Raw genomic sequence first — 59224 nt, forward strand, 5'->3', positions numbered from 1 at the left:
CCAACGGCTACTTCTTTGACACAGAGAGACCGGTTGAACCGATGCCCATATTTTCTATACCGTCGGTTCTTCCGGTGGTCACGGTTTTTCTGCAGAAAACCTCCAACGGCTATGTGACCTCCTCCACTCTATATAAGGGTACCCCCTGGTTCATTTCAGTTGCCTTTTGACACCTTGAAAACCTGAGGCCACCCTTGAGAAGAAGAAATAGAGCTTTGAGCAAAAAAAAAAGAGAAGATCTAGTGCTTAGTTTGTGCTTCAACCTTGAAGAACTCATCCATTGCAAGTGTAGCAAGTGAGCTTGAGCTAGGGCCAACTGAGTGTAGGTCAAGTGAAGGCTTAGGAACTTGTTACTCTTGGTGTTTGGCAGCACCTAGACGATCTTGGTGATCGAAGTGTTTCTCGCGGAGCTTGCCAAGGATTGTGGGAGCCCGGAGAAGAAGATTGTACGTGGCTTGAGCTCCACCACGCCGGGATGGTGAACGGAGACTCTTAGTGAGCGCCCAAGTCTCGGTGACATGGGAGGTGACAAGACTCTTAGTGAGTGTCACAACGTGGATTAGGGGTGTGTGCCAACACATCGACACCACGGGAAAAATCCGGTTGTCTCTTGCACTCTCTTTCATTTCAAGCACTTACTTTCATGCTTTCTTTCATGTGCTTGACCCTAGAGATCATAGCTTAGCTCTACCTTGCTTAGTTTCATATCTTTGTTAGCTTGTGTAGTTTGCTTTGTTTAGCCGGTTGGTGAATTGAGCCTTACTAGCCTTGCATAGGTTAAGGTTGTTTTATTGCTTTAGAATTTTGAAAAAGGCCCAATTCACCCCCCCTCTTGGTCCATCGATCCTTACAATTGGTATCAGAGCCTCGTTGCTCATTTGAATCATTAGGCTTCACCGCCTAGAGCTATGGCCAAGATGGGAGGTTCGCCGCCTCACTTCGAGGGCAAGAACTTTGCCTATTGGAAAGTTCGTATGGCCGCATACCTTGATGCGATTGCCCCCGAAGTGTGGTTGGCAACAAAGACCGGGTTCACCGGAACTCCCACCACGGAGCAATTAAAATGGAATGCAAAGGCTAGAAATGCAATTTTCGAAGCCATTAGTGAGGAAGTCTTTGCTAGAGTAAATGGCATGGACTTAGCAAGTGATATATGGAAAGAGCTAATTGAAATTCATGAAGGCTCCACAAAAGTCCGTGAACAAAAATATCACTTGTTTAGAGCAAAATATGATTCTTTTAAAATGCTTGCTCATGAAAATTGCAATGATATGTATTCTGTAACACCCGGTTTATAAAAGAACATAAACCGAGCAATCATATACGTGCCAGGATCAAGTCACACGTATATACAACAGAATGAACAGTATATCATAGCACATATCACGTAAAAAGATATAATAAAGCGAATACGAATGCTATTTATTACATTAATGACAAAAATGTCTGATACAGCGGAAGCGAAGTACAAAATACGAATAAAGCTCTCCGAAGCTGAAGCAGGGCGCCACAGGGACGTCGACTGGGAGACGAACACCTAGAAGTCCTCGTAGTCCTGGTAGCGCTGGTCGAACTCCCTCGTGTCGGCAGGAACTGAGCAGCAGTAGCGTAGCCAAGAGGAAAAAAGTAGAGAAGAGGCAAGAGTGAGTACACAACTTGTACTCAACAAGTATAACACAAACTATGAGGCTCTAGGCTGGCTGACTCAACTGCATTAGCTTTTAAGTGTTGGCAAGATTTTATTAAAGCTATTTACTACGAGTTGATGAATTACCATTAACCCAGTTACATAGTAATTAATCAGAATTAATTAAGAAACTACTAGGAAACAAACCAAACCAAGCCACCAAGGTAACCCCGAGAAGCACCTCCCTCGTCGGAAGGAGATAACTTCACTAATCAAAAGGAGGATATGGGCCGCTCATAACCGTGAGCACGGCTAGTATACCAGTTTTACACTCTGCAGAGGTTGCACATCTTTACCCACAAGTCGTGAGCTACGCCAGTTGTTCATCACACTTCCTTAGGTGAGATGGCCAGCGACTCACTACGAGGCCTTTAAAAAGAATCTCGTTGGTAAGGCGTAACCGCGAGAGTTAGGTCGGCGACGATGGGGCCCACCTCCGGGGGTACAAGCACAGGAGCGCAATCCAAGCACAGACCAAGCCGGAGGAGCAGGGACCATTGAAGCTTACTACTCTTGCCCCGCAGGTAACTTACTCCAAACCAAAAAGATCTAATTATTACGCCAAGTCTATCCCATTCCAGCCTTGTGGTAGCGCTGTTGTCCCAGGTTGTCGCTCTATGAACCGGTCCTTATGGAGAGTGGCCAACCAAGCACTAAGCACCGTGCTGGCCCCCTAAACCATGTTTCTACAAAAGCCAATTTTAATGAGACGTGAGCCACTCAAGCCACACAGAGTGCCACTCTCAGAATTAAATTCAAGTAAACCATTAATCAAATTAATTAAAAGGGACCAAAGTGTGTTATAGCGCAGCAACCTAGCACAACTAACCAAAATGCAACCCAAAGGTATATATAAAGGATATAAAGTGGCTAGGGAATCCTTAAAGGCATTCAGTATTAAAATGCAGTATGAAAATGTATTTAAAAGTGATGGGTTGTTCATGTTATACTTGCCTTCCTCGTACTGCTCCTGCTGCTGCTCAAAGTGCTCGGAAGACGGCTGCTCCTGGTACTGGTACTGGGGCTCCTCAACTGGATCAGCGTCTACTCACGAACACATGGCCAAAACAATGCACAGAAATAAGCATACAAACAAACATTAACAAAAACTAAGAAACAGTACATCAATACATAAAAACAGCAAGAAAAACTAAGCTAAAACTATTCTACGCGTTACAACGATCGCGTGGACGTAAAGAACGCTAAAAACGGAGCTAAAACGCGTAAACTAGGCCAAAAACAAGTTCTAGGGGCTTTTCTGCTAAAACCGAGGACCTAGACGTAAATAAACATTAATTCTAGGGGCTGACGCGCAAAAAGGACAGGTCTGGACGGCGGGTCCAAAAACTACAAAGTTCAGGGGGCTAAGTGTTAAAAACTGGGCTTCAGTGTAATTACTTTTACACTGGCTGGGATGGCGGGTTGAATACCTAGAAACCTAGGGGCTCTTTTGCAAAACCTGCAGGCGCTGACCGGTATTGACTTCGCTAGAACTGATCTGGACCGTTGGATCTACTCTCAGCGGCTCGGATCGGATCTAGACGCGGGGCGGCGGCGCTGGCGCGACGGGGAGCGGCGGCGCTGCGTTGCCGCGGCGGCGACCCGCCGGAGAAGGTCATCCCGGCGCTCCCGTGGCCGGTTCGGGCCGCGGTTTGGCTCTGAGGCATGCGCATGGCACGCGTAACCCACTAGAAGTGGTTGCGCGGGGCTGCGGGGTTCGTAGCGGGGTGCTCGGCGGTGGGGGCGGCTCGGTGGGGCGGCGCTTCGCCGGCGAGCGGCGCACCAGTACCTAGGGAGCGTCCTGGGCCAAAACATCTATCGCAACAAGGGCAAGGCGACCTGGGGGTGCTTACCGAGGCTCGGGATCGAGCGGGGCGGCCGTGTAGGGGTGCCGACGACGTTGACCGGCGGCGGGATCGACGTTGCGCTCGTGGACAGGGCGCTGTAGGGCTCCTCCAGGTCCGATGATTCGTCGGAGAGGTCCGTGGGCGTGCTGCCGAGATGCTCCAGGGACTACCTTGGCCTGCGGTCCACCGTCGGTGACCAATCGCGGCAGCGGGCAGAGTCTCTGTGCGGCGGAGCAAGGTGGAGGCGACGTGCTAGGGTTTGGGCGGCTGTGGCAGGGCGAGATGGTGGGCGCAGGGGGCCGCAGGGCGGTTTAAAAGGAGGGGCGCCGGGGATCTCGGCGTGCGGGCCGGGATTGACGCGCGGTGCTGGCTCGAGCGCTGAACAGGGCAGGTGGGAGAAGGTCGCGGCGGGGAAGACGGAGGGTCTGACAGTGGGACCGTGCTGTCAGCGAGCGAGCGGTAACGGCGAGCGCGCTGCGTGCGGGAAGGGTGCGGCTGACGCGCGGGCCCAGGTGTCAGCGAGGGAAGCGGGCGCGCGCGGGACGCGGCGCTGGCGAGGCGGAAGGGAGTACTGGGCCGGACGGTTTGAACAGGCCGTGCGGAAGCTGACTGGGTGCGCGTGGGAGCGGGCCAAAGGGGGAGGGGTTGGGCTGCTCACGGGCCGCGCGGGGGAAAGGAATTGGGCCGCCAGGTCTGGGCTACCTGGGTTGGGCTACTGAGTTTTGGGCCGGATGGGAGTGTGGGCACGGGCTGGGCTAGGGAAGAGGGTTTGGGCTGGGTTTGGGTCTTCCTTTTCTATTTCTAGTTTTCTCTCTTCTTTTCTTTTCCAAACACTCTCAAAACTATTTGAATTCAAACTAAATTTGAATTCAAACCCTATGCACTCAACCAATTAAAAATATGCTCCAGCATGAATGCACACACATTTTAACCCTAAGATAAATTTTAATTACTTATGGAACAAAAATTAGATTAAATGCAAGACTAAGCAAATAAATTCCTAGAAAAATTAAATAAAGCCAATTAAATTTATTATTAAATACTGAAATTTGAATTAGGGTGCTACAAATCCTACCCCCTTACAGGAATCTCGTCCCGAGATTCTGGGCTAGCTAGCAATGAGATCAGGATAGGTCTTCATCAACTCCTCTTCCTTCTTCTGGCAAGTCCTCCGAAAAGACATCCGGGAATTCAGACACCACGCGAATACCATCCGTGGGTATAGCCTCCATCTGATGAAGAAAACCAGAAGGTTCTATAGCACTGACTGTCACCTCTTGGCCATCAGATGCTGTCAAGTGAACTGCCTGATGAGCACCATCAATTTTGACTCCCCACTTGGCAAGAGTATCCATCCCAAGAATCACATCGATACCCTTGGTGTCTAGCACCCTCAGAGCAGCACTGAACATTGCCCCCCTTATGGCTATACTGACTCGAGGGCAAACAATATGGGATCTCAACTCTCCTCCTGGTGAAGAGACTAGCATATACTTCTTTAATGGGGTGGTGAAGAAACTATGCTGCTCAACATATGACTTGGTGATGAATGAATGAGTAGCACCAGTATCGAAAAGTACTGTAGCTGGATGGGACATTAATGCTGCTCCAAGGGCTTAAATTTATTATTAAATACTGAAATTTGAATTAGGGTGCTACATATTCCCGCTTGAATGTCATTGTCAAGGACATTAATGCTCTTGAAGTTTCCAAAATTGACAGTGGCTCCATCAACCGCAAGATTCTCATGCTCCTTCCGAAGCCCAAGTACAACATTATCAATGCTATGCTTCAAAAGGAGAATCTTGATACAATGGAAGTGGGAGAGCTTGTGGGCGAAATTCGCGCTCATGAAATGAGTATCCTTGGTATGACAGAAGAGCCAACAACAAGCAAATCAATTGCTCTCAAAACCAAGGCCTACAAGCACCGCAAGCTCAAGATGATCAAGCAAGAATCTAGCTCAAGCAATGAAGAAGATCATCATGAAAGCTCATCCGATAATGAAGAAGATGGGGAACTTGCTCTCATGATGAGAAAGTTCACACGCTTGAGCGACAAGATAAAAAAGAAGGGTTACAACTTTGACCCCAAAAGAAGGATGTTCCGGTATAGGGAAGATGTCAAGTACAAAACATGCTACAATTGTGGGGAAAAAGGACACATCTCTCCCGATTGCCCCAAGCCGGACAAGAGAAAGAAGGATAACAAAGGCAAACATCGCCATGATTCAAGCGATGATGAAGAAGATGAGAAGAAAAATAAGAACAAGAAGCTTGAGAAGAAGAAGAGCCATGACAAAAAGACCAAGCTCTTCCCAAAGAAAAGGGGCAACACCAAGAGAAGCTTCTTGGTGGAAAAGCAAGAGTGGGTGACCGATGTCTCATCAAGCAAAGAATCAAGTGATGAAGAAGACATAGTCACCATCGCCCTCACAAATGAAGAACCATCACTACCTCCACCTCCAATGTGCCTCATGGCCAAAGGTAACTCTAAGGTATGTGAGAGTGAAAATGATAGTGATGATGAGCTTGACCCTAATGAGTTTGCTAATCTCATTAATGAGTATACATCCGTCATCAAGAGGGAAAAGGGCAAAGTCAAGGTTCTTGAGAGCACTCGTGCCAAGTTAGAGCTTGCCCACTCCGATTTGCTTGGCAAGTACAATGACTTGCTCAAAAAGCACAATGAGTCACTTGTACTTGCTAAGCAAGTTGAAGAGAGCCACAAAAAGCTTAAACAAGAGCATAGGGAGTTGGTTCACAAGTATCAAGAACTTGAATTTGCCTATGAAGCAATTGACCCAAGTCTTGAGAACTTTGCTCATGAAACTATTGAGAAGGTCAATGCTTCTACTTCATGTGATGACCTACTCATTAATGCAAATGCTACTAATGCTTTGCCCGAGCTTGCACCTTCTAGGGAAAAGGAATTGATGGATCAAGTGGCAAGCCTCAAGAGTAGTGTGGAGAAGCTCTCAAGAGGAGAATACATCCACAAGGAAATTCTCTTCAACAATGCACGTGACTATGGCAAGAGAGGTCTTGGTTCATTTCCGGAGCCAAATCAAGGCACTACTCCTTCTCCGGAGATCAAGATTAGCTTCATCAAGGAAGTTGGATCATATTGCCAACATTGCCAAGTCACCGGGCACCACACTAGGGAGTGCACTTTACCATCACGTCCTCTTCCTAAATTACCCAAGAATTACTCTTCAATGTTTGAAAATAACCATTTTCTCTTGAGTAAAGTGAAGGGCAAGGTGAAGGCCAAATTCATTGGCAAACTCACTAAGGAGTCAAAGAAGAAGCTTCCCAAGCAACTTTGGGTCCCAAAAGCTCTTGTCACACATGTGCAAGGCCCAAAGCTTGTTTGGGTTCCCAAAACTCAAAAGTGAATTCTCATGTGTGTAGGTGAACTACAAAGCCGGTGGAAAACATTGGGTACTTGATAGCGGTTGCTCTCAACACATGACCGGCAATGATAGCATGTTCACCTCTCTTGAAGACCCCGGCGATCATGAACATGTCACCTATGGTGATAACTCAAGGGGGAAAGTCTTAGGTTTGGGTAGAATAGCTATCTCTAAAGATTTATCTATTTCAAATGTTTTGTTTGTAGAAGCACTTAGTTTTAATCTCATTTCTATTGCTCAATTATGTGATCTTGGACTAACGTGTACCTTTGACAAGAATGGTGTTGTAGTAACTCTTGAAGAAGACAAGTCAATGGTATTCACGGGGTTTAGGCATGGCAACATCTATTTAGTGGACTTTTCTTCAAAGCAAACAAGCACCATGACATGCCTATTCACCAAGTCTTCTCTTGGGTGGCTTTGGCATAGAAGAATTGCTCATATTGGCATGAGCAACCTCAAGAAAGCCCACAAGAGAGGGATGATCACCGGCTTGAAGGACGTCACCTTTGACAAGAACAAGCTATGTAAAGCATGTCAAGCCGGGAAGCAAGTTGCAACACATCATCCCATCAAGACGATGTTGTCTACCTCCAAGCCGCTCGAGCTACTTCACATGGATCTCTTTGGTCCAACTACATACAAGAGCATTGGTGGTAACCTCTATTGCCTAGTAATCGTTGATGATTTTTCACGTTACACTTGGGTTATGTTTCTAGGCGATAAGGGTGAAACTCCGGAACTCTTCAAGACATTTGCAAGAAGAGCTCAAAGGGAGTACAACTCCCCAATTGTGAAGATCCGGAGTGACAACGGCACCGAGTTCAAGAACATGAAGATTGAAGAATGGTGCGATGAAGAGGGCATCAAGCATGAGTTTTCCGCCACCTACACGCCTCAACAAAATGGAGTGGTGGAAAGAAAGAACAAGACACTCATCACCCTAGCAAGAGAAATGTTGGATGATTATGGCACGTCCGAGAAGTTTTGGGCGGAAGCAATCAACACGGCGTGTCATGCATCCAACCGAGTGTATCCTCACCGACTCCTCAAGAAAACTCCATATGAGCTCATCACCGGGAAGAAACCAAATATATCATACTTTCGAGTCTTTGGTTGCAAATGCTTCATCTACAAGAAGAAAAGGCTCGGTAAGTTTGAAAGTAGATGTGATGAAGGTTTCTTTCTTGGTTATGCATCAAACTCCAAAGCATATAGAGTATTCAATCAAACCTCCGGGTTAGTTGAAGAAACATGTGATGTGGAGTTTGATGAATCTAATGGCTCCCAAGAGGAGGTTGTTGGCTATGAAAATGTAGGTGATGAGGAGATTGATGAAGCTTTGAAAAATATGTCCATTGGGGATATCAAGCCGGAAGAGGTGCGTGAAGGCAATGATCAAGGGGGAGGACCTTCCTCATCTACACCAAGCACCTCCACGGCGCCCCAAATGGATGAAGATCAAGAAAAAGATGATCCACTACCTCAAGAAGATGTGCCAACACCAACACCCCAAGTCCAAGAATAAGAAGAGCAAAGTGTTCCACAACAAGCACAAGTCACACAAGATCCACCTCAACAAGCATCCAAGCAAATACCGTTAGTGAAGCATGGTCGCATCTCCAAGGATCATCCAATTGGTCAAATCATTGGTAGTCCTTCAAAGGGAGTAAGAACTCGCTCTAAGCATGCTTCATTTTGTGAACATCACTCGTTTGTTTCTTGTATTGAACCCACTAGCATAGAGGAAGCACTTGAGGACTCGGATTGGGTGATGGCCATGCAAGAAGAATTGAACAACTTCACCCGCAATGAAGTTTGGGTCCTCGAAGCTCCTCCAAAAGACAAGAACATCATCGGCACCAAGTGGGTCTTTCGAAACAAGCAAGATGAACATGGGGTGGTGATACGCAACAAAGCAAGACTTGTGGCAAAAGGGTTTTCTCAAGTCGAAGGTTTGGATTTTGGTGAAACCTTTGCTCCGGTCGCAAGACTTGAAGCTATACGTATCCTTCTTGCTTACTCTTCACATCATAACATTAAGTTGTATCAAATGGATGTGAAAAGTGCATTCTTAAATGGCGTTATTAACGAACTTGTTTATGTTGAGCAACCTCCCGGGTTTGAAGATCCGAGGAATCCTAACCATGTTTATAGGTTGCACAAGGCACTCTATGGGCTAAAACAAGCTCCAAGGGCTTGGTATGAGAGGCTTCGTGACTTCCTAATCATGCAAGGCTTCAAGATCGGGAGGGTGGACACCACGTTGTTCACAAAAAACGTCAACGGGGATCTTTTCATTTGTCAAATTTATGTTGACGATATTATCTTTGGCTCAACTAATGATTTACTAAGCCATGAGTTTGCTACCATGATGTCTAGGGAATTCGAGATGTCCATGATTGGCGAATTAACCTTCTTCCTTGGTTTTCAAGTCAAACAAATGAAGGAAGGGACATTCATCCATCAAGAAAAATATACTAAAGATATCTTGAAGAAGTTCAAGATGGATGAGTGCAAGCCAATCAAGACACCCATGGCAACCAATGGGCATCTCGACTTGGATGTGGACGGTAAACCGGTTGATCAATCCCTCTATCGTTCAATGATAGGGTCTTTGCTTTACCTTACCGCATCTAGGCCCGATATAATGTTTAGTGTGTGCTTGTGTGCCCGCTTTCAAGCTAACCCAAAGGAGTCACACCTTTCGGCTGTGAATAGGATCCTTCGGTATCTCAAGCACACCCCTAGCATAGGCTTGTGGTACCCCAAAGGCGCTAGTTTAGATCTCTTGGGATACTCGGATTCGGATTTTGCCGGAAGCCGTGTGGATCGCAAGAGTACCTCCGGGGGTTGCCACTTGCTTGGGCGTTCTCTAGTTTCTTGGTCGAGTAAGAAGCAAAATTCCGTGGCTTTGTCCACCGCGGAAGCGGAATATATAGCGGCCGGTGCATGTTGTGCCCAAATCCTATATATGAAGCAAACCCTTTTGGACTTTGGTGTGAAACTAGATAGGATCCCGCTCCTTTGTGATAATGAAAGTGCCGTAAAAATTGCCAAAAATCCGGTTCAACACTCTCGCACAAAGCACATTGATATTCGCCATCACTTCTTGCGTGATCACGAAGCCAAAGGAGATATATCTCTACAAGGTGTGAGATCCGAGGAGCAATTGGCGGATATATTCACAAAACCTTTAGACGAGAGTACTTTTGTTAGGCTAAGGAGTGAGCTTAACGTTCTAGATGCTTCTAACGTCATATAATTGCCTTGTCATATAGATGCATTTCATATGTACATGTGCTAGGGGCTTGTCTAACCTTGTCAAGATAGTGATGAACATGGGTCTTGCATGAGCCGGTGGTCTTGGTTTTGCTCATGGCATGAAGAATGGTTCATCATGAAGAAGCTTGACGAGGGTTCAAACTTGACAAGATAGATTTAAATTTTGCAATGCATGTGCTTGTCATATAGAATGCATCCATGTTTAATTTCACGCTTTGCATTGGCATTGCATCACGTTAGTAGCATCACAAGGGAGCAAATCACACTTCGAGAAAGATATTCATGCTAAATATGATATATCATCTCCACAAGAGTGATAAGATCAATGTTGTGCTTTCATGCCTATTGAGTCACGTCCTATCGAACTTAAAGGTTAAATCTCTAAGTTCATAGGCAAAGTGGCTCATACATTTGGTTTTTGTGTTTAAACCTCGCTTGGTTCTTAATTTGCCTAAGTTAATATAAAAGCTTGCGAGCATTTAGTTTGAGTGTTTGAGGGGTGAGGTTATCTCTCGAAAATGATCCAAAACTGAGTGTTTATGGCTTTGGCTTTGAGTTTTTGATCAGAAGTAGAGTTTGTAGTTCAGCAGAAAATTTCTTTAACCACCGGTTAAACCGACGCCGTGTTTTTCATCTCATCGGTTCAACCGGTGCTTAAGTCTTCGTGGCTAGGTTTCTGCAACGCCTCTGGAACAACCTCCGGCCGTTACTCCGATGGTTCACCGGTGCTTCCGATGTCTGGCGGATGAACCGACGCTTCAGCATCGGTTCAACCGGTGGTACTGCGTGGAGTAAATGGGCTTTGCATAGCCTCTGGACCTTACTCCTGCAGATACACCGACGCCCATCGGATGTTCCGGTGCCTCAGTGGCGGATCTTCCGGTGCCCTTCTGACCACGTTTCAATCTCGTTCAGATCTGGTCAAACTTACACCGGTGATTACACCGACGGTCTTTTCTCTGCACCATCGGACCTTCCGGTGCTTAGGGTTGGCGGGCCCGTCCGTTCTGTTTTCACTTAATCCTTCCACGGGCCCACGCGTCAGTCTCAGTCCTGTTTCTCTTCCTCCTCGCAAAACCGCCGCCTGCACCCACGCCCGTACACCGTGCCGCCGCCGCTCACGCGCCGCCTGCTCGCCACTCCACGCTGCCGCCGCGCCCGAAGCTCTCCACTGCGCCGCCGCCCGCGCGCGACCCCACCTCTTCCGCGCTGCTGCTCCGCAGTCACTCGTACGCCCGCGCCGTGCCTGCACCACCTGTGCGCCGCTAACCACCAGGCCGCCGCCATCCAAGTTCTGCGCCGCCGCCTGCAGCGCCAGCACGCACACTCCAACACACGTGCAGCCTCCCCTGCTCCGATTAAGCCTCCCACGCTCAAGCATTCAAGATTGATTTGATCCATCCACCCTTTGCTTAGGCGCTCTCAAGGTGCTCGAGGAATTTCCTCTTAGGTTCTTTCTTCGTTTTCTTCCCTGATTTGCAAGGGTATGACCTTTACATCTTGTAGCAAAGTGAAATTCCTTTGTATATCATCCTTTGCACATGTGTTTACATATATCATTCCCTTGATCACACACATAAGAATCCTGTCACCTATCTTTGCACATGCTCACATAGTTAAATCTTTTAGCATGTCATCGATATCAAGGCTGCTATCCACTAGATTTCACGTCATAGTGTAAGGATCACCGGGGTGTCCGACCCTAGAGGGGGAGGGGGTGAATAGGGTCGCTAATCGCTTTTCTATCCTAGGGCTCAATCTAATTGCATAAGATAAACCTAACACGTCCTACATATGCTAGTTATGACTAAGGTTTATCTATGCTACCCTCTACTTACCCCAAAAGACTTGCAACCTATAGTCAAACCTAATCAAACTAACTAGGAAAGTAAAGGTAAGCAAGAAAGAGTAAATGCGGAAACGTAATGCGGTAAGTAAAGCGGTAAGGGAGAGGATATGCAAACTCCCGTGAAGACACCAAGACACACGATTTAACGTGGTTCGGTTAGGACACCAAAGTCCCTCCCTATGTCCACGGCCACTTGCTCACAAAGAACAAGTGTGATACCGAGTCTCTTCGCTTGATCACCGTCTTGCCACGCCTCCAAGGCTCCCGACAAGCAAAGGCTAAGTGACACCAAGTCACAAAGACGAGGTCACCGCCACCGTCTATCTCGAAGCGTCACCACGGCACCGTCTTCACTATCTTGGAGCTTTAACACCAAGTAGGGGCCTCCTTCCCCGCACAAAGTGTCGTTGCCACTCCACACCAAGTCGGAGGGTCACACGACGAGTACAAGTGTTTGCTTGCCGCAGCAAGACTTCTCTCAAGGGAGCTCTCGCAAGAACTAATCCCTAATCAAGCACTAAGCACTCTAACAAGTGTGCTTAAGCATATATGATGTACAATGAAGCTCTATGGTGGTTGGAGATGATCTTTAGCTCTAGTATACTTCTTTGAACTCCAGCACTCTCAAATGGTGCGGCCTTGGGGGTATATATAGGCAGCACAAGCAAATATAGCCGTTGGAGAAAAGCTGCCAGAAATGTGCTTAACACCGGTTAATCCGATGCTCCCCAAATCGCCATCGTCGGTTTAACCGGTGATACTAAACTGCCCACTGAAAACTAGCCGTTACGTGTACGGGCAATCAACCGACGCAATCGACCGGTGTATGTAATGTTAGCGTCGGTTTAACCGGTGAGTGCAACTGTCCTCTGATCCTTGAAAAACAAACTCTCTGGACAACTGCACCGACGCCATTAACCGGTGCATCATCGGTTCATCCGATGTATGCATTTTCCTTGGTCTGCTTCTGCCATTGCACCGACGTATTCAAACTTCCTACGTCGGTTCATCCGGTGCCAAACCCTAGCCCGCAGGCCATCTCTGTCATTGCACCGATGAGTACATTTTGCCTTACGTCGGTTTAACCGGTGATACTAAAACTCCCAGACGTGCTCAAGTCAATGCACCGACGTGTGTAATTTGCTTGGCGTCGGCTCAAGCGGAACCCCCGTAGGGGCGGCCCTTCGGGCCTAGCTTCGCCTCTCTTCTCTTTGTCATCACTTGAACCTAAAAGCCTGAGTATATCATCTAAGCAAACACATTAGTTCAAGTGTTGCGTGTGTCATCAATCGCCAAAACATTATAATGAAATATGGCATGAGAGGCCATTTTCGCTACACATAGGCTCAAATCAAATCTTTGTTTTGACTCTATGTCAGATGGCTGGTGACAAGAAGGGCAAGAGCAAGATGGTTGTGCAGAAAAAGAAGAAGCGTACCCGTGAGGACCGCGAGCGAGAGCAGGCCGAGGCAGTGGCAGATGCAGCTGACAGGCAGGGCTCACTCAGGATCAGAGAGCCTCAGGCTCAGGGGGAGCCACAGCAGCAGTTACGTCGCTCAGGACGTACTCAGACAGCTCAGGCCACACCTGAGTCCCGCTCACGTCCACGGACTCGAGGTGGTGGCACTCAGAGGGGAGCAGGTCATGCACCGCAGCAGCACACCGACAGTCAGACTCAGACAGGTGGTCAGGACAGTGGTGAGGAGCTGCCCGAGGTTGAGTTGTTTGATCTCAGGGGCATACCAGGACCTAGGGTCAAGAGATTGCGTTATGTGACCCCAGAGCAGTGGTTTCCCGAGCAGAGGGATGTCGGAGTTGATCGTCGTTTTTACAATCTGCTTCAGGAGTCTTTTTACCACACCTACTGCCAGTTGGACATCAAGATTAGTGAGCACAAGATGCTCCACTGGGTAGCTATGCGTGTAGCAGCAGGTGGGACTCCAGTGCTTCCTCTCTTTGAGAGATATGTTGGATTGCCTGCTCTACTCAGTGAGAGGTCCAGGTATATTCGAGAGTGGGTTCGAGTCTTCTACGCCACTCTGTTTATTGAGGAGGACCGGCAGTTTATAGACTTCATGTTCCAGGAAAGGCACTATCGCTTGACCCGAGCACGACTGGCTACCTATCTTGGAGTTCAGATTGCCGAGGAGCCACACTTCATACACTTTCAGGCTTATGGCAGCACGGTACCTCCTCGACGTCCTCACGAGTCTCACGTTCCATCTGATGAGGAGATCAGTGTTCTGTTTCAGCAGCCTTTCCTGCCTGGCACACCGAGGACTCCGGACAGGCTGACTCCCATGGCACACACTATCCATCTAGCCTTGAGGAAGAGCTTGTTGTTTCGGATTGGATACAACGAGGGGATCACAGCTCTGCAGCAGTGGCTTCTACTTTATATCATGACAGGTCGTGACTTTGACCTAGTCGACTTCTTTATCTGCGAGCTAGAGGATGTGATTCTGGATGGCATGACAGTTCACCGTCGGCATCCGTTTGCTCATTGGATCTGTTGGATTCTGGCTCAGCTAAGCCAGAATGAGCATATGGATGAGCTGGAGCACTCGAGGACACAGTTCAGTTTTTACTCACCAGCTACTCCTCGAGACGGTCGTCGTGGCTTGAGAGGCCAGCGCCGAGCACAGCGGGTTCTGGATGAGCGTTTCTTGGCTGAGGGCAGAGTTGCAGATGATCCGACAGCAGCCGAGGACGCTTCACTAGCAGCTGCAGAGGCCCAGCTCCCACACTACCTGATCACTGACTCAGAGGACTCGGAGGATGACGAGGACTTCATTCCCACTGTTACCGTCCCTCGAGGAGCTCATGATGATGAGGCAGGATCTTCTGGTGCAGCACGAACCCCCGCTCCTCCAGTCTCCACCGCTCAGGTCACTCAGCCAGATGCACTCGCTGCTATTCTTACTCGGCTCTCAGATCAGCAGGACAGATTTGCAGCAGCTCAGCTGAGCATGCAGGCCGAGCAGGCTCGCCAGCAGGAGGTCCAGACTCTGGTGCTTGAGGGGATTCAACAGCAGCAGGAGGCCATGAGGTTACAGCTTCAGCAGCAGTCTCAGATCCAGCAGCAGATGTTTACCTTCTTCTCGGGATGCTTCGGTCAGCTGTACCGACACACTGGACTGCCAGAGCCTCAGTTCCCTACACCCCAGCAGCTCCAGTTCGACCCCACTGCTCCTCCTCCACCTGCTGGCGGTTTCATGCAGACACCCTTGTCATCTTTCCCGGTGTCACCACTTCTACCGACCGGGTTGTTTGCCAGTCCTGTTCCTACTGCTGCCCCGGCTCCTGCTCCACAGCCTAGTGTCTGGACAGCCGAGCAGCGTGCAGAGTTTCATAGACAGCAGCATATCCTACACCAGCTCCAGCACCCCTCGGCTCAGTCACTCACGTTCGACTCTCCTTCTCAGCCCGAGGTGCTCCGTCCGTCCGTCGTGCGCCCCACTCAGCCAGACCTGACTCCCGTCACGTCTGCTCCTCCGACGGACTCCACGATCGTCGCCGCGCCAGCTCCTACCGCTACTCCAGCTACTTCTGCTGCTCCGACGACTCCGGTCGAGCAGAAGTCTTCTTCGGTCGACGACGACTGGACAGACGACGACGACGACGACTCCGCCGCTCAGTTCTCCACCGGACCCAGCCGGAAGACCCCGCCTTCTCCTGCTCAGGATTAGATCGCCTTCCTTTTTGGTGCCTTGTTGCCAAAGGGGGAGAGGTGTTAGGGGGAGGGTAGAGAGTTAGGGGGAGGGTAGAGCTAGAGAGAGAGCTCGTAGTTATCAGGACTTTGATTCTTTGTATCACATTTGGTGTTAATTCATGGATATGTACATTTGTCGCTTGAGTATGCCGTGCTTTGAGACATATCTATGAATTTCGTTTGAGCCGTTGAGCTCTTTGGTCCTGCATTCGAGTTTGCTTGTGTTTATCTTGCTTTATCTTTCTCGCTCTCTCGTTATTTATGGTTGTGTTGTCATCAATCACCAAAAAGGGGGAGATTGTAAGCATCTAGGCCCTCAAGGTATGTTTCGGTGATTAATGACAACCATTATTGTGACTAATGAGTTTGTGCAGCTTAATAGATCATTATCGCTCATTTGGTCGTATGTCAAAAGAGGCCCCTCAATTTCGGTCATTCAAAAAGGCGATCTCGGTTTTTAACTTATATTTGTCAAGGCTAAGGATCTTTCTAGTCCTAAGTGTCACAAGGTTGAGAAGGACACTTAGGTTAGTATAGGTTTTATAGTTTTGTAGTGATCGCACTATTAAGAGGGGTTCATGAGTTAGTAGCTTGATCAAACTTGAGTTGGGCCTAGACATATTACACACTCACTCAAAAACAGCAAAAGATGGTCAATAGAAGTCAACACAACTCTTGGAAGAAGAAACAATCAAAGTCACATTCGAATCCAAGTCAAAACAGCCGAAAACAAAGAAAATCAGTAGCACCGGTTGAACCGGTGCACAAGCATCGGAGCATCCGATGCATGGCGGAAGGACCGATGCCCTGTCGGTCCATCTTCTCTGGATGAAGGCAGATATCAAGTAAAGCACCGGTTGAACCGATGGTCAAGAACATAAGCACCGGTGCAATGAAAGTCCTTTGTTCCAGAGAGCATGTTTTGATGGATTCCAACCTCTCTTCAGCACCGGTTGAACCGACGCTCCGAAATCAAAGCACCGGTGCAATGAAAGTCCTTTGTTCCAGAGAGCATGTTTTGGTGGACTTCAACATCTCTTCAGCACCGGTTGAACCGATGGTTCAGAAACAAAGCACCGGTGCATTGGATGTACTTTGTTCCAGAACGCTTGTTTGAGTTGATCAGCGAACCTCTTCAGCACCGGTTGAACCGATGCACCTACGGAGCATGCACCGGTGCAATGACGCAAGCGTGGATACTGTGTCAGAACTCCAACGGCTACTTCTTTGACACAGAGAGACCGGTTGAACCGATGCCCATATTTTCTATACCGTCGGTTCTTCCGGTGGTCACGGTTTTTCTGCAGAAAACCTCCAACGGCTATGTGACCTCCTCCACTCTATATAAGGGTACCCCCTGGTTCATTTCAGTTGCCTTTTGACACCTTGAAAACCTGAGGCCACCCTTGAGAAGAAGAAATAGAGCTTTGAGCAAAAAAAAAAGAGAAGATCTAGTGCTTAGTTTGTGCTTCAACCTTGAAGAACTCATCCATTGCAAGTGTAGCAAGTGAGCTTGAGCTAGGGCCAACTGAGTGTAGGTCAAGTGAAGGCTTAGAAACTTGTTACTCTTGGTGTTTGGCAGCACCTAGACGATCTTGGTGATCGAAGTGTTTCTCGCGGAGCTTGCCAAGGATTGTGGGAGCCCGGAGAAGAAGATTGTACGTGGCTTGAGCTCCACCACGCCGGGATGGTGAACGGAGACTCTTAGTGAGCGCCCAAGTCTCGGTGACATGGGAGGTGACAAGACTCTTAGTGAGTGTCACAACGTGGATTAGGGGTGTGTGCCAACACATCGACACCACGGGAAAAATCTGGTTGTCTCTTGCACTCTCTTTCATTTCAAGCACTTACTTTCATGCTTTCTTTCATGTGCTTGACCCTAGAGATCATAGCTTAGCTCTACCTTGCTTAGTTTCATATCTTTGTTAGCTTGTGTAGTTTGCTTTGTTTAGCCGGTTGGTGAATTGAGCCTTACTAGCCTTGCATAGGTTAAGGTTGTTTTATTGCTTTAGAATTTTGAAAAAGGCCCAATTCACCCCCCCTCTTGGTCCATCGATCCTTACACACTTACAGCCCAGCCCACGAAACCCTTAACCCTAACCTAGATTGCCGCTGCAGGCCAGCCGCACAGGCGCACAGCCCACCCCACACCCCAGTCAGTCACGCCGCCATTACACCCGAGTCGCGACTCGCGAGTCGCCCAGGGCACCAGCGCCCCTCGCCCGCCAACCGCCGCCGCGCCACCGCCCCTCGCCCGCCGGCCGCCGTCACCGCGTCACCGCACGCGACCACGACCTACTTCCTCCGATGGTGCTGCTCGAGGCGACCCCTTGCTCGCGGCGACCCCCGGCGGCTGGATCCAGTGCCGGCCCCCCCTCTCCTCTTCTCCGACCGGATCCATGGAGGCATCTAGATCTCGCCCTCCCGCTCCTTCCTCTCCCTCCCCGGCAAGCAGGCGAGCCGGCTCCGGATCTCGCCCTCGCTGCAGTGGCCGTCGGGGCGGCCGCCTCACCGGCTCCCTCTGCGCCAGGCCGGCGGGCGAGGAGCTGCGGCCTCCTCACCTGTGCCGGGCCGAGGAGCTGCGCTGGCCGGCGCGGGCGTGGGGTGGGGCAAGCCTCCCCTGCTCCAAGGGGCGCGGGGCGAGCGGATCCCGGCCGCGGTGGCAGAGGCCCTCGTGGGCGCGTGGCGGCTGCGGTGGTGTGCAGAGGCCCCTGCGGCCTGGTCCCGCCCCGCCCCCGCCCCCGCCGGCCGCCCGCTGATGCGTCCGCCCCGCCCGTCTCTCGCGGCGCCTCCACCCCCGACGGTCCGCCGCCCCTGCCCCGCCGGTGCCGTCGCCCCCGCCACGCCACGGATGCCCCCACGGCCCGTCGACGCCCCCACAGCCCGCCCCCACCGCGCCGCCGACGCCCAGCCCCCGGCCCCGCCGCCGACGCCCCCGCGGCCCGCCCTCACCGCGCCGCCGACGCCCCGCCCTTTGTCGGCCCTCTTGATATCGGGTAGTTCGGGGATTACCCGAACCCGAACCCGAATTTTCGGGTACCCGAAATGTCGGGTTTTTGTTATTTCGGGCAAATTTCGGGTATCGATTTTCAAAACCCGAAATTTCAAATACCCGAAAAGCCCGACCCGAAATTTTCGGGTTACCCGAATGCCCAGCCATACTCACAAGAGAGCCCCCGAAGACCCTGGAGGAGCTCTATATAGAAGCAGAAAAGTACGCGAAGTCAGATGCCGACCATCGCAGAAGGGTAGAGCAAAGAAGAATTATGCATCAGGCAGAAAAATACAATCAGCAAACATGACAGCAAGAGAAGCAGCCAGCTCAGCAACACATTTTACCTGTGGAACCCTCACAAGATGATGAGGAACAGTTAACCTTTGATCCCTTCATGATACCACCAGAGTTGGAACCGCAACACACAAATGACAAGCAACCTTCGTCCGGAGCACGGGGCAGAGGTCGCAGCAGAGGAAGAGGCCGAGGTCGCGGACCTTCGTGTGAGCCCAAAAATTTCTTTTGTCACTTCCACGGGTCTGACTCTGATAATAGAATAAACCAGTGCCCGGAGAAAAAGAAGACCCTTGAGAGAATGGAGTCCGAGAAAAAAACCAAGCTAGTTGGGCATACCACATGGCTTCAGACTCCACAAACTCAACATCAACAAATACAGTACACACAAGCTTCGTTCGTTCCACCCCCCATTTACCCAAGCATACCGCCCACCCATGTTCAACTACAACTACAACTGGCAGCCGCAGCCAAACCCCCAAACACAACCCAGTCAACCCGCCACCCAAGCTCAGCCAACACAAGAGCAGCTACCACCACCCCCAATCCACCCACCAAAACAAGAAAACCAAACCACAAATAGCCAACTCGCGGCACTACCAACCTTCGGGATGATCATGTCCATCTCCGGAGGTTCCACCCTGGACTTCGAAAACAAGAGACAGTGCAGAGACTACTTCAGGCAAGTCCATTGCATCGTCTTCGAAGGTTCAACCAAGAGAACCCAGTGGTCACACTCTCCGATCACCTTCTCCGAAGAAGATGTCAACCTCATCAGCTACCCACACACAGATGCTTTTGTCATCAAGGCAAACATTCAGGGCTGGAGGATTGGCAAGATACTAGTTGACACTGGAAATTCTACAGACATCATCTTTTCTGACACCTTCGACAAGATGGGCATCGACCGAAGCTTGCTTCAGCCTTCGGATATCCCTTTAATGGGATTCGGAGGAAAGAGAGTGAACGCAATAGGCAAACTGTCACTCCCTGTGTCCTTCGGAGACACAGCCAACGCCAGAACAGAGCGCATCACCTTCGATGTGGTAGAGATGCCCTACCACATCTGGCCGAGGGCCAGGGGTATAAATATCCCCCTCGCTCCACATTGTAAATGGTTGAGTTTTCCGATTATTATTGGAGAATTAAGTGTCTATTTTCATTGCCATTTTTTACTGTTTATGCTTTTTATTTGGGCATCTAAGAGATCCCAACATATTTCTCGTTCCCATCGATTTGGGTGGCACCGAACCTACTCAAATAAGTAATCGAGAGACAAAAAAAAAAACGCGTCAGCTAGAGCACAACTCTTCAAGATGACATACATTGCAAAATATGCCCATTTTCCAAAAAAAGAGTAAAAAAGAAGACAGTGGCTGTACTTTTTTGGAGAAATCTCGTCAAAACTGGAAGAAGAAAGATAAACTTTACCGTACGACAAGTTGGGGGCAACAACAGCGACCACAGACCGTAGTGCCGCAGCAAAGCACGCCGTGGAATCTTTTTCGGCCGTTAGGGGTGAAAATGTTTTCACCAAAATTTTTCATCCATTTGACTACTAATTAAAAGTATTAAGTGAAGTCTAATTATAAAATAATCTCCACAATTATAGTACTGTAGATAATAAGGTCTTTGACCGCAAAATTAGAGGATGATTAGGTGTGGTTACTATAGCATTACTGTAACTAATCATGGTGGAACTCGACTCATTAGATTCGTCTCGAAAAATTACACTCTATACATGTATTCGTCTTTTGTGAAAAAAATTTCACATTATGAATCAAACATGGCCTTTTTTAAATTAAAATGGAATATTTAAATAAACGATGCGGCCGCGTGGTGTGGAAAAACAAAGACAAAAGGCCGTGCCTGTTCGTCGGGACCCCGGCGGCGTCCACCGGGTTGGCTGAGGCGTGGAGCCCCCGCACACCGGAACCGTGATGACAAGTTATTAGAAAAAACGAGAGCCGTGAAAGGGGAGGAACACGAGCCAGCGAGCCAGCAAAGCACGCCACCGGTGATAAACATGGGCTCTGATCGCGTGTGGGCCCCACCTGCCCAGTGACCCATTGGAGGAACGGTCTGTCCTGTATCATGGATATTCTGGTGCTACAGAACAAACGTTTTTGGTTTGTGTCACATTTGCTTGGCATCGGAAAAATGATTTTTTGGGTTTACGTCCATGATAAGCCTTCTCCAGCAGCCGCATGGTTTATCAGCAGCAAGGAATAGCCACGAGTAGATATTTGCAGCGGGTATTATCTGACGTCACTGTCTACTTGCGAAGCAAGCTAGCGCTAGCGCTGCCGTATGGAGTTCAGGCTCGAGAAAGCATCAGGATACAGACTTACAGAGACTTTTTTTATAAAAAAAAACAGACTTACAGAGACAGAGGTCGTGCCTGCTTGTCACGGCAGCCGGCCGTAGCTCTCAAGTGGCGAAGCTACGTTATGCTTCCCTGGTGCCGGTGCACCACGGTAAAAAAACGTATAAAAATTCTGAAGTAGGGCCCTGGAGTCAGGCTCACAACATCACTGACCCCCGTGCAGACAGAGGAACATCACGGAGAGGTGCCACTTGATGCATTGCGGCACTGACTGGCCGGCGGCAGGCGCTTGCCCACCACCACCGGGCGTCCCATCTGATCCCGTTGAGGACTGGCCGACTGGGACGGAGACGGAGGCGGTGGGGAAGGGCGACGGAACTTGCGGGCCGGGCATGAACGTATCGGGTCGTCCCTCGACAAGGAACGTTGGTGTGTCCGTAATGCATGTGCCCTGGAACTCGGTCTCAAAAAAAAGAAAAAGAAAATGCATGTGACCCCGGCACAACTGCAGACACAGATAAGAGACCTACGCGCCTTGTTATGCTTCAATTATATGCGGTGTAACCCGTCGAGCGGACTGCCGCCGGCGGTGCCGTGCCGCCGGGTCAAGGCCACACTACTGCCCGGCACGCAACCTTCTCGTGCCACTTCGACGCCGGATCACGGCAACCGTAGCACACACCGGCGTGGACGGCGGAGCGGGCACCAACGTTCCAAAGCTAACATGGGGTCAGCGATGGCTGGCGCCTGGCGGGCGGGCTTCATCTTCTTCCTCCTCCTGGATTCCTGGGTTGCGTCGCTTCCGTGAATTGGCGACCCCGGCCCTGCGGTTCATCATTGCAATGGGGACCTGACCGATTCGAGCCCCGATATTTTTGGTGCTTCCGATTGCCATCCTAGTTTTGGACAGCGATTGGCCGGCTGCCAGGCTTGGGAGTTTGAGATGACGGAAACAGTGACGTTGCTCGTGCACAATAGAACTCCAGATGCAGGAGTATTGGAGAGAAAGAATCAGTCAGCAGCCCAAAAGAGGCAAGCTCTGGCCTCGGGGAAGTGTTAACCACCACCCAACAACGTGTCAAAAACACCTCACCTACAACGACGGGCCCCGTGTCCAGATTGGGACTGTCCGATCCGGACTCCAGACAAATCAAGTCAGAACCAGATATGGCCTTGGTGTCGATACGGTCAAATTTTGAAGGTGGGGGGGGGGGGGGGGGGGATCCTCCAGCTTCAGAGCAAAGCAAAACTCAGACGCTTGTTCCAGCTCCCTGACCGATCAAGCTAACACCGATTCAGTCCAACCATATGGTAAATCCAGGAATCTCCAGTGTACTGTAGTTGCGGAGCCTAACTACGGTAGCGTTCAAACCCAACCCAACCAGTAGTGCAAAATGTGAACCCGCCTGAAGCTGAAGATACCTGTGTTGCGGTCAAAATAAAGCCAAGCATGACAGAGAAAAAAAAAGGATCTGCGTTTTCAGCACGAAACGTCGAAGTATTGGTTTAGCAGCGCTTTTTCCTGTCGCTTTCTGGTATTACTAGAAAGAAGACATGGATGAGGGCTCAAGGCATACATATTGACTAAGCACTGTTAACCTATTTATCCTCGAATGTATTCACATGGTATGATCGTGATTTGATTAATCAACAAACAGAAATATGTTTCTATGAAATAGAAACATATAGATATCTGATCAAGCAAAATACTCCTATCAAGGGTATCGATATTTCTTTACGACTGTACCTGCATATGGCCTGTGTACAACAGTGCAGACCTACATGGCAACCATTGGAATGCAGCTGGTGAGTATCGCAGTGAATATATTGCATATTCAAGGCTTTAAACCAACTATGATCTAAGCTCTCAGCTACTAATTACCTATTAACTAAATACCCTCTTGACATGAATTTCATTTTGCACAAAAGGGAACAAATAATTTTGTACTCCCATTTATTTTCAGTACAAGATCTTTTTCCCCCTATGGAACACTCCGAAAGGACACTAAATAGTACGGAAAATTTATGTGGAACTGCCAAACATTATCTGAAATTACCAATCATATGAATGAATTTATAGTTCAACTGTTGCAAACGACATAAGTGTATAAAAGTGATAGGTTCATAGCCCAACGGATCATTTGCATGAACTTTGGCTTCCTAAACATGGTTTATCTTGAGAAGATCTGATCTTGTATCCTACTAAGTGAGGAACTGATATTATTCAACAAACTTTAATGGAGAAATAATTTTTTTTCATGTAAACCAAATAGTCATATATAAATAAGTATTACACTGAGTACATATCTTAGAGAAGGAAAAAAAGGTGCATCGGCAAAGATAAGTACTTTATTTTCTTTCTTGATAGCCTTGAGCACATTTTTCTTTCTGTTTTTGCCTCAGCTTCTTCTTAGCCCCCTCGAGTTCCTGTTGAGCTATGCTTATGCCAGTAGGACATGAGACTGCTACGCCACAACAGCTTGACACTAAATCAGTCTTGTTGATGGAGCACACATATTACAGTGATGCGATCAGATTGTTTTCATAAATGCTGAGACATAATCTATTTAACTATCCTGATATTTGATTGACATTGCTACTATTAATCTCATCTACTCAATAATGAGAATTGGAGAATAGAGAAACCGACAATTTTGAATATGGTAGAATAAATGTGACTCCTGCTTCGTGGTATCTCTTCTTGCATTCATGCATAGAATTCTTTGGGCCAAAGGTGGGCAATTCAACAGACTCAGGCTTTAAGCTGTTGCAGCTAATGATTTGGAAGCCACTTCCCTTCCTGTCCATTTGCTGGTGGTGATGCAGGACTTTTCCAGTTCCTGGATGGCCATATCTTCGTCATCATGTTGTCCTTCAAGTGTCTAAGCATACTCCATTTGCAGATGCAGTGCCACAATTAAAAAGAGAAGCCTTCAGCAGCAGCTGCTGCGAGAATACCACTGCATAAATCGACACTTGAGCAATTCATCAAATATCTATGGGACATATTAGCTATTTAGCTTCATTTAGCTGCTGCAGAAGATGGACAAAAAAGAACGGTGGTCGCTTCATTTAGCATGATGTAGATTTAGAGGTAGAGAGGAAAGGAAAGGGTGTGGTGCGTACAGTTCCGGGGATCAAGGAAGAAAAGGGAAACCATAAATCCTGGTCCAACGTGGCACAAAAACTTTTTCCATGCTTGGTCCTGCATTAAGAAGCACCAATGCATCAGTTCTCGAACAGACTTGGCTCAGATTGAACCAAAATTTGAGTTGGGCAACAGAGGAGCCAGAGGACCAACTGCCGTGAGGCTAGGAGCTACAACGAACATTCGCGAACCCTTGCCTCTCATGCAGCACCACGAAGCCAAGATCAGGCAGGCATTTCCACAAACAGGCGGTGCGCAAGGGTTCCAGTTTTCCATTAGCTAGTTGCTTGTACATGTATGGAACGCGACGGGTCTCGCTTACCTTGGGCGCAGCGGGAGCGTTGCTCCCTCTCCGTCCGGCGAGCGCCTCGATGTTGACCACCACTCCCGCGGGCGCTTGCGCGGCGTCCATCGGTAGCTCCCGTACGTGGCGCGGCGATGGATCGAGCAGGCTCGTTCGACCGGAGTACGACGATGGCATGGGAAGAGGAGGACGAGGCTAGCTGGCCGGCCGGCTAGGCATCTATGCGTAGCTCTTCGGCACTGGCTGGTTGCGAGCGAGATCGATCTCTGTCTGGGAGGGGCGAGGAAGGCGATGGATGGCAGAGGCGACGCGGGGAGTCGGCTAGGGTTGGGATATGGCCGGGGTAGGGAGGCACGTCAGGGAGCTGGCCGGGGCGGAGGCAGCAGCGGCCCGGGCCGGCGCGTGAGGGAGGCGGCCGGGTGGCGTGAGAAGGCCGGCGGCGCTGGTGGGATCTGGAGCGTCGAGTTCGTCACGCGTAGGGGCTGGGAGTCGCGCCGCCGGGGATGCGCGACCGAGAGGATTCCCGAGGTTTCGGGTTGACAAAGAAACAGGGATCAAACCGATTCGCAATCGAACGGACAACATTGCACGTTCGCCGGATCGGACGGCTAGTGGACTAACGGGTGACGTGGCCCTATCCGTTAGCCCGCTTTTGGTCCAGGATTCGTAATATAGAGATAGAGATAGAGATAGAGATTTGCACTCTTCCTCCGTAGTCAGGCTTAAACCAAACATGCTCTGAACTGTGTACCCATGTGACGTCACGGGATTATCCTGTGGATTTTTTTTTTCATCCTTACCATTTCGAGGACGTTGACTGATTGTTCTGCAATAAAGGATTAGAGAATCATTCGAAAATAGAAAACGGAGGGAGAGAGAAAAAGGTAAACTATGAGTTGTGGGCTGCTTCCTATGTGTGGATTCATTACTGGCCCATTCAGTAGACTGGCGTACTCGGGCTTTTCTGCTGGGCTCTTTCTCGATGGCAGCAGCCTCTCGACTCACTGACTCCTCGAAAAAGAAAAAAAAGAAAAAAAAACAGAGAGGCTTACGTCCCAGGCCTCAGGTTCATGCATCACGGCCATGTTTGGTTAGGGGCTTGAAATTTTTTTCACAAAAGACGAATATATACATGGAGTATTAAATAAAATTTATTTGCGAAATCTTTTCACGGGTAGGTATAACTTTTTCGAGACGAATCTAATGAGCCAAACTCCACCATGATTTGCTACAGTGATGCTACAGTAACCGCACCTAATCATTTTCTAGTCATGTGGTCAAAGGCCTTATTAGCTAGAGCACATGCTACAGTACCATAATTATGGAGGTTGTTTTGTAATTAAACTTCATTTAATACATCTAATTAGTGGTCAAAGGGCAAAAAGTTTTTATGAAAAAAAAATTCACCCCTAACCAAACAAGGCCCACATATATCTTTGAGCTATCAGCAGTTGTGTTTGCTCAAAAAAATAAAAAAAAGGTTTCAGAGTACAGAAATCAGAACTGTCGCTAATTCTGCAATCTCCAAGAAAATATAGGTCTGCTGTCAGAAGGGAATTTCTTCTGGAAGGATGCAAGGCAAAGATGAAGTAGACACCATCACACCAACCTACCTGGGAGGCCTTTGACGGCGAAAAATACTAGAAGGTAAAAACAGATTCAGAGAAGCAGCGGTGGCTTGTAGCTGAAGGCTGATCTTCAAAGTTTAGGAACAAATAGATCAATTGACCGTCAGCGACATAATACAGTTTTGTGCAACGGGAACAAACAAAACGCAATGAGTGAAAACTGGATCATCATTATTTCATTCGAGTGTACAATCAATGCTTTCATTCCCAAACCACAAGACTTTCTGCAAGTCCCTGCTCTGATCTTCTATTTTACACGAAAACAATATGCCTAAAATGCTATTCTATATGAAGGGGATTGGAGGTACGGATAATTAAACATTTATCTATTTTTATACGTTCATACAGAATGGTTTAGATGAACAAGGGTCCAAGTTACATGTACTGATGGTGACTTTATCTGTAGAGTCCAAAGAAATGAGCTGCGCTGATCTGAGCTGGCTTCTGTTACTTTGGCAGCGGTTGGCACCGACGGCGCATAGACGGATGCGTCAGTGGGGAACTGGAGACTTTTGACAAATCCTGGGAGCAACAGCTGCCTGATTTGCTCTGACTTCTACTGTCCACAAAAATTTGACCTCTAGTGCTGATCTTCAGTGCTCGCTAGAGTTGTTTGCTTCGTCTCTGCTTTGACACTGTGCTTATTGGAACCTGTATTCAGCTGTGGAGGATCGAATTTCCATCTGCATCAAAATGTCACGCAATTAAACATCTACTTTGGGGAAAAGACTGACAGTTCACCATAGTTAGGTATATATATATGTGAATGTGATCCCTGAAGCAAAAATGCAAAATTCAAAATTGTTTGGTCTTTTCAATTCAATTAGGCGTGTATTGATCAAAATTCAAAACTCTGTTCGGCAGCCAGTTTCAGCTCCAGCCCAACAGTATTTTCCTTTCACACCACTCCAGCCACCAGCTCCAGCTCCAGCCAGCCCAACAGTATTTTTCTCTCACACCACTCCAGTCACCAGCTCCAGCTCCAGCTCCAGCCCAGCGAACGGAGTAAATGTGACAATAAGAGATGCCAACAACAATTACTAGTTTTCCTCTAGATACTCTAAATCTTAAAATCTGAATTTGTGTACACCTAAGTCGACCAAACACCAAAGTTATTAGTAATGACATGCGCACAAAATAATACATAAAAAAGGTTCTGCAGATGCAACAAAGGTACTAATATATTAGTACTTAGGCTGTTTCCAGCAAAGACCCAAGGCGAATGCGGAAAACACCGCGTATCCGCACCCTGGCCCACCACAGGCGCTGCGGAGAGAAGACGCCCGTTCCAGCAGCGCACGGATGCGGACGCATAAAGGGGCACGGATAAGACGTTCGCATCCGCAAGCCGTGATCCAAAAGGCATGCGCAAAGTACTATGGGTCCCGGCACTGTCAACCTTTTTCACTGCGCAGAGAAGAAATAGGGAGCTGCGGGACGGAGAGAGAAACCGTAGGAATCCACATCCTCTCTTCTCGTCCCTAGCTTTGCGCATCCGCATTGGAGACCTACTGGATTGGTGAACAGTAGCACTCTGCTACCTATTTTAGGGGGGATAAGAGACCTGCTGGAAACAGCCTTAGGAGTAGTATTGGTCTAAAGAAGTTCCATCAGTTATGTTAATTGAAGGATCGCTATGAATATTTAGAATGACCTGGCTCAGCTTTTGACACAACGCATAGGACAGCTAGATTAGGTGGCCATGTGGAGCAAATAGAGAGCCTTTTGGAGAAAGTAAGGTGAACGCAATAATGTAATCCTTTGTGATTAAACAACACGCACCACGAGGATCATGAAATGATTTGATTCGAAATCTCTTTTTTCTGTCAAGAAAATGTACTTGTTGCTTGTTGATTTTACAGGTCATTGTTCCACTTATATATTAAAAGAATCCTAATATTATGGCTGGATTTAGGGAATACTAAGTCTGATCATGTGCCACGCTACAAGAAGAAGACACGAGAGACGAAAGAAACAGGAACCGACACAAGCTCTGTTTCGTGAAAATGGCAACCACCGCCGGGGTCCGGTAGCCAAGACTGAGATAGACAGATCACAACTCGCCGTCTGTAGTCTGTACACAAAGAGTATTCTGCGACAGCGCTGGTACTCCTGTGGCAGTGTTCTTAAAAAATGTCCCTGCTATGCCCGGTCGGCATGTGATTAAGGCCTACACGTACACGAATTGCTGTCAAGGGATCGCCCCCACCCTACCAAACCAATTAGGAACACCATGGCCATCATCTCCAACCATAATTTGCGCAACCAAACCTACCTCGTGTCGCACCACGAAACAAAACCTAGATCTAAGCATGGAACTAGCAATTTTTTTCCCGAAAGACATAATGCAAGTAGTGTATGCAACTAGCACAGCATGGGTAGTTAATTATCAGGCGGTAATGCTAATTGCAGAGGCAACAAATTCCAAACTAGCAGGCGAGGTCTCCGGGGAACTTACTCGTGTGGGAATTTGACATCGTGGAGACTGTCTGACCGGAGCGACCACGCGAGCGCCGCCTGGGCGCAGCTGGCGAGCGGCTCGACGCGGCCGGGGTCGGTGACGAGCGCGAGCGGGCTGGCGGCGCGGGCGTCGGCGTCGTCGATGGCGCCGAGATCGCGCACCCACTCGGGGCGCTCCTTGGCGTCCTCCCAGAGCGCGCGCGCGTTCACCACGAAGCCGGCCCACTCCAGCCTGCTGGACAGCAGCATGTCGCTCCGGTTGGCCGGCAGCACGGTCTCCTCCGACACGTGGTAGCCCACCAGCTTCCCGGCGGCGTCGCACGACGGCGCCTGGAGGAACGACTCGCTGGTGCCGTCGTCCTCGCCCAGGATGCCGACGGGCACAGCGCCCACGGTGCTCACCTTCTGCGCCTCGTCGAACAGCTCCGTCCGGAGGATGCTGTTCTCGTCGGCGAACACCACGATCCCATCCATCCGCTTCGCCCGAATCTCCCTGCGCGTTAATGATAAGTGGAGATCTGAATTATGAAGGGGAACTGCGCGAATTAATCAGCGAGAGGGGTGTGATGAGATCCCATCTAGTCTAGTGATCCGATTCCGAGGACGCGTACCTGAGGGCGTGCATTCGCAGGGACGCGGTGGAGTCGCCGGGGCCGGTGATGTGGAGGAAGTCGAGGTTGGAGCGGGAGAGCACGGCGGCGACGGCGTCGGTGCGGTGCCCCGGCTCGACGACAATCCACATGAGCTGGGCGTCCACGAGTCGGAGCGTGTGCGCCATGGACGTCAGGGACGGCACCTGGAGCGCGGAGGTGGTGGTCGGGGTGACGGCAATGACGGGCCTCGGCGGCTCGGCGCCGCGGTGCTTGCTGGTGCGCTGCGCGTTCTGGAGGGCGGCGAGGATGCGGTGGGCCTTGAGCAGCTCGTTGGGGTCCGGGTGCGGCCACGGGCGGACGCGGATCGGGTGGCGCCCCACGAAGACGGGGCCTTGGTGGTGGTGGTGCGGGTGGGCCCCGATCTCGGCGGCGACCGTGGTGGTGGTGGTGACGGTGGTGGTGGTGGTGGTGGTGGTGGTGGTGATCGTGGAGGTGGCGTTGCCGGCGGCGAGCATGACGGGCGGGGACACGAGCGAGACGAGGTGCGCGGCCGGGTTGATGGGCGGCGTCGGCAGGAAGAGGAGGTAGACGATGAGGCGCGAGAAGCGGAAGCCCACGGCCATGGAGGTGGCGCAGAAGAGCGCGTGCAGCAGCAGCCACGCGGCCGGCAGCGACGGCTTGGCCGGCTCCGGCGCCGCGTCGGGCGGCCCCGCCGCGGGCGCCAGCCCCGGCCACAGCGGCCGCAGCAGCGGGAGCTTCATGCCGCCTGCGCCGCAAACGCGCGCGCACCGAGATCCCCCGCGCCCCCCTGGTCTCCCTCACCCCTGGCCCCTACCTGCGGCCCGCCGGTGCTCCTCTCGCGGCCTACGCGCTATGCCAGCGGGCGGTGGCAGTGGCAGGAGCCGGCGGAGGTGGGGGTGGCGCGGGGAGCGAGCCGGACAGCTGGTGATATAAGCGTGGGCGTGGCTCTGTTCACTCGTCGCGAGCGCTGCTGCTAGGCTAGGCTAGGCTAATTATTAGGAGCGCGGCAGCGGCCGGGATGGGGCAGGGGGGAAAGCAGGGCAGCAGAGCAGCGGCTCGGCTGGTGGCGGATGGTGAGGTGGGGATGGGCGATGGCCCCCGCGCCCTGGAATTTGGCAATTGGCGCGGCGGGGAGGGGGGGCAGGGCGCCTGTCTGGTGCGGCAAGAGCCCGGAGGGAAAAGGACACCCAAGTGGGTGGGTGGGTTGAGGTGACGATGGCCATGCCCATGACCTGGGTTGGAATATTTCGGTCGTTTCGGCAGCGAGCGTAGGCGCTGCCGCTGACAGGAGAACACGCTTTCGTTTCCTCCACAGCTCTGAGCCTCTGACTGAGCTCCCCCGTCTTAAGAAAAGGTCATTTACTTTATACAATTTTTAAACCCTCCTGTAAAAAGGGTAAACTCCATGAGTTCCACAAGTGGTTACTGCACTGCAAGCATTGGCAAAGGTGTCATTACTGGATTACTACAGCGGCGGAAAGGCATGACACGAGGTGATGTAACCTGCGGCAGCAGTGATCTGGTACTGTGATGAATGTGCGCCATGCGGTGGCAGCTGCTGCTGCCGCTGCCGCTGCCGCTGCCGCTGCCGCGTTCTTCATTCTTCTGGAGCGACGCGCGAACCGACGGTGCGCTCGTCGCAATAAATCCAGTCCGTATTCCGCCTCCGCGTCGTCGTCGTACGCACCCGCCGTCCCTGCCGCCGAACTCGACCACCCCATCATTTGCAGCGGAGTACGTGGAGGAGGAGCACACAAGCAGGAGCAGGTCATGGCAAAAGAATAGGACACGGGACGCGCTAGACACGGCGCCCGCAATGTCAGTCGGATCCTGGACCTCTGGATGGCGGCGAGCCCATCATCCCCAGCTTCCCTTTCCGACTCCAGGATTTTTACAATGAATGGCTTTCTGCATTCCATTCACTGTATTCAGCGGGTTGGAGCTGGAGGCTGGAGGCTGGAGTTGAAGTGGTGTGAGAGAAAAATACTATTACCTGCCTGATGATTGGAGGCTAGTGCTGGAGCGATGTGATAGAGAAATACTATAGGGCTGGAGGCTGGTGCACCAGCCGAACACGGTGATTTTCTCATTTTTTTTTCTAAATCGGTTGAGCTCGATGTGGAAAGAGCTTGGTGAATGGTGATCAGCTGCTACTGCAGTGGCAGAACTTGTTTGTACTAGTAATACTGCATGCAAACCAATCTGCTACGACCCGCGTGCCCTTTTAAACTGCAGCGGGAATTTCCTTGTCGCTTGCCCTGGCCTTTACAGGGGAGATGGCATTCACGTGGGTGCCCATGAACTGTAATGCTTTCCGGATCCATACCAAATCTGGATTTAAGTATAAATGTGGCACTGTAGCATCATCTGCGCGCCATTTACCATTCCTCTTCCAGTCTCCATTTCTTTTTCCGGTCGAGGTTGAAGATCTCCTTTCCGGGGGACAGACAGACAGAAACCAGTTACCCCTTCACGGTCAGGGAAACTGCCGCTCAGGGGCGAAGCCAGCTGAAAATGGAGACGGGGGTCTTTGCTATTGCACACCGGGGTCTTTGCCTTTAAGAACAGTGATGAACAGTAATTCTCATTGAGTTTTCAGAAATTCATCGGGGTCGGCTGACCCCGGCGAGCAAGTGTAGCTCCGCCCCTGCTGCCGCTCCATTCATTTCTTCAGAAAATCAGAGGAACAACTTGTGCGACGATTGGATGAACGGATTTCTTGCAAGAAACCGCTGGGAATGGGTAGTAGTACACCTCGACACCTAAAAAAATCGCGAGAAACCGAAGGAGCTGTGTGCAAACGACTGGGAGCTTGCTTGAAGAAACGAAAGCTCGGGCGGTACAGATCGAGCTGAGTCCGGGCATAGTTATCAAGGACTGTTTGCACTCGTGCACGCATTTGTCAACTGACAAGGGTATAAACACACCATCTCCATCAGGTGATCAGGGCATATACTACAGAGAACAGACAAAACCTGTAATGCCAATGTGCATGCATCAGCTAACAAAAACACAGTTTTTATATTAAAAAAAGGAGCTAACAAACACAGATGACATAAGCAGGTTTCCGTTTTTCAGATGGATATATACCATGCGACACCTACGCTCTTGGTGTGGCGCTCACCGGCCGCCCAAGGCTTTCGTTGGTGAATACAGCTTCTGAACTACCAATCCTCCGTCTAACAAACAATTCGTGGTAGGAGTAGACCAGCACACTGAGCGTTATTCTTAGTCCAGTACCAATTGGATCTCCTTTTCCTGTCCTATTTCATGCTTTGAACACTTGTTTTCTGCGTGGAAGTCTGAGCATCTATCTGTTCTGCCCAGTCCGACCTACTGACCGTTCGGTGAAACGTGAACATAGGACATAAGCATCACTTGCACAATATAATTCATAGTATGACCATGCGTGTGACTATGAGGAGCACGAGTCAGTCATTTTTTTTCCTTCCCCTTTTCGCATCTTTTTTAATTGTTTAAGATGCCATATGCTCGAGTGCTCATCATAATTACTGACTAAACAGCCAGCTAGCTCATGGGATGGGATTAATCATTTCCTGACGAAAAAGCGACGTCTGGGTTGCAATTAAGTGGAGTCTTTCTGCACTTCTCCATTCTCTTTCCCTTCCTCTGCTGATCTCCATGCTTTTGAGCATTAACTAATCCCCATTACCTTCTTTAGGCGCCACTCGGTTGGAGTAGTGGTTGGGGCGTCCTCGCTTACGCTAAACGCCGGCCGTGCCCAGCCACGAGATCGATCGCAAAACGCAATGCTTTCACCTCAAGGGACACAGGGTAAAACAGGAGGCTGAAGAGCCTACGTGTGCAGTGCAAACTGGAAACCCTTTGCCGTGTAGTTACAGTTACTGCGAGGACGGGCAGGCAGCAAGGGGAGCCGAAGTGAACAAGCAAAGCAACGGCAGGTAAGGGTAAAAACCACCATCTGCCGGCGGTAGGAGCCGACATGGAAGGGAAGCAGCGGGGACAGGTTGCTTAAGCAATCATCGTATAATTCGTAACGGAGCGTGGTGTTTCCCCAGCAGAAAAGGCGGTTTCTTGGTCCTCCCTTTTGCCCGTCTTTGCATCCGGACACGAGTCGCTAACTACTGTTAACTATTTCTATGTACTGATCACATGCTCTGATTGAGCCTGCACATGTCTGAAAACTGTGGTGGTGGTGCGCCTTGCGCAGTACTTTCTCCATCTTGAAATGGAAGCATTTTGGTTTGTCCTAATTTAAAATATTCTAAGTTTGATAAAATTTATAGAAAAGAGTAATAATATTTGAAAGTCAAACGAGAATAGTTAGATCTATTATAAAGTATAATTTTATAATTTATTTACTTGAGTGTAGATACTAATATTCTTCTTTATAAATTTGATCGAGTTTATCCTATTTTGACTTAAAACAAATCAAAATATCTTTCATTTTAGGACGGTGGGAGTAGGTTAAAGTGACACCCTGGTCCCTGGGGAGGGAGAAAACGGGGCGATGTGTGCTCGTCTACATAGTTTTGCATGTGAGTACATTGGTAGCTGAAGGCCTTTGTTTTTGTTCAGAAAAAAAAGGGACTTTACAGTCCAGATTCCATGAGTAATTGGCAATTTTTTCTGGTACCGTGTGCAATCATCATGTAATCTTCAGCCTTTTTGGATGCGATTTTGCTGTAGGCTTTGTAAGAAAAAGGTTCCGATGTTCCATGCTTAAGCTTGAATCCTTCACATTGCTGTGTTTCCATTTCATGCGGTTGGACCAAAAATGGAAAGTGCTAATTTGATCAGACGCACCAAAAAATGGGAAACTATCACTAGCTACATTTTCAAGTGATAATGAAGGGACTCAATAGAATATAATGAATATGCTTTGCTTGTAAGTACAGGGACATTGTTGACAGTAATATCAGTTGATTGCAAGAAACAGCCGAATTCAGTGCCTGTGTGTCGTAGTGTGGAAAACCACAGCCGGGTGACGGAATGCACCCGCCCAATCCTAAGTGTAGGATGAGCTTGGGAGCAGTCAAGGAGTGCTCGATCTAGAGGCGAATGAATGCGAGAAGCACACAAGGATTTAGAGTGGTTCGGGCCGCCGGAGCGTAATACCCTACATCCACTGTGTGTTGTATTGCCTATCCCCCGAGTGTGCTCTCTGAGCCCGAGAGGGAGGATATGTTCAGAGTGTTCTGAGAGTTGTGACTCAGTTGTCTTGGTTTTGTGGACTTGAACCCCTTTTTCTACCGTGCGTGCTCTCCCTTTTATAAGCCCAAGGGGAGCAGTACTATGAGCGGGACCCCGACAGGTGGGCCAGACGATGTATTATAAACTACACTTTGGCCTTCAATGCCTCAGATCCGGAGATCTTGTCGTCGGCTTCCGTGCGTAGCTTCTGACCAGGGATGGTCTTGAGCTGTCCTGTCGGAGTAGAGTCTAGCCTCTGGAGCTGCGTGTCGAGGTCATGATGAAGCGCCGAACTACTGACTCAGTCCGCTGCAGCAGCGTGCACTGTTGCTCCAGTTAGTAGCTGGTCATCATGACTCGTCACCCACGCGCGCGGCGCTGAGACACTGCTGCGTGCCTCGGTAACAGACGAGCCGCCTTGGAAACAGGCGGGCTTACCGTGTTGTCATGTCACGCCTGTCCAACCCGTGAGTAGGTATCCGATGCCCTGCTCTGGCAGCGCACGCCCCAACCACCAGCATTTAATGCGGCAGGAGGGCTGGCTTCAGGCAGAAGACTCGTGCCTGTGTGACACGTGGCGGCACCGGACCCGGGGGTCGGCGGCCGCGCCCACAGGGGCACGTGGCGGTTCCGGACCCCTGCCTAAGCGAGGAGCGGAGGTCCAGAGGTCGGCCCTGTGGGACACGTGGCGGCGCCGGACCCTGGGGTCGGCAGCCGCGCCCACAGGAGCTTGCGAGGGCTCCGGACTCCTACCCAAATAGGGTGCTGGGTCCGGGTCCCTTAGCTGGCTCGATGACTCAGGCCTTCTGGAGGTCCGGCTTCCACTTGTAGAGGCCCAGGTCCGGCCCGCGGAGGTTCGGGACCTATCTGCGGGGGTCCGGACCCATGGTCCGTGGTTGCCGCTCCTGAGCGTCTTTGTCCTTGTCTTGTAGGAGAGGGTACTCCTGTCTGAGTGTACCGACAGTGGCCCCCGGGCCCACCTATGGGTGAGGTATTAACCCGCAGGTGGGGCCAAATCCATGTCGTGGTTGACGCCTGCTCGGACGGACCGCGCCGGTGTTCTCCGCGGGGGAATTCGTCCTGTACACAACTTAGGACTGGCGTTTAGTAACTTGCTCACGTGGTCCCGGATCCCGTTGGCAGAGGTCCTTTGAGATACGCAGCCAGACCTGTGGAACAGAGCTTAGGAGGCCAGGCCTCAAGCTAGAATGAGGTCCGGACCTCTAGGTACGCAGTTCCGGGTATTTGGGCACCTGTTACAGAGTGGTGGAGTGCGCAGGCTTAGGGTACGGAACTAGGCTAAGCGGCTGCACAGGGCTCCGGACCACCCCCGGGAACAAGCACCTCTTCCCCGAAGCTGGCTCCTAAAGACCCGGACCCCCCGTCTAGCCGTAAGGGGGTCCCAATCTGAACCACATGCCGGCCAACTCAATTCGGACACAGGAGTGGGAACCACGCGGGAGTTAGTGCAAACAGAATGCGTAGATTAAAATTGGAATGTATCATCCTTAGAGGCGAACTAAGAATAAATTTTTCCTTTATAACTAGATGTACATGAGATATGCGATGTAAGCCAGAACACGGGTTTATGAGACCGGAGCTGTCCGGACCTCCGGGCCCCCAGTCTTAGGTGCTACGGTACTCGCCCTAGGGAGGTACATCATGCAGGCTTAGGGTATGGAACCAATCCAAGTGGCTACACAACTCCGGACCTCCCCGCAGGGTGAGTACGATTCCCTGAACCAGGTTCGCAGAGGTCCGGACCCCTCCACGAGGGAGGCTCACCGGACTGGACCACACGGAAGTGCTACCTAGTTACAAAGGAAAAGGTTTTATTCCCTACTGGGCCTCTAAGGGTAGGACTTACAAAGATGTAGAGTCGGAGGTGCGATCGGAGTCGGCTTATCATAGGAGAAAGCCACCAGAGTCGACTTAGTGCGACCGGAGTGGGCTTAGTGCGACCGGAGTCGGCTTATTCCACCCATACAGCCAATAGCCGAGCGGGTGGAACCATTTGCAGGGTCCGAGCCGGTGTGTGTATTTGCTTGCATGAGTCTGGCATGCTTCGCAGGACTCACCAGCTCACCTGCATCCTGAAGGCGAAGTTGGCCGGTAAAAGCCACGCCGGAAGGCTTTTCCAACCTGTGTGCGGGATACCTCGGAGGATGACTTCCGCACTCACCTCCTTGGATCTCTGCGAGCAGCTCGCAGCCCTCCTCCTGGGTGATGCACCGCGTGAAGATGCGATTGGCGCCACGGCGGACCGTGTGTCACCTAGCCAACCGCACTATGTACTCAGCGGATACATATCTTCAGGAAGGATCTTGTCTTTCAGGTGGTCCCGAATCTCGGAGATCCGTGCATCGGGACCTCCCTGAGCATCTTGGATGTGGCACCTCAAGGTCTTCCCGGATCTCGGAGATCCATGCATCGGGGTTCTCAATGGTGCCCACAATCCTTGGCGGACCCCATAGATGGAGCACCGCAGGGACGCTAGCTTCGAGGTGCTAGACCGACCCCCTTCGCCCAGTTCGGCAGGCTAGGTGGATGGTCCCAACAGCCGTCTTTCGCGGACGCCCTCAGACATGAGTTGATTCCCTCACGGAGAGGTCATCTACTGCCGGGAAGTGTGCACGAGGAGCGTGTTGGAGCACCAGTGCGTCGAAGTCTGGGACTTCTGGCTTTTTTCCGGGTCGGGACCCGGCCGGACCCCTGAGGTAGGGCCGCTTGTTGTCTTTCGTGATGGCCGGACCATCACGTTCCACTTGGGGGGACTGCTGGGACCTCCTGCGTTGGTTGCTCGGACCTCTCGGCGACCATCAGTATGTTGATCGCCTTCGTCGTCGCTGGAGGCTTGTTCACGCCGCTTGCTGACGTGCTTCGCGAGCTTCTGGATCTCGCAGCATTCGGAGGCACTGTGGTGGCTCCCGGGGTGGACAGGGCACGGCTTGCTGTCGCGGCCCTGCTGGCGGGGCGTTTGCCGTGCGAGTTCCGGTCCCCGGGCGCTATGGCAGCGACCGGGGTGCCAGATTGCGGAGTGTCGACGCCGTGGCTTTCCTCATCGTCGCTGCAGTGAGCAGCGGAACCCGGACCACTCGTCTGGGCAGCCCGAGCTTGAGGGGCTGAGTGCCATGCACGGCCCTCAGCGGCCCTGGCGCACTTGTCCGCCAAGGCGAACAGGGTGGTGACGGATTCCACCTGATGTACGGCCAGCTTCTCCAGCATCTTCTGGTCACGGACCCCCTGGCGGAAGGCAGCGATAATGGATGCATCTGAAATACGTGGAATGGTTCCGCGTACCTTGGAGAAGCGGGAGATGAATGCCCGGAGAGTTTCTCCGGGTTGTTCCCTCACGGCATGGAGGTGGGCTTCCACGCCATGCAGCTGGTACGCGCAGGCGAAGTTCGCCGTGAACTGCGCGTAGAGCTCCTCCCAAGACTGGATCGACCCGGGAGAGAGGTTCATGAGCCAAGTCCGGGCTGCCCCGGTCAATGCAACGTGGAAGTAACTCGCCATGACGGCGTGGTTACCCCCAGCCGCGGTGATGGCGGTGACGTAGACTTGCAGGAACTCCGATGGGTTGGTCGTCCCGTCGTACTTCTCCGGCAGGTGCGGCCGGAACTTGGGTGGCCAGGCCACCATGCGGAGATACTCCGCGAGCGCGACGCAGCCAACACCAGCCACCGGGGTCTGGATATGACCCTGGGACCTTGGTGCCGCCGAGATCGACATCGAGGTTCCGACCCTCGATGTTGAGCCGGCGTTCACGTGCCTGCTCCATGGTGACGCGGGCGTCCTCTCCCGCATGCCTGCAGTTGAGTTCTGCCCGCAGATCAGCTGTCCGCGCACTTCCCACTGTAGAAAAGCGCGCATAGGTTGGTGCGCCGCCCTGTCATCGACGCTGTCCCGACTCAGTCCCCGTGGAGCCGGGGGTGGCCTGGGACAGGATGATGAGGCGGTCGATGTCGTCGCGCCACTGCCTCATCACATCCGGCGAGACCGCCAGTTCTGGCGGGTTGCGGAGTAGCTCCCTGGCCGCGGCTAACGGCTCGCTCGGAGCGACCTGCGCACCGTGGGCAGCAGCCCTCGGCGTTGGACGGCGAGAGGCCTGCGGCGCGGGTGTCGCCGCGCCCTCCCCCATCGGGTGGTCATGGAACTCGACAATCCGAGCCATGGAGATGCCAAGTGGGCGATCAAGCAGAAACCAAGCTAGCCCCTACCTGGCACGCCAAATGTCGTGGTGTGTAAAACCACAGCCGGGTGGCGGAATGCACCCGCCCAATCCTAAGTGTAGGATGAGCTTGGGGGCAGTCAAGGAGTGCTCGATCTAGAGACGAATGAATGCGAGAAGCACACAAGGATTTAGAGTGGTTCGGGCTGCCGGAGCGTAATACTCTACATCCACTATGTGTTGTATTGCCTGTCCCCCGAGTGTGCTCTCTGAGCCCGAGAGGGAGGATATGTTCAGAGTGTTCTGAGAGTTGTGACTCAGTTGTCTTGGTTTTGTGGACTTGAACCCCCTTTTCTACCGTGCATGCTCTCCTTTTTATAAGCCCAAGCGGAGCAGTACACTGAGCGGGACCCCGACAGGTGGGCCAGACGATGTATTATAAACTACACTTTGGCCTTCAATGCCTCAGATTCGGAGATCTTGTCGTCGGCTTCCGTGCGTAGCTTCTGACCAAGGATGGTCTTGAGCTGTCCTGTAGGAGTAGAGTCTAGCCTCTAGAAACGCGCGTCGAGGTCATGATGAAGCGCCGAACTACTGACTCAGTCAGCTGTAGCAGCGTGCACTGTTGCTCCAGTTAGTAGCTGGTCATCATGACTCGTCACCCACGCGCGCGGCGCTGAGACACTGCTGCGTGCCTCGGTAACAGACGAGCCGCCTTGGAAACAGGCGGGCTTACCGTGTTGTCATGTCACGCATGTCCAACCCGTGAGTGGGTATCCGATGCCCTGCTCTGGCAGCGCACGCCCCAACCACCAGCATTTAATGCGGCAGGAGGGCTGGCTTCAGGCAGAAGACTCGTGCCTGTGGGACACGTGGCGGCACCGGACTCGGGGGGTCGGCGGCCGCTCCCACAGGGGCACGTGGCGGTTCCGGACCCCTGCTCAAGCGGGGAGCGGAGGTCCGGAGGTCGGCCCTGTGGGACACGTGGCGGCGCCGGACCCTGGGGTCGGCGGCCGCGCCCACAGGGGCTTGCGAGGGCTCAGGACTCCTACCCAAATAGGGTGCTGGGTCCGGGTCCCTTAGCTGGCTCGATGACTCAGGCCTTCTGGAGGTCCGGCTTCCACTTGTAGAGGCCCAGGTCCGGCCCGCGGAGGTTCGGGACCTATCCACGGGGGTCCGGACCCGTGGTCCGTGGTTGCCGCTCCTGAGCGTCTTCATCCTTGTCTTGTAGGAGAGGGTACTCCTGTCTGAGTGTATCGACACTGTGAGTCTGATATGTTTGCTATGATCTTCTTTGGTGACTCATCTGCTGTAATTTTTTTTTTATGAAACGCTGTAAAATTTCTCACTAAAAACTGCAGACTCCACTTTTCTTTTTTGAACATAAAGCAGGAGCGCTGGTGTTGCATTTCAGTAGAAGATCAATGCCAACGTTGCATTATTTCGCCCCAAAAAAATCAACGTTGCATTGAGCAGACTCCACTTTTCTTGTCTGTACATATGCTCCAACAATTGGTAGTGCACAATTAGAGCTGACTAATTATTCCAATTTGTGTCAAATCAAGGGACACATCAAGCTTTAGCTCCACAATTAAACCATGCACTTATTCGTTCCTGTTCATGTTCTTTCATGACAATCCACCAGCATAAAAACTAGAGGACAACAATCATTTGGGGTCGTAGTACTCCCCACTGAGCCCATAACCAACTCCTTTGACTTAATGGCAGCTCAGGCCAAACCTCCAGCTATGCAGAAACATGGCCCTAACATTAGGCCACTGAGGACCTAAGCTTTGGATTGACGTTACATGTTCCTCTTTTGCTGGGCATTTCATTTCTGGTCGGATCATGTTGCATGATCTGGACCATTCTACAATAAATACCTTGACTTGTAGATCCTAATCAGATAAACAGGTTACATAACAGATTTTGTCGGTTGGGAAATAGTGATGAGAGCACGAGTAACTTGTGCAGTAGTAGGTAACTATGTATGAAAAACGCAGCTTACCTTTACAAATTCAGACTGAAGACAGAACAGAATGTTAATTTAGTGCAAGATAACTGGGTAGTAGTTCAGCTGCCAGCTCTCCCAGCAATTCCCCCACATGGTTCACAACGCAAGTCCAGCGGCGAAACGTTTTGCAGAAGAGGTCGGTGAGACCAGCTGCCCACTGCTTTCTCAGGGTTTCAGACTTTTGAGTTCAGGAAGGTTGGCTTTGCTTTGGGTTGAAACAATGGCGAGAAAAGGGCAAGGGTACAACTAGTCATTGGGAGGTCCTGATCGACGCTGATGCATGAGCAGGCACTTGAAAGCAGGCGAATGGAAGATTCCTCCTCGCCCCAGGATGCCGGCCGGCCGGCACATGGGTTGCTGCCTCGCTAATTTTTCTCGCGAAATGGCCCATCAGATGGCATGAAACAACGGGGTTGGTCGAGTCAAACGTCGGCGTATGGGAATCGGACACCGCGTGTTTTCTCGTATTCCTGAGATGGCGGCGGCTTCTCCTCTGTTTTTCATTTTCTTTTTTCCTTTCACAGCTTCCTCCACAAAGCCAGTAGCCATCTGGAACTGGAAAGAGTGGCGAGTAGTTGAGTAGGTCGCCTTCAACACTGATCTGGTAAGTTCATGGCATTACCTTTCGGTGTAATCAAGTTAGATAGCATACGGATCAGACTGAAAACTAAGTGTAACCAAGTTAGATAGCATTTGCAGTCTTGGGCAGCCCCACGGAAGGCATCTGTTTTAAGGGCAACAACAATGACGAGCTAACCTCAAAGTAACTTGTTTTTTCAGTCAGAAGATGCCAGTTTGGGTGCTTCCTGAGCAAGCGAGCTGCAGCTTAAAGGTACGAGCCACTTCAACTACCCTCTCTTAATGTGCTGGTGATCGAATAGCTAATTATGCTGCTCTGCACGGTATAGGACGAGCGGTAGATGAGAGCTAAGCATGTGCCATTAGTTGGTCATCTTTGCGAGCATACAGCCAAACTATTCAGTGCGAAATTGAAGACAATCATTTGTCTGCAAGAATGGCAAATGGTAGTTACTGAAGCCTCGAATTGTTCTGCAGACCACAGCGAATTTGTGCTTTTGCCAATGCTCCCTAAAAGCACTCGATCTTTCTTACCTTCTGTTATTCTCAACCGATATGCTACCAGTATCTGAAGATAGTTGCAGGCTTGCAGCTGAACCTATGTCAAACCGCCTGAATTCAGCTCAACCAAGCTTCCGAATCTCCTGCACCAACCCGTCCAGATCAGCGTAGGAGCTCCCGCCTTCCTTCACCGCGCGCGCGGCCTCCGCCGCGAGCTCCTTGGCGCGCGCCCTCATGTCGCGCCCCTTCTCCCCGGTCGCGTCGGCCAGCACGGAGGCGAGCTCGCCCGCGTCGGGGACGATGCCGACGCCGCCCGCGCACGCGCGCACCGCGACGCGGGCCTCGTCCACGAGCAGCCGCGCGTCGAAGAACTGGTCGCCCGTCATGGGCCACGCCAGCATGGGCACCCCCGCGGCCACCGCCTCCAGCGTCGAGTTCCAGCCGCAGTGCGTCATGAACCACCCCGCCGCCACCTGCGGCGCCCACCCGCGCACCACCAGCCCGCGCCCCGCGACGCGCGCCTCGAACCCGTCCGGGACCACGCTGCTGTTCCCGGCGTTCACGACCCACACGAACGGCACGGCGCTGCGCTCCAGGGCCTCGGCCAGTGCCGCCGCCACGGCCGGGGTCAGCACCGCCTGGCTCCCGAAGCACACGTACACGACCGAGCCTTCCGGGAACGCGTCCAGCCACGCCATGAGATCGGCGGCCGCGACAGCTGCCTCCCCGCCGCGGGCGCCGGCGGCGTCCGTCTCCGGAGCCACGGGGCCCACCGCCCAGACGCGCCTGAAGGCCAGGTCCTCGAGCGGCTGGTCCAGGTATCTCCCCTCGAGCGCCTTGAACGTGTTCGACACGAATCCCCAGCTCTCCTGCAGGTTCCAGAGGAAGTTCTGCCTCACCGACGCGCCGACCTGCTCCTCCAGCTTGCCGGCCATGTAGTTCGCGTACATCATCAAGAGCTCTCTCCACTGGAACGACGGCTCGCCTGGAATCGCCGGGAACGCGACGGTGAACCCGTCGTCGCTGTCCGCAGGCCGCCTAACCAGGCGGCGGAAGATCGAGTGCATGACGGCGGTGCCGAGGGCGCCGGACGGCGAGAACACGATCCCCGCGGCGCCAATCTCGCGGGCCAGCGGCTGAGTCCATCCGCAGAAGAAGTCGGCCACGACGGCGACGACGGGATCGGGCTGCGCCCTGGCCCACGCGAGGATGGGCTCGCGCAGCTTGGCGAAAGCGTGGATGAAGGTGGGGAACTGCCCCGGGCCGCAGCCCTTGGTGTTCTCGAGGCCCGGGGGCAGGGCCGGGTGGGAGGGGAACCGGAAGGTGACGGCGCTGACGGAGGCGGGGTGCGCGGCGAGGAGAGGGGAGAGGAGTTGGAGGTTTGCTGGGGTGGTGACGACGGAGAGACGGAGGCCGCGTGCGGCGAGGAGGGCGACGAAGTCGAGGAGCGGCAGGGCGTGGCCCTGCGCTGGGAAGGGGACGAGTAGCACGTGCGGCGCCGGCGCTGGGGTAGGTGCCGCCGCCATGGCCGATTGGCTGAGATCTGAGTGAACGGGGCCGGTGGGAGAGACGAGGTGTGGGGCACAGCTAGAGTGAGAGTGACGTGGATAATTCCAAAACCGCCATGAGCTTTAGGGAGTGTTTTTTTTTTTGGGAGCATTTTAGGGAGTGGTTCCTCTGCAGTTGGGCTGGGCCTAGTCCACACGTCAGTAGTGATCAAACCAGAAGGCCCTTCCGAGCTTTAGAACTTGAGTTTTTCGAGGATATGAGATATTCTTCTGAATATGGATGACCGCAACCTAACTTTGCGGGGATATGGGATAGACTAAGTTTGATGATATAGTGCGGTTTGTGGGGCTACGTGGCTAATCAGAAATGATATTTTTTTTGATAAGTGAATCCATAGCCTTATTTGCATATCCTTCTTAGAGCGTTACTGGATAAAATTTTAGACTTTGCTTCAGAAAGAGAAGAACAGAAATACTATATCAAAGACTTGAGTGTTGGGGTCCATGGCTATGGAGATTTTTGCGAAAAAAGTTGGTGGTTCAGTAATAGACTTTATTTATAATAAATTGTTTACTAAATTCATCTTTTTTTCTCCATACATTGTCTTCAATTTATAATAATGACCGGATATTTCACACTGTGATGTAGACGCGGGAATATTGAAATATTTTTTATCTAAAAAACTATCAATTATCTAGTAATTTTAGTGATAGAATTAATATATAACGACACTTTTTGTACCACGCCTTTTCTTTTCCCACACGCAGGTCCAAACTACACAATTCATATATAGACATCACACAAACAGACGAGCTAGAAGCATGAACATACTCCCTCCGGTCGTCCTTTGTCGGTCGTTTTAGTTTTTTTAGATACATTGACTTTACTGTACACCTAGACTACATGACATATATCTATAGTATAACAAAAACTATATACCATAAAAGCTAAAATGATTAATAATTTGAACCGAGGGAGTATAGAAGATATTATGTGATTAATTTTTTTTCCAGCAGCAATAACAAAATGAGAAAATGATCATAGAAAAGAAGGATATTGTTTATTGAAATGTGGTATATCACATTTAGACGAGATTTTCCGCAGTTTGCCGTACTCCAACCCCCTGCCGGTGCCCACCGCAGTTTACCTTCACTTGCTGGCAGCTCCCTGATGATACCTTTCAAAAAAAAAAAAAAGAGCACCCTGATGATCCAATGACCGGCGCTTCCTGTAATTTCCATACATGCTTCACAAATCAACTCCAACGACCAACAGAAAGGGTAGAGGAACAACGACAAGAAAGGATCAGATGAAATGAAACATGTTTTCTTTTGTATTTTCTTCGCAAGTTCGCATAGCCAGTAGGCGTCCGGAGAGTGAGTCGTTGGGTACGTGAGTTGGTACTTGGTAGTTTCCAAATTGGTTTGCACTGGTCTATAACCTTTAGCTTTTCAAGTAATCAATCCTGATCAAACCGAAAACTACGTTGGACGTGGAATCTGCGTGAAAGCAAGAACAGCGGCCAAACAACCTCAAAGAAACCATTTGTCCAATCAGAAGATGCCAGTTCGGGTGCCGCATCAACCACCCACTCTACTACTAGTATGAAGGTGATCGGAATTGCTTGGTTAATTAGCTGTTCTGCATCGTATGGGACGAGTGGTAGCTCCTGGTAGTTAAGCTTAAGCATGTGCCTGTCAGCTGGCCAGCTTTGATTTGTAAAAACACACACCAAAACTGTGAGATGGAATCTCCAATGAGCAAATTGCTAATGCCTCAAATCTTTCTATAGATTCCAAATCACATAGAAAAAACAGAGAGAGAAGGAAATTGCCCCTTTTGATGATTTTGCAAGCGTTCTTTGCAACTACATTTACAAATGCTGTGGATACAAACGAAAGCTCAAGAATGTGTTGTGCTCCTCTTAGTAGCTTAACAGTTTGTTCTTCTCAATAAACACCAGGATCTGCTTAGTTTCCTGAAAAATCATTTCTCAACCGCTTTTCAATTCAACCAGGACGATCCGCTTGAATTCAGCAGAGCTTCCGAATCTCCTGTACCAACCCTTCCAAATCCGCGTACGAGCTCCCGCCTTCCGTCACCGCTCGGGCGGCCTCCACCGCGAGCTCCTTGGCACGCGCCCTCACGTCGCGCCCCTTCTCCCCGACCGCGTCGGCCAGCACGGCCGCGAGCTCGCCGGGGTCCGGCGCGACGCCGTATCCCCCCGCGCACGCGCGCACCGCGACACGGACCTCGTCCACGAGCAGCCGCACGTTCGAGAACTGGTCGGCCGTCATGGGCCACGCCAGCATGGGCACCCCGGCGGCGGCCGCCTCCAGCACCGAGTTCCAGCCGCAGTGCGTCATGAACCACCCCACCGCGGCGTGGCGCAGCGTCGCCACCTGCGGCGCCCACCCGCGCACCACCAGCCCGCGCCCCGCCGCCGCCGCACGCGCCTCGAAGCCTTCAGGGACGACGCCGCTGTTCCCGGCGTTCACGACCCAGACGAACGGCACCGCGCGGCGCTCCAGGGCCTCGGCCAGCGCCGCCGCCACTGCTGGTGTCAGCACTGCCTGGCTCCCGAAGCACACGTACACGACCGATCCTTCCGGGAAGGCGTCGAGCCACGCGCTGAGATTGGCGGCCGCGACGGCCGCCTCCCCGCCGCGCGTGCCGGCGGGGTCCGTCTCCGGCGCCACAGGGCCCACCGCCCAGATGTGCCTGAACCCCATGTCTTCAAGAGACGCGTCCAGGTACCTCCCCTCGAGCGCCCGGAGGGTGTTCGACACGAACGCCCAGCTCTCCTGCAGGTTCCACAGGTAGTTCTGTCTCACCATCTCACGGACCTTCTCTTCGAATCCGCTCTCCAAGAACCATTTGTACATCATGGAGATCTCCCTCCACTGGTACGTCGGCTGGCCGGGAATCGCGGGGAAGGTCACCCCAAACTCGTCGCCGCTCCCCGCAGGTCGCCTCACGAGGCGGCGGAAGAGCGAGTGAGGGAAGGCGGTGCCGAGGACGCCGGAAGGCGTGAACACGATCCCCGCGGCGCCCAGCTCGCGAGCGAGCGGCTGCGCCCATCCGCAGAAGAAGTCGGCGATGACGGCGACGACGGGGTCGTGCTGCGACGACCTGGCCCAGGCGAGGATCGGCTCACGGAGCGAGGCCAGGGCGTGGATGAAGACGGGGAAGGACTCCGGGGCGCAGCCTTTATTTGGTGTTCTCGACGCCCGGGGGAAGAGAAGGGTTGGAAGGGAACGGGATGGTGAGCGGGCGGACGGCGGCTGGTTGCGCGGCGAGGAGAGGGGAGAGGAGCGGGAGGTTGGCGGGCGTGGTGACGACGGTGAGGCGGAGGCCGCGCGCGGCGAGGAGGGCGGCCAAGTCGAGGAGCGGCAGCGTGTGGCCCTGCGCGGTGAAGGGGATGACGAGCACGTGCGGCCCGGGGGTAGGTGCGGCTGCCGTCTCCATGGCTGAGAGGCTGAGACCTGAGAGCGGTGGCGCCGGTTGGCCGCTGGCGAAGGGAGCGGTTATACGTCGCTACAAGCGACCTCAAGAGTGTAAACAATAGCAAAAGGGTGGAGGAAGAAAGAAGCGATAGTTCGGTCTTTTCCCATTGTTGAGTAGTTTTTTTATTTCTTTTTTATTTATTTAGTGTCTCTCTATAACAAAGTTTGAAGTAGGGATAAACGAAGACTTCATTTTTAAAAAAGACTAAGGCCTAGTTTAGCTCCCTTCAAAATTCCAAAACTTTATAAGATTCCCCATCACATCGAATCTTTTAACGCATGTATGAAGTATTAAATGTAGCTAAATAAAATAACTAATTATACAGTTTGTCTATAATTTGCGAGACGAATTTTTTTGAGCCTAATTAATCCATGGCAGGACAATAATTATCAAATACAAACGAAAATACTACAATGCTTTACACCCAAAATTTTATGAATCTAAACAAGGCCTAAGCTGGCAAAATCACCATCAACATGCACAATGAGGGCAAAAATGTCAAATTCCTAAAAAACAATTACGCTCTGTTTAGATACAAGTGATAATAGATGAAAGTGCTAAATTTTAGCATTAGTGTTTTCAAAGAGAAGAGCTAATAGAATGTGCTAAAGTTTAGCAAAAATTTAAAAACTTTAACAAAGATATAAGTCTAATAAGTGTTAAAATTTAGCCCTCAACTTTAACCATTCCAAACAGACTCTAATTAAAGCGGAATAGGTCGACCTGCGGGTCGCATAGATTGTTTCAGAATATACATTTTACCTGGTAAAGAGGAGAGAATTCATAGGTACATGCAAAATAAGATAATAATGATGACATCATCCACATGCATGCAAATTTAAACTAAAAATTATAATTATTAAATCGAGCATCCAAATTCGTTAAATTTAGGTTGCAATATCATCTTTCTTCTTATGCCAAGATCTTTGAAATAAGATCAAACTTAGCTATGTTTGCACAATATTTTTAAAAATAACTTTAAGTACTAAATAACTAATTTCGGATACTGGAAGTAAATATTTGAACAATACGAATAAATAATTATTTTGCTTGAACAATAGTAGAGATAAGAAATCGTTGCTTCATTTATTTGGAAAAGTAGTAGAGGTACTCCCTCCATATTGTAAAGGAAGTTGCTTCAAATTTGTCTTAAGTCAAACATTTTAAACTTTAACTGTAAAAAATTTATTAAGTTGAGTTTGAAAATATAGAAGCAATATAAGTAGATTCATTTTGAAATGTAGTTTCGTAAAAATATATATTAACTATATTTATATTTTTTTATAACAAAAAATTAATGATTAAAATTATTTTTTAAAAACTGTGTCGATATCCGAAACGACTTTGGAGTATATGCGGACGATATGTAGACCTGACGGCTGGTTAAGCCTTGGAAATGCGAGCGGTTTGGTCGACCGAGTTGACTCGGTGAAATGGCAGTTCGATCGAGATTTGTGACCGGCCCGATTAGAAGATGGGCCGCTATTATGATCCGTGACACATCAGGCCCACTCGAAATGTGTCATCCTGCTCATCTTTACCTATGAATCCTAGCCAATTCCCCGGCCCGTGAATGTGGCCACGTCTCCCGCTTTTTCCGACCGTCCGATCGGCCGGGCGAACGGCCCGAATCTTCCGTTTCCCGGCCATTTTACAAAAAAAGTCCTCGGATTTTACAAAAATCAACCCGCAGTCCAACCTCCTCTCTCAGAAAATTTTGCAAAAAAACCCCCAGCTTCTTACGAAATCAACTCGCAGTCCAACGTCCTCTCTCAGTTCTTTTTGCAAAAAAACCCTCGAGTTTTTTAGAAATACAACCCGCCATCCAAGCTTTATTGGGCTGGCTTGCCACTCGCTCCGTGGGCCTCGGTGGGCCAAATTCGGCCCAAAACTCGTTTGCCTTATCTATTATTCTTTTACAATTATGAATAAATTTGCTCAAACTTTGAAATTGCGCAGCAAATCACAAAAAATCATAAAATAGAAAATCAAATTGTTTCGGAATCTTCATGAATATATCTATGCGTTGGATCCATAATAGAGTATGCTTTACTATAATTTTTTTTAACTATACACTTTTGCCTATATTTCTAATGGGCAAATATGAAAGCTTAATACTAACTCCGCTTTCCCACCTTAACACATATTTACCACCATTCTTCAACCACAACAAACATAACCAATAAACATAATACATATATCTCAAAGCAAAAAAATGGTACTTATATAATAAAAGCAAGACAATTTATCCCTCAAAATATATAGAGAACAAAAAAAACACAGTGACATATATAATCACCGGTAAACTGGCTAACTTACGGCCTCCTGTACTGCATACCTAAAAATGGAAAGTATATTATATTATGTTATTGCTATTTTGATTTGACAACAACCGCCACCTCTATCTTTTGGCGGCAAACTGCGCATATCACGTCAGAACCCTCATGCAACCCCTTCTCCCCCCTCCCTCTCCACGCCGCCTCTAAAATTGCTTACTGTAGCAGAGACAAAAAGCAAAACAGGACAATCTGGAGCATCATGGTAGGGGGAGGGCAAAAAAAAAAAGAAGCAACTGGGCAGTCCCATAACCCAACAATAGGAAAAAAACAGCGTATGTACGCAGATAAGAGACTTTTAGTACTTGTTTAGGTGCCCCATCATCTGCAATTTGGTTTTAAGGTTCTAGCAACATAACAGATCCATACAAAATCACATCCTCCAGAAACGAAAAACCACAGATCTTTTATGTGCAAATTGCTATACACAGGTCAAAAGAGAAGTAGCATGCATGTGTAAGTTTCTCATCAGATCTGCTGGATGCGCCTAGTTGCTCCCATCCCATCTACACAATTGAATCCAGTATTGTGGCCTGATTGAATCAAAATTGAAAACTTAGTTAGTGATTTTGATGCTGAAAATGGACCAACATTATTGCCTGAAAAAAACTAATCTGCTTGTATTGAACAACATTATTGCCTGGAAACCTGACTTATACTGCCTAGTAGAAACCAATAAAATATCAATTCTTAACTTGCTTTTGATTCATTGGGTATGCTGTTGTCTAATCAGATTTGTGCTTTGATAAAAAATGGCTGTGCAGGGTAACAGAATAGGAAAAGACCAGTGAAAAAGAATGGATTTAAATGATCTCCCGCCAGAATTTGATTATCACTTCCTAGATGAGTCAGATGGAAATTCTATATATTGCACACAAGCAGCTCAAGCTTCAGTACAGGGGGCAGTACATGACATTGCGCAGGGTCCAGAATAGCAAGTGTTGCCTGCTTTGGGCAGTGTTGAGGCTGCTGTTGGCAACTATAATATAGCTGAAAACCCGAAGATGTGCAGACTATTGTTGATAACACCCAAGAAATAGTAGATGTGGATGAGGTTTGGTCGACACCTCCAGTACCATACACTGGGCAAGCATTTTCAAGTAAGTAGGAAGCTAGAGATTTCTACAACTCATGTGCAAAACAGACACTTCACGCCTGTTAGATTTGCCACGGGAGGAGCACAAAGTCTACTTATTTGTAATAGGGAAGGGCGTGGAAAGAAGGCAAAAGAGGGCAATGCAACTGCTCAATCCGATGAAAGCAATCATGACGAAGGGGGCTCTGAAAAAATAGTTTGATAGGGGGTACCATGTTAGTTGATGGCAGGTTCAGTCATCTCGGCATTGTGACAAATGGGGATGAGAGGCTGCAGGAAAAAAAGGGGAATAATGTTACCAAAAAAAGAGAGAGCATGCTTGAATCACTACATTACTGCAACTACATCAGCAAGGCATGCTTGTTATATGGGTGTGCTGAACCAAAAAAAAAGCCTGGGCTAAAAAAACTTGAGCTTAGTTCTACAGATTTGGAACCTTCTGCCAGAAGCCCCACCCTTAATTTGATATTGTACTTTGCCTAATAAATGCAATATTATTGCATGTATAAGGTCATATTAATGCCTGCGTATATAGGAAAAGTTGCTAGTGGATGGTGTGTGGGCATGTTTAAATTGCCTAATAAATGTAATATTATTGCTTGTATAAGGTCATATTAATGTCTGCGTATACAGGAAAAGTTGCTAGTGTGCGGTGTGTGGGCATATTTGAAAAGATCACAACCGATATAAAAACCTAAACTTAGCAAGGTGTACTATTCCTTATACTGAAATTGAAAAAAGGGGTGGTCTGCTTGACTAACCTTTCTGCACTATCAAACTAGGGACACAGCAGTCTTCTCTCAGTAGAGACACAGCCAGGGGGCTGCAGATTTTATAGGAGAAGAGAAAAGCTGAAAAAATTGCACAGAGTGATCAAATAACATGTTCTAACCATAGAGACAACTCCAAGAAAAATATTGCCATTCCAACCTAAGTAAGCTGAGATAAAGATCTGAATTCCTTAAAAATTAAAATAGACAATTGGATGGAGAATGCTCCCTTCATTTTCAGACAACTGTCAACGTTCAGTTAAATGACATGGAGACGATATTCAGATTTCAGACAAAGTGCTAGGGAGGATTAACATTGTAGAGGAAAAAATGCAGTAAAAATAGGAGAAATCTTATCAAGAGATCACACACCATCCCACACATGTTGAGTACTAAAATGCTTGTCGTGTTTGATGTATTTGCCTAATGGAAAATACTAAAATGCTTCTCGTGTTTGATGTATTTGCCTACTGAAAAGCAATAAAATGCTTCTAGTAATTGATATAATTCTCTATAGGAAAGTATGGAAAATGCTTCTATTATTTAATAAAAATGCCTATTGTTCAAAAACAAAATGTCTATTGTTCAAATTGTGAGGTGAATTTGAGTGCCCAGTATCTTCATACAAATGAAAGTATCCAACAAAGTGATGATGCGAAATAGTGGGTTAACGATGAAATGCATACGAACTTTGTTCAAAAACAGAATGCATATGGACCATCAAGAACAAAATTAGCTCAATGTAAATAGTTTTCTTCCAGCAACTAAGGGATATTGCAGAAGATTTTAGCAAATTCCATAAATAATGCAAACATCAGACTCCTACAGTTTGCAATGTACCCATTAAGTCACTACCATGAACAGACCCATTTCCACACAATAACAGAATTAATAATGTGGATTGTTCAATAAATCAAACCAAATTAGTATGATCAGGTATGAACTATTAAGACTATTGGGCCGGGTGGCAGTGAGTCTGAACTTGTCATGCCTGATCACATGAACACCCTCCATGGCCGCCTCGATTAGCCCTAGCATCCACACTGTCCGGATCGTACTCCTTCAACCCTGCACCCGCCCACCAACAGTTCAATTACATCAACACGTAGCATTTCCCCCAATCCAATGGCTCTTGGGAGCAGCCAAACCTGAGGACTCGCTGTAGATGGCAAGGTGCCGGGCAGGAACTCTGCCCGGCACCAGTCGAACGTAGCGGCCAGCGGCGCGGTAACGCGGGGGCGTAGGGGGCCGTGAGCGTCTTATCCTTGTCGAAGACGACGCTACGGAAGCTGGCGCGGCGGAGCTTGACCCAGTCGAGTCCCCACAACAGGAAGCGCGCGTGGCTAGGGGTGGAGATGCGGGCAGGGGAGATGGCCACGACTCGGGAGCGTGCAGATTCGGGCAGGGGAGGAGTCGTCCGACGACCTGACGAACGACCGGCGACGAGCTCACATCCATGGCGAGACCTAGGGTTTGCAGGGTAGAGTGGGAGGTAGAGAGGCTGGGGGGATGGGGAACAGAGAGAGGGTGGAGGGGGTGGCTGGCCGCCACTGGCGACCTCGGCGACGGCGGCGGCCTGGAGGAGGGGGTGGGGGGAGGGAGGCGGGGGGCGGCGCGTCCCGGTATCGCCTTGAAGCGTCCCCTCATAAGAGAGAACTTAAATGTGATACAAACATCAGTCCCAGGAGGCTGATGCCACATTTATTACATCAGATGGTTCATAACCGTACAAACCTTGGAGGACACTCAATACAGATAATGATAATAAGTAGCCAAGCTACGACATAACACCAGACTTCAAACCACATGGGGTCTAACTCGGGCTCAGAGTACTGCGTCAGTGAAAGCATCTCGAACAGAGCCGGTTCCACAGGCAAGGTTAGGTGTAGAACGATAACCCTACTCAGCGTCGTCTGGTACGAAGTCTGTGTCTTCCTCTGTAAAAAGTAAGAATGGGGTGAGTACAAACGTACTCAGCAAGTCCAACCACACCCACGGAGGGGGGTTATATCAGAATAATATGCATAGGTATATCAAGGATAAGGTTACGGTTTAATTTGCAGAAAGCTAAATTTTATGCAGGGGTTTATTTAGCAGAAAACATTTCAGAAACCAGTTTTTGTTTTGAGTAACACGGAGTTTTAAGTTTTAAACTGCTACCGGACTCCCCGTCCGTCGTAGCACACGGCACAACTGCCGGACACAATTCCAAAACAACTCACACCATCCCATCCCAAGAAACACTAGTTATGTGACCACACCGTAACTCGCCCAATACCGTGGGCACGGCTATTCGAATAGCTTTTAACTCTGCAGAGGTGTGCAACTTTACCCACAAGTAGGATACCACATCTCGAACACCGTCGTGTCGGTGTAGATCCCAACATAGCCATTACCCACCTTAGCTAAGCCTGACTAGCCATCACGGGATTCACCAAGGGGTCATTGACCTAACTCTGAGGTATAACCGGGGTATAAGTCACACTGAGCATATCCCTTCTCCTTGGTCACCCGTTGCTCTCAGTCCTCCTGATGGCTATCACACCAACTAGTGGGATTCATGCTATGCCGTTGCCCATTCAACGGTCGAGTGGTTTGCACGATAGAGGAGTTAGGTGAGATGACACACCAACTCGGTCCTTAGACACGACAAGATGGATATCTCCCTTCTTTGCCCTGCCACATTGGCACGAGCACACCAAATGGCAAATCCGTAGAAATGCCATCCATCCAGTCTAAACTTTCTTTACAAAAACACCACATTTATCCCATCCCACATGCACACATTTTCTTTATAAAATAAATCGTATTAAGTGTAAAGTCCTAAGCGTTCTAATATCGATTAACGTCCAAGCAAAATCAGACATTAATCTAGGTGGTCAAGGAATAGTCATCACAAATCAAGGGGTGGCTATCCAACCGTGTTTTCATGCAAGCAAAACATATGCAATTTTATAAAGCAGGACATTGGGATGTGTTTATAAAAACTAGGACAGAAACATGCATCAAAGGATGGGATTGAACTTGCCGTCTTCGTAGCCTTCGGGGAGGTCCTGTCCTTCGGGCTCGGGGTCGCGGAACGGGTCCTCATTCACCTGCTCACAGTACCGCTCGTTGACAGGCTCTTCTTCGTTCACTCCGTGGTCTACAGCGCACACAAACAGGCACACAATCAATACACAGAAAAACAAAGATCTATCGTTGAGCTCGAATCGGGAACACATAAGATATGGAGATAGAAGTAACATCTTTGAGTGGCTTCCTAATGGCATGGCCGAGACTTGGTTAAGTGAGGCGTGGTAAGGTTTCGGGTTGATCAGAGGTCGTTTGGTACATGAAATGATAGGTTTAGTAAAGGTTCGGGGTCGGATAAGGGGTCAGGGGCCTAGTTGTAATTAATCCGGAGGAGGTAGGGGCCTGGTTGTAATTTTTGAAAACATCTGGGCTGTTCTGGAAGGGTTAAGGATATATTTGGAATTATGTTTGTATGTGAAAAGGGTTTATTTTGAAATTGGGTAAAGGGTAGGGTTTCTTTTACAAAACAGCAAAGAGTGGGGGGGGGGATTTCTTTACTAAATAAGGGAAGGGGAGGGTCCTTTGGGCTAAATGCCCTGCCCTCTTCCTCCACCCCCGCGCTGGGAAACAGGGGAGTGGGGAGGGCTCGCCGGCGGCGGCCCGACCAGTGGCTCAGGGCGCGGGCCTGGCCTCGGGGTGAGGGGAAAAGGAGGAGTGAGACGGGAGGACCCGGTCCCCTGCTGCGGCTCGACCCGAGGCGGCCCGGGGTGGCCTAGCCACGGTGGCCGGCGGCAATGGGCGGTGGTGGTGCTTGGCCGGTGGCCCTGGGCCATGATAGCGGATGGAGGGAGGGAAAAACGGAATGGGGAGGTGCGGGGTCCGATCCCCGGCCTCACCTTGAGCTGAGGTGGCGCGCGGAGGCGGGGCGTCGAGAGCGGCAGTGGCGGTCGGAGGGGCTGCGGCGACGGCGCTGGAGCTTGGGAGGAGGCGCGGCTCGAGGCGGTTGCGGAGCTTGAGGGCGGAGCTGGGGTCTATTTATTGCGGCGGGAAGGCGGTGGGGAGGTTGAGCGCGGTGGTGGCGGGTAGGTGCGTCCGGCGAGCGGTGCGGGGTGGAGTTATGGCGCTCTGGCCGCTTGCTGGCGTCGGGACGCAGCGGCGCGGCCGGCGAGGTGGCACAGCGGCGATTTGACCACTCGGGCAGGCGGCGAGCGGGGCCAGCGGTGCTGTGCGGCACAGGAAGGCGGCAACAAAGGTGGCGGGGCGGCGCACGTGGTTCGGCGGAGCTCGCGTCGCTGCGGCTCGGCGTGCAGCGTGGCCACGCGTAGGTGGCAGCGGCGGGGGTGCGGGCACGCGGTGCACGCGCAAGCGGGTGTAGGCGGTGGGCGGCGCGCGCGTTCGGGCGGCGGCTCGGCACGGCTGCGTGTGCGGGCGGCCGGTGTCGCGGCTCGGCGTACCGCGGCGCGGCGAGCGCGTGCGCACGCGTGCGCGTGCACGGCCGGGCTGGTGCGGTGCGGTGCTCGGCCTGGGAGGGAGTGGGGCGCGCGTGAGGGGAACGGGGTGGCGTGCGAGTCAGGCGAGCGGAGGGCCGGGGCTTGCGGAGCGGGGAGGGGGTGAGCAGCGTTCGGGCGCACGTGCGGGAGCGGAGCAGAGAGGCGTGGCGGGGTGCTGCTCGGGCAGGCGTGACGGGGAAGGAAGGGAGGAAAGAGAGAAGGAAGGGAGGGAGAAAAGAAAAGAAAAGAAAAATGAAAAGGGAAAAGAAATGGAGAGAAAATGGGAAGGGAAAAAAAGAGGGAGGGGGAAAAGCGGGCACGCGCCGGCAGCGATCGCGGGGTGTGCGGGCCAGCGGGCGGCGTGCGCGGGCGGGTGCGCGCCAGGGAGGAGAGGGAGGAAAAGGGAAAAGAGACGGAGGGATTCGCGGCGGTCGGACGTGACGCGTCGCGCTGGATGGGAAATGGATGGGACGTGCGTTGAAATCGGGTGTCGGGTTGTTCAGGATAAATTCTGGGACTAGGGTTCAGGGTTTAAGGGGGAGTCGAGCTCAACGACGAAAAACAACTTTAGCGCACGGTTTATTTTAGTAAATTTTTTTGGGATGTTACAAACCTACCCCACTTAAAATGAATCTCGTCCTCGAGATTCGACTGGTTCCTAAACAGGTGGGCAAATTCCTTCTTCAGAGCGTCTTCGCGTTCCCACATAGCTTCTTCCACTCCGTATCTGCTCCACTGAACTCTGCATATCCGTACTTCGGAGTTTCTGGTTCTCCTAGTGACAGTGTCTAGAATCTTGACCGGTACTTCCTGATATCGTAGGTCTGGCTGTAGATCTATCGTTTCTACGGGTACATGTTCCGCTTCGGGTATCCTCAAACATCTTCTTAGCTGCGAGACGTGGAATACTGGATGTATATCTGCCATTTCTTCTGGTAGCTCCAAACAGTATGTTACTGCCCCAACTTTCTTCAGAACTGGGTATGGTCCAATGTACCGAGGGGCCAATTTTCCTTGTACCTGAAATCTTCGGGTTCCTCGAATGGGTGATACCTTGAGATACACGAAATCCCCCGGGTTGAAACAAATTTCCCGTCTTTTTTTGTCTGCGTAGCTCTTCTGTCGGGACTGGGCTGCTTTCAGTTTCTCTCTAATCTCGGCTACTCTTTCTTCTACTTCTTTTATGAGTGCGGGCCCGACTAGGGCACGTTCTCCAACTTCTGACCACATCAGAGGGGTCCTGCATTTTCTTCCGTAAAGAGCTTCGAACGGCGATATGCCCAAGCTTGCTTGATACCCATTATTGTATGAGAACTCGGCATAGGGTAAACTCTGTTCCCAATCTTTGCCATAAGTGAGAACACATGCTCTCAACATATCTTCCATAATCTGATTCACCATTTCTGTCTGACCATCTGTCTGTGGGTGATAAGCGGAGCTAAAGTCTAGCTTGGTGCCGATGGCTTTATGCAAACTCTTCCAAAATCTAGAGGTGAATTGGGTCCCTCTGTCTGAAACAATACGACTGGGCACACCATGCAACTTCACTATATTCTCCACATAGAGCTTGGCCAGCTTCTCTCCGCCGTAGTTGGTCCGTACGGGTATGAAATGAGCCGCTTTAGTGAGTCGGTCTACTATTACCCATATGGAATCATGTCCTTTCTGGGTTCTGGGCAACCCTACCACAAAATCCATCCCTATTTCATCCCATTTCCAAACCGGAATGGGTAGGGGTTGCAACAATCCTGCCGGCTTTTGGTGTTTAGCTTTGATCCTTTGGCAAGTATCACAACGGGCGACAAATCGTGCAATATCTGTCTTCATCCCATTCCACCAATATTTCTGTCTTAAGTCCATATATATTTTGGTGGATCCTGGATGGATAGAGTAGGCTGAGTTGTGGGCTTCATCCATGATTATTTGCCTGAAGTCTCCTTTCAGGGGCACACAAATCCTATCTTTATACCATAATGTTCCCCTATTATCCACTCTAAAGTCTGGTGCCTTATTTTCTCCGGTCTGCCTCCGGATTTCCATCAGTCTCTTGTCCGATCTTTGGGCTTTCCTGATTCCTTCTTCTAGAGTGGACTGAACATTCAGTACTTGGCTGGAGCCTCGAGGGACAATGTGCACGTTTAACCGTGCCATTTCCTCTCGTAGATGCTCATCTTTGGGCCCGTAGGATTTCCGACTTAGGGCATCAGCTACTACATTTGCTTTACCAGGGTGATAATGGATTTCCAAATTATAATCTTTGACCAATTCCAGCCATCTTCTCTGCCTTAAGTTCAAATCGGGCTGGGTGAAAATGTACTTCAGGCTCTTGTGGTCGGTATAGATTTCACACTTATTTCCAATCAAATAATGCCTCCAAATTTTGAGAGCATGCACTACGGCTGCAAGTTTCAAATCATGGGTCGGATAGTTCTGCTCATGAGACCTGAGCTGGCGGGAAGCATATGCAACAACTTTCCCATCTTGCATCAGCACGCAACCCAATCCTTGTCGGGACGCATCACAATAGATGACAAAATCCCGATGAATATTCGGCAGGGTTAGTACCAGGGCTGTCGTCAATCTTCACTTCAACTCCTGGAAGCTCTTTTCACACGACTCCGTCCAGGTGAATTTCTTCTCCTTCTTGAGCAGCTCTGTCATGGGCCGGGCTATCTTAGAAAACCCCTCAATGAATCTCCAATAGTACACAGCTAATCCGTGGAAACTCCTGATCTCACTGACATTGGTTGGTTGCTGCCAGTTGGATACTGCTTCGACCTTTTCGGGGTCCACGGCTACTCCTTCTGTGGTCAAAATATGACCAAGGAAGGCTACTTTCTCCAGCCAGAACTCACACTTGCTGAACTTGGCGTATAGCCTATGCACTCTCAGCTTCTCCAGAACTATCCTCAGGTGCTGTTCGTGCTCCTGGATACTCTTCGAGTAAATAAGTATGTCGTCGATGAAGACTACGACAAACTTATCTAACTCGTCCATAAACACTTTGTTCATGAGGTTCATGAAATAGGCAGGTGCATTTGTCAGCCCGAAAGACATCACCGTGAACTCAAACTGCCCATATCGGGTGACAAAGGCTGTCTTCGGGATGTCGCTCTCCCTAATCTTGAGCTGAAAATATCCGGACCTCAGGTCAATCTTGGAAAAGTACTTGGCCCCTCTTAACTGATCAAAAAGATTATCGATCCTGGGGAGGGGGGTACTTGTTTTTGATAGTGACTTCGTTCAGTGCCCGGTAATCAACGCACAACCTCATACTTCCATCCTTCTTTTTGACAAATTGAACCGGGGCTCCCCAAGGTGACGAACTTGGCCTGATGAAACCAATCCGTAGTAACTCCTCTAGTTGTTTCTTTAACTCCGCCAACTCGGAGGCTGCCATCCTATAAGGTCTCTTGGCTATGGGGGCGGTTCCAGGAACAAGATCAATGACAAATTCTACGTCTCTATCTGGTGGCATACCGGGAAGTTCTTCGGGA

General features: G+C 50.5%; 3 protein-coding genes and 1 pseudogene across 5 annotated transcripts; all 4 read right to left on the reverse strand.

The window, feature by feature from the left end:
• Positions 1-23671: 23671 nt before the first annotated feature.
• LOC120641991 lies at positions 23672-25372 on the reverse strand. 3 transcript variants are annotated; one of them, XR_005662480.1, is made up of 3 exons: positions 24881-25372; positions 24537-24615; positions 23672-24443 (listed from the first exon to the last, which is right to left on the reverse strand). XR_005662480.1 is itself a non-coding variant. In XM_039918361.1 (3 exons), the coding sequence occupies exons 1-3, from the start codon at positions 25037-25039 to the stop codon at positions 24285-24287; spliced, it is 324 nt and encodes a 107-aa protein (XP_039774295.1). In that variant the 5' UTR covers positions 25040-25372; the 3' UTR covers positions 23672-24284. The 3 variants fall into 3 exon arrangements, 1 of the variants encoding a protein (XP_039774295.1); XM_039918361.1 differs by having other exon boundaries at positions 23672-24370; XR_005662479.1 differs by lacking the exon at positions 24881-25372 and adding an exon at positions 24712-24869 and having other exon boundaries at positions 23672-24615.
• Positions 25373-26640: 1268 nt separating this feature from the next.
• Positions 26641-30625, reverse strand: LOC120641992 (probable glucuronosyltransferase Os04g0650300). Its single transcript, XM_039918362.1, has 3 exons — positions 29562-30625; positions 28949-29443; positions 26641-27173 (listed from the first exon to the last, which is right to left on the reverse strand). Exons 1-3 carry the CDS (start codon positions 30302-30304, stop codon positions 27071-27073), a joined length of 1341 nt encoding a protein of 446 aa, XP_039774296.1. The 5' UTR covers positions 30305-30625; the 3' UTR covers positions 26641-27070.
• An 11220-nt stretch (positions 30626-41845) lies between these two features.
• Positions 41846-45356, reverse strand: LOC120641994 (flavonol 3-O-glucosyltransferase UGT89B1-like). Its single transcript, XM_039918363.1, has one exon. The coding sequence runs from the start codon at positions 43528-43530 to the stop codon at positions 42127-42129; it is 1404 nt and encodes a 467-aa protein (XP_039774297.1). The 5' UTR covers positions 43531-45356; the 3' UTR covers positions 41846-42126.
• Positions 45330-47073, reverse strand: LOC120641993 (annotated as a pseudogene).
• Positions 47074-59224: the final 12151 nt, after the last annotated feature.

This window comes from Panicum virgatum, chromosome 7K (genome assembly GCF_016808335.1).
Source record: "Panicum virgatum strain AP13 chromosome 7K, P.virgatum_v5, whole genome shotgun sequence".
Taxonomy (NCBI): Eukaryota; Viridiplantae; Streptophyta; class Magnoliopsida; order Poales; family Poaceae; genus Panicum; species Panicum virgatum.

What these genes read in the sequence shown, in the direction of transcription:
- LOC120641991 (XM_039918361.1), bottom strand. Translation starts at nt 25,039, where the DNA reads ATGCCATCGTCGTACTCCGGTCGAACGAGCCTGCTCGATCCATCGCCG. An exon ending in ACGCTCCCGCTGCGCCCAAG is followed by an intron (nt 24,616 to 24,880) that starts GTAAGCGAGACC and finishes TTCTTAATGCAG; the next exon opens with GACCAAGCATGGAAAAAGTT. An exon ending in CTTCCTTGATCCCCGGAACT is followed by an intron (nt 24,371 to 24,536) that starts GTACGCACCACA and finishes CGATTTATGCAG; the next exon opens with TGGTATTCTCGCAGCAGCTG.
- LOC120641994 (XM_039918363.1), bottom strand. Translation starts at nt 43,530, where the DNA reads ATGGCGGCGGCACCTACCCCAGCGCCGGCGCCGCACGTGCTACTCGTC.
- LOC120641992 (XM_039918362.1), bottom strand. Translation starts at nt 30,304, where the DNA reads ATGAAGCTCCCGCTGCTGCGGCCGCTGTGGCCGGGGCTGGCGCCCGCG. An exon ending in CTGCGAATGCACGCCCTCAG is followed by an intron (nt 29,444 to 29,561) that starts GTACGCGTCCTC and finishes ATTAACGCGCAG; the next exon opens with GGAGATTCGGGCGAAGCGGA. An exon ending in GATGTCAAATTCCCACACGA is followed by an intron (nt 27,174 to 28,948) that starts GTAAGTTCCCCG and finishes ATTTTGATGCAG; the next exon opens with ATGGAAATTCGATCCTCCAC.